At 34.0% G+C, this 70,236-nt stretch overlaps 4 protein-coding genes and 1 long non-coding RNA gene across 7 annotated transcripts; 2 read left to right on the top strand and 3 right to left on the bottom strand.

The window, feature by feature from the left end:
* Window positions 1–9,835: 9,835 nt before the first annotated feature.
* LOC116021800 lies at window positions 9,836–12,213 on the bottom strand. The gene is made up of 2 exons (XR_004099070.1): window positions 11,944–12,213; window positions 9,836–10,763 (listed from the first exon to the last, which is right to left on the bottom strand). It is a non-coding gene; the product is annotated as an uncharacterized LOC116021800 (long non-coding RNA).
* Window positions 12,214–21,629: 9,416 nt separating this feature from the next.
* On the bottom strand, window positions 21,630–22,876 carry LOC116022907. 2 transcript variants are annotated; one of them, XM_031263814.1, is made up of 4 exons: window positions 22,757–22,876; window positions 22,573–22,610; window positions 22,045–22,238; window positions 21,630–21,941 (listed from the first exon to the last, which is right to left on the bottom strand). In XM_031263814.1, exons 3-4 carry the CDS (start codon window positions 22,231–22,233, stop codon window positions 21,849–21,851), a joined length of 282 nt encoding a protein of 93 aa, XP_031119674.1. In that variant the 5' UTR covers window positions 22,234–22,238; window positions 22,573–22,610; window positions 22,757–22,876; the 3' UTR covers window positions 21,630–21,848. The 2 variants fall into 2 exon arrangements, with proteins under 2 accessions (XP_031119674.1, XP_031119673.1); XM_031263813.1 differs by having other exon boundaries at window positions 22,573–22,625; window positions 22,757–22,862.
* Window positions 22,877–33,142: 10,266 nt separating this feature from the next.
* Window positions 33,143–41,461, top strand: LOC116022238 (trafficking protein particle complex II-specific subunit 120 homolog). 2 transcript variants are annotated; one of them, XM_031262866.1, is made up of 10 exons: window positions 33,143–33,719; window positions 34,388–34,594; window positions 34,720–34,902; window positions 35,316–35,425; window positions 36,205–36,264; window positions 36,788–37,073; window positions 37,519–37,811; window positions 37,918–38,795; window positions 39,558–40,475; window positions 40,926–41,461. In XM_031262866.1, exons 1-10 carry the CDS (start codon window positions 33,309–33,311, stop codon window positions 41,144–41,146), a joined length of 3,567 nt encoding a protein of 1,188 aa, XP_031118726.1. In that variant the 5' UTR covers window positions 33,143–33,308; the 3' UTR covers window positions 41,147–41,461. The 2 variants fall into 2 exon arrangements, with proteins under 2 accessions (XP_031118726.1, XP_031118725.1); XM_031262865.1 differs by having other exon boundaries at window positions 36,785–37,073.
* An 8,653-nt stretch (window positions 41,462–50,114) lies between these two features.
* On the top strand, window positions 50,115–54,526 carry LOC116021569 (hydroxyproline O-arabinosyltransferase 1-like). Its single transcript, XM_031262000.1, has 8 exons — window positions 50,115–50,669; window positions 52,337–52,404; window positions 52,512–52,713; window positions 52,807–52,904; window positions 53,006–53,075; window positions 53,187–53,258; window positions 53,355–53,468; window positions 54,134–54,526. The coding sequence occupies exons 1-8, from the start codon at window positions 50,247–50,249 to the stop codon at window positions 54,191–54,193; spliced, it is 1,107 nt and encodes a 368-aa protein (XP_031117860.1). The 5' UTR covers window positions 50,115–50,246; the 3' UTR covers window positions 54,194–54,526.
* A 9,697-nt stretch (window positions 54,527–64,223) lies between these two features.
* On the bottom strand, window positions 64,224–66,578 carry LOC116021768 (40S ribosomal protein S11). The gene is made up of 6 exons (XM_031262243.1): window positions 66,450–66,578; window positions 66,305–66,345; window positions 66,054–66,154; window positions 65,070–65,214; window positions 64,893–64,982; window positions 64,224–64,595 (listed from the first exon to the last, which is right to left on the bottom strand). Exons 1-6 carry the CDS (start codon window positions 66,459–66,461, stop codon window positions 64,505–64,507), a joined length of 480 nt encoding a protein of 159 aa, XP_031118103.1. The 5' UTR covers window positions 66,462–66,578; the 3' UTR covers window positions 64,224–64,504.
* Window positions 66,579–70,236: the final 3,658 nt, after the last annotated feature.

Below are 70,236 nucleotides of genomic sequence, written 5' to 3'. Positions count from 1 at the left end.
GTCCATGATTAATGTTCGCAATTTGTACTTGATTAATTATATTAATTCAACGGTAGCAGCTTTCAGTTTGTCCCAAACAAAATGTTTGATCGATTAATGAAAAGTGAAAATTATTAATCGACCATGTATGAACAACCATGAAAATGATGAAAGCAAGATTTTTAAAAAAAAATCTTCCATTTTAGTCTGTTGGTTAAATTAAAATAGATAGCTCTAATATTAAATCTTAATTTTGTACGCATAATTACGAGAATAAAGTGTATTGTCTTTTTATTTATGAGTATTATATTTGTTAATTGTTTCAATTATGCTTGTTGGTGTAAAAATTATAACATTTTTAAAAAAAATCTTCCATTTTAGTCTGTTGGTTAAATTAAAATAGATAGCTCTAATATTAAATCTTAATTTTGTACGCATAATTACGAGAATAAAGTGTATTGTCTTTTTATTTATGAGTATTTATATTTGTTAATTGTTTCAATTATGCTTGTTGGTGAAAAATTATAAACATTTTTATTTTATGAACATTATATATATCAATTTGACGATAATACCCCTAGATTTAACACCTATTTAACAGAAATTTTAACAAAAGGACTATTTGTGGTCAAAAATGAAAGTCAGAGGACCATTTGTGGTCGAATTGAAAGTCGAGTACTAAAAGGAGTACTACCCCAATAGTCAGAGGACCATTTGTGATATTAACTCTATTTTTAATGAATTAATTCCATCATGAGTCCCTTGTCTTTGGTGACAATTTCTAATTTTGTTCAAAATTTTCGTTTTTGCCATTTAAATTATTACGTAGTATTTCTGAGACACTTTTAGTCCTTACAATAATTTTTCTTATTTTTAGTAAGTATATTTTTGTCTTTTTTTTTGTTATTTTTTTTATTTCAACTAATTTAATTCATTTAAGACTTTAGGTTAATTCCACGCCAATTAAAAAAACTACAAATATTAGACCTGACAGTATTAATGCATGGCGAAGTTAAAGTTAAACTATTCGCTTTTTTATCTAGACGTAAGTTCCTGTTTATGGTAAGACTATTAATAATTATTATTCGCATTAATTAAGTGCATCGTGGATATTGTGATTAGGCTAATAATAATTGGAGTGGATACAACTGCCCAATCCAATCCAATTTATATCTATGGCAACTATCTAGGAGTTGGTATGAAATGAAGGTTTAGAATATTAATTGTTCATTATTATGGATATAAGAAGCGTCACATCATATGCATGCCTCTCACTCTCTCACCCACAAACAACACATCTAATTAAATGCACATCGCTAAATAGTTTAATGTGTAGTTTTATAACATTTTTGCGGCTCTCCTAAATGAGAGATCATATGTTTAAATTAATCTCAGTAAAAACATTGACTCTTTGTGTAAATACTACATTGTAATAGAGTCAACAATAACCCAACAAAAAAATTAAATGCACATCTTTAAAAAAAAAATTACCATCTTATTTACTTATTCTTCTCAACCTCTCCCAAAATTTTTACTTATTATTCTCCCAAATACTGCCTATTAAACCCAGAACTAAGCCCATATGGGCATTATTTACTTATTCATTTTCGCTTCTTGTGGTTCACCATCCATCCACAATTCCAGACGTATCTACTTAGACTATCATTTATTTTGTCCCCAAAAGGTCAAATAAAACTCTCTCACCCCAAGGCTTCCACACCTTACTTAATAGAATAAGGGATGACTAAATAGGGTAACTCAACGGCTCATTAGGTGAGATGACGCTATCATTTATCTAATCGTATATATAACCTGGTGATATAAATTTTTACCTCTAAATAAGACATTTCAGTCTTTCTAAACACAATTTTAGTTTCATTGATGGTAAGTTTGTTTTGTAAAATAAACTATGAATAAAATATTAAGAAAAATTTACAATGTAGATCGATACAATACAAGTTTTGGAGGAAGTTTTAGATATTATCTTTCTAGTATTGGTACAAATTCAAAACTTTTCTCATTCATTTTTGAATTACATCGGTGCAAGAAGTATAAATGTCTATCAATACAGTAGAATTTCCCTAACATATTATATATTTGATAATTGATATATTCCATCATTTGATATAAATTTCCTTTGTGGAATAACGTTACGTTCTAGTTATTTTGATTACTTTTCAAGAAGAGTAGCTAATTTTCTTTTATGACACATAACCTTGTTAGGTCAACTAGTAGAGTAATCAAAAGTAAGCAATTGAATATTGTGGTGGCAAGTTGGTGCATCTAGTATAAAAAGAATGTTAAAGGTGAAGAGTTAGATTTGTTTATAATATATGAATAATTAACTAAAATCTCATTGCAACTAACAAATATAATCCTATATAATTCGAAATGAATATTAGACAAGACTTTCATATCTACATCAATACCTAATGACCAATTTGAGAAGCATGCATCCATAGATATGAACCCACAATATATTATGGAGCTAATATTAATGAAGAGAGTCCCGTGCATTATTTTAATTTAAATTATCTTTTATATAATTATAAATATAAAATAAAGAAAATAATATTCATTAAAAGTTTTTGTCTGAATATAATATTCACAATATTTACAGGGCCGTCTTTTGGATTTTTGCGATCCCGTTCTTGTAAATAAATGAGACCCTAATTTAACCGTTTGATGATACATAAAAACAAAAAAAAAAAAACAAAAACTGAAGGAGAAGAAAATTGAATTATGTCAAAGATTTTGAACGATTTTGTCATAATCATGCTCAATTACTTAGTAGGGAGAAGTGAAAATTGAATTGCAACTTGATAATCAAAGAAATTTGGGGGAAAATTGTAAAATTAATGGAGGAATTAAGAATCTTACTCTCTTCAATGGTGGTGCGTGATTTGGAAAACAAATTGATGAGTTTTAGACTAGATAGAAAGAGGCGTGAAGGAATGTGTGCTTAATTACTTTTATTTATTTTTTATTTTTTTATTTTTCATTTCTTAAGCAGTTAAGTTAAAAATAGATATTGCTCCCTCTAAAATTGAGGCCCTATGCTGTTGGGCATTATGCATGGGCTAAAAACCTACCCTGAATATTTATGATGCGATTCAAAATTTCACTTAAAATATTATATTTAATTTTACGTATTTTTAATCATATAACTTTTAAATTACTAAAAAATTAGATCCCTAAAAATTAGAGACTTTGTCCAATTGCTCACCTTAGCACATACTTAAGATCCGCTTGATCATGATTAATACGAAGGGGAGATATAGAGACATATAGTCCTACGAATAAAATGAAGAGCAATCTTATTTTAAATACAATACTAATTTAATGAATCTTATGCAAAAACCTTTAACCGTTAGGATATCAGAAATAGATTAGGTCAGACCAAACTTTAAAAAATTAGATCAATTGTTGATCAATCAAACGTTTCACATCGCATCCACTATTACTATGCATTTTGGAAGGAGGGTATGCTACTCCCCTAGAAGTGAAACAGGAGAGGCAAGAAAGTATGAAAAATGAAAATTAGGGATTTAGGTTTTAGATTTTGATATATAGAATAGATTTCATTTTGTAAATATAAAAACATATTAAGTAAACATAATATATATATATATATATATAATCTTAATCATATGAGAATTATGTCCCAAAGTGAGAACGTGAGGACAAATCCAAACCATTGATCTGGAGATGGTTTTCACCTGATTAAGGACATATATATATATATATATATATATATATATGTCAGGTATGTAGCCATATAGGCTAGACTTTAAACATATAGGTTTAAGCCTATTTAGTTAAATATGACTTAAAATAAATCTAGGCATGACCTCTTTACTAAATAGGCTAGGCCAATATAAATCAAAACTAGGTGAAGCCTTAAGGCAAATTATTGCATGGACCATGGTCCACATAACTGTGTGGACTAAAAATAAAAGGTACATTATTTTTGTACTAAAGGTACATTATTTGATAGTATATATCAAATAATGTACCTTCAGTACAAAAATAATGTACCCTAAGTAATGTACCTTCAGTACAAAAATAATGTACCTTTTATTTATGGTCCACACAACTGTGTGGACCATGGTCCATGCAATAATGATTGAAGTCTTAAGGCCGGGGCGGGGCCTAGTCTATTTTTACCCATATTTGCTAATTAGGGAATTTTTTGAAAAGGTAGATAAGAAAATAAAAGCATTAGTGACGACTAGGTATTGTGTCCTATTGCTCTGCGGCTATATGAATGAGTGAAGTGCAAGAAAAGAAACATACAATTGATTCATCTTTTATTTTATATAGATTCATGTTAAGGTATATAATTAATTAATTTCAAGCGTTATTTAATTATTAGGCATTCTTAACTCTGGAGGTGTTCAAGGAGTGATCAGTTCATCTAATCCATCAAACTCATCACCAACTAACTCATCAGTTCTCATACACGCAATATATGGCATTTAGATGTTGGTACAAGTAAATGAACAAAACGAAAGTAAATAAAATAAAATAAAATAAAAGCTTGATCTACTTGGCCTTCTCCAATAGTAGTGGGATTTTGGGGAGATTTTGCAGGTGTGATTAAGAAAAAGAAAATGAGGATGAAAAAAAAAAAAAGGAAAAAAAAAACAAAACAAAAAAATTGAAAAAAAAAATTAAAAAATTATAATTACGCGCCTCACGCAGGCGCAACTCTCATTAATGCTGATGGACCCCACATGTTCGGTAAAATCTCCTCATTTGCAGAGGTATAATTTTACTCTCTCTCCTATTTATCTCTCTTCCAACTCACCAATTCTACCTAAAATAACGTGCAAAATCCTGGCCTTAGAGTTCACTAACTTTAATGCTAGAAAGAAAAAGCAATCACACACTACAACCAAATAAACCAATCCCGACAACGATGCCAAAAAGTTGATGTACGGGAAAGAGATGGTGAGAAAACGGGTGAAATGTTGTTCCGCAAGGGATTTGGACTATGACACGTACTTAGGTGACAACTAATGTTTTAGGCACTAAGGTATTGGAACCCACAAGAACCCAAACAAATCATGGTTGAGCAATGGTTAAACAACTAGAGAATTAAAGGATTAATTTAAGAAAAGGGAAAATTGTAATTTATGTCCCTCCATAATATGTCAATAATCAATGTCACTCTTGAATTATTAGTGGTGTAAATTTTGCCCCTCAATTTTCTTAAATGATACATATATTGCCCCTCTTGTGGTGTAAATATTGCCCCTCCTGTCTGTACAGGAGGGGCAATATATGTACCATTTTTAAAAATTGATGGGCAACATTTGAACCACAAATAATTAAGAAGTGACATTGATAATTGAAATATTATTAAGAGGCATAAATTATAATTTTACCTTTAAGAAAATGCAATTGAAACCCAAGAAAACACAATAATAAAAGATGAGCGCAAATTAGGCGAATTGCCTTCTAGATGCCTTTACAACTTAGGAATTAGGGAAGAACACAATAACCAAACTAATATGACGGAAAAAAAAAAAAAAGGGTGATTCTTAGTACATACCATGTAAGTTATATGTTCGGATTCTACTGAAGAAGAAAAAAAAAAAAAAAAAAAAAAAGAGAGAAAAACTATTGGTCCTGGTTGGGTGGGAAAAGTCTAGAGGGGGAGGGGGGGGAGGTGAATAAACTTTTCAACCAATTTCAAAATTAATAACACTTTGGTAACTTCAACTCCAAGTAAAAAAAGATAATTAAATAAGCAACTCAGAGTAGACAGCAGAATAATTATACATATTACCGCCCCAAAAGTGAGAGGTATAAATATCATTTCAGTAAATAAAAAAAAGTCAGCTGGAATGATAGGATAATTTACACCAACAATTCTACGGAGTATAATATTTGTGAGAAATGTATTGACTCTTTAGGCTGCAATAGATAGAAAAAGTATAAAATAAATATTACTTTGTAATAGTACTAAAAAAAAATAATTTAAGTATAGAAATACCGAGAAAATCAAGGGTATTAGCCTAAATTGAGTTAAAGTTTTTAGATTTATTTTTATTCGAAATAAATAAATCTCGTTTGACAAAGAAGAAATATTATAGTAGTGGTTTTCATAGTCAAATTAGGAAAACACTACAGCACTCCAATCCGGTCATAATCTTTGTATAAAATGGATCTCTGCCTTGGTTTCTCATAGACACTCACTAGTTGGGATTACAGAGTCGACAAAAAATCGTGATTGTTTTTCTCCTGAAAATTCAAAATTTTCCAATGGCGATTATTTATCCGAGTGAGCCGTTGAAGAGTGGCAATTTTGTGGCGGAAAGTTGTCGTTCTACGCCTTTCTTGTCGAAGTGGCGTCGGAAGAAGTAGAATGGAATTAGCGGAGGTGGGGGCTTTGCCAGTCCGAAGAAGGAGAAGGCCATAGCTGCTGAACGTTACGTTGGAGCGTCCTTCTTTCTTAACCAAAAATGCGGCGCTCAATCTTTACTAACCCAATTCTTTGAAATGAAATTCACAATCTACCACCTAGCCCGACTTCAATTCGGGGTACTACTGACTCTGTTACAATGTAGTATCTGTTCATAGTTACTTTCTCAACTTAATGAAGCACAAAGAGTCAACAGTTGCCTCCACTGAGGCTCAAATCCACACCCATTATCTATGTGAGAGTGTTAACTGGGACACCGGATGCCACTAGACCACAAGGTCTTTGGCTATGGAGTTTAGTTTAATTGAATGTAATCTTTGTAAGTCTTAGGATGTCATTTTTAATTGTATTGGAATGTGTATAATTACTCAAAATAAGTCTACTCTATTTTGTATATCAATCTTCTTCAACATAAACTTAGGTTATAATCAGGCTGGTCCAAATATTTTAGAGTCTTGGGCGAAATTAAAAAAAAATCATAAAATACGATTAGAAAATTTTCAACATTTTTTAAATACAAAAGTAATTATGACAAAAACTTTCTACGTGTTTTACTCGATGCAAAATCATCGATAATTGCATCAATATTAACATTCTCTAGCATATCATTCTCAAAACATAAAATCACCAAACCATTCAATATTTCTTGTGACATTGAAGATCTCAAGTACGTTTTCAATGATTTCAATTTTGAAAAACTTCTTTCTGCCGATGCTATAGTCACATGTATCGTCAATAATATTCGATAAGTAATAGAAACCATTGGGTAGCAATCTGCAACTTTGACAAACTCAAGAATCTCAGCCGCTGACATTAATGTGTCTGGCAAAGTCATCTGACAATAGTGTTGTGTTGCCTGTGTGCAGTGTTGTAGAGGAAATAAAGACAAAAATCACAAAATTCATTATCCAAATAAACATTACATATTTGCATTAGTTATTAGAGGATTATAAATTTATAACCCTAAATCCCTAATGCCCTATAGGTGTGCTATGTTGCATGTGTGCAGTGTTGCAGAGGAAATAAAGACACAACAAATTACAAATAGAATAAAACTTACAAGTTACAATGGACAATGGGTCCAAACCGGCAAACAAATGAGCAATCGTTGATCGTTGACGAAGATGTGAGGATTAATTGAATTGGGAAAAAATTTTATTTGAGAGGACGAATGGGTTAGTCGGTTAGGATGTCGATTCTAATAGATAATTAGGCTCCTATGAGCCCATTCTTATTTTTTTATTTTCTAATATGATTATAACACTATAATATATATATATATATATATGTATATATATATATATGTATATGTATATATATATATATATATATATATATGTATATGTATATATATATATATATATATGTATATGTATATATATATATATATATATATATACATATATGTATATATATATATATATATATGTATATGTATATATATATATATATATATATATACACCGGGCCTTGGACGATCGCCCAGCCCGTCCGTGCTCAGGACCAGCCCTGGTTATAATCTTCTTCAACATTTAAATCAAAAATTCATATAATCACACTAATTTATAGATAATATTACAAAGGAGAAATTGTAATTCCAGTTCCTCAATTATTGATGAATATGCCATGTAGTCCCCAATTTTCAATTTTAAAAAGTTTTGTATTTCAATCTTCGCCAATCTAATCATTCCGTAAAATTTTTCTAGGACTACATACATTGCATATCACTCAATAATTGAGGGATTAAAAGTGCGATTTACCTGGAATAGCTACGTTTTCTTTCAAAAAAAAAAAAAGTGCGATTTACCCTATTATGTGTAATGTGTAGTAAAGTACTTTATAAATAGATAATGATTATTTAATAATTATGTTTAGACCGGTTGTTATGTCATGGACCCGGGTTCACCTTGCAAGGTGGACCTAGCCAGGTCCATGTTTACAATTTTAGTAGTCTATGTTCACAATTTTAGAATTCTATGTATGTTCACAATTTTTGAACTCTATATTCATAATTTTTGAACTCTAAATTCACAATTAAAGAACTTTATTTTCATAATTTTAAAACTCTATGTTCACAATTTCAAAACTCTATGTTCCCAATTTTAGAATTCTATATTCAATAGTATAACTCAATTTTTGAATCTATATAACACAATTTTGTATATTGAGATTTAAAATTGGCAATATATATTTTAGAAATTGTGAAAATAAATTTATAAAATTGTGAACATAGAATTTTTTAAATTATGAACATTGACTTGGGTCTACGTACCTTGCAAGATAGACCAGGATCCATAGCATAATTTCCCATGTTTAGACTTTGTGGGTTTATTTCATTATTGTTATGTTTATGGATTCAAAGTTTTAGGCCCATTTGGATTATTTGAGGCGCTTGAACTCGTGTGTTTGTTTTATGGCCCATTTCATATCTAATATTTTTCAATCATTATTTCATGGATCATGGTCCACATAGTGTGAATCATAAATAAAAAGTATATTTTTAATTGTATTGTCTATTTGATCTACTATAATATAATTTATCACCCCTAGTGTGTCTGATCTATTCTATTGTCTATTTCAATCTTCAATAAAAACTTAAGTTATAGGCCCTATTTAGTAAATAATTAGTCTATTAGCCAATTTTGGCCTATTTGACCGTTATTAGTTGTTTGATTTGGTTAAAAAATTAATATAAGTGTTTGGTTAATAAACTTTTTTTAACTCCAAAATATTAAATTTCTAAAGGCTACTCAAAACAACGTTTTCAATTAGCCTTTTGAGAAAAGAAATTAAAGCAAACAGCAAATTTACCAAACACTTTTCTACAATAAGCTAATTTTATTAATTAATTATACCCTCTAACCCAATCAGCTAACAATCATTTACCAAACAGGGCCATAATCTTTTCAACATTTAAATCCTACATCCATACAAATGATACAATCATATAATTTCAACGTAATATCAAAAACAAAAAGGTTATATAGCAGCTAAAAATAAAAATAAATAATTTTTACCTTTGAACTTCTACTTTTTAATTAATTTAAAAATTACAAATTTATGTATATTATGGAAAACTTATGATTACTTATAAAATGATTTATTTCTAATTTTTTTAACCTAATTCTGAATCACCATAGCTACTGAGATTTTCTAGAATAGCAAAAATATTACCTAATTTCGAATTATATTTAAAGATTTAGAACTTTTCTATTATAAAGTTTAATTATAATACATATATTATATGTGTATATATAATTCATATTATAGATTTTAATTATTTATATTTATTAATGTTTTAATATGGATGAGATTCAAGGGTATTAACCTAGCTAAATTCAGTTAAAATTTTTAGATTAGAAATAAATAAATAAGTAAATCCCGTTTGACAAGGAAAACATAATAGTCCTCCTTTTCATAGTGAAATTAGGAAAACAATTTTTAGATTAGAAATAAATAAATAAGTAAATCCCGTTTGACAAGGAAAACATAATAGTCCTTTTCATAGTGAAATTAGGAAAACACCGGTCAAAATCTTTCTATAAAATCCTGCATCCGGTCAAAATATTTCTATAAAATCATGTGATTACAGTAATACGTAAACTGGTACGGTGCTTGTTTTTCTCCTAAAAATTCAAAAATTTCAATGGCGGGCCTTGGGATTCTTCATTTGAAGTATGGCAGTTTTGTGGTGGAAAGTTCCCTTTCTACATCGAAGAACAGTGTGTCCAGCTCGAACCCGTTGCACAAAAACAGTAAGATGGAGAAGGCTATAGCTGCTGAAGCCACCTTAGCCCTAGAAGGTTACGTTGGAGCGTCCTTCCTCACGTCACCGCCAGGTCTTCATTATCCGTTTAAGTTTGGCAGTTTTGTGGTGGAAAGTTCCCTTTCTACATCGAAAAACTTAGCCCTAGAAGGTTACGCTGGAGCGTCCTTCCTCACGTCACTGCCAGGTCTTCATTATCCGTTTAAGTTTGGCAGTTTTGTGGTGGAAAGTTCCCTTTCTACATCGAAGAACTTAGCCCTAAAAGGTTACGCTGGAGCGTCCTTCCTCACGTCACCGCCAAGTCTTCATTATCCGTTTAAGTTTGGCAGTTTTGTGGTGGAAAGTTCCCTTTCTACATCAAAGAACAGTGTAAGTTCCCTTTCTACATCGAAGAACAGTGTGTCCAGCTCGAACCCGTTGCACAAAAACAGTAAAATGGAGAAGGCTATAACTGCTGAAGCCACCTCAGCCCTAGAACGTTATGCTGGAGCGTCCTTCTTCACGTCACCGCCACCGACCTCCCTCCCGCTCCCGGCCTTCTTAACCAAAAATGCGGCTACATGGAACAACCACAACTCTACCAGTGCTCTGTAGCCGATTCACAAAGCTCAATCTTTTGTGAATTATTTCACCCAATTCTTTGGAATGAAATTTCTCACTTCCAGGAGGCTCAAACATGATAATGAAAGAGTTTTATTTTCTCAGGGAGATCAAAGGAGTAGAATAGATTATGTATGATTTTATATATTTAGAATATAGTATATTGCATAGTTATGGAGTTTAGTTTTTAATTGAATCTTTGTTTTAGGATGTGATTTTTAATTGTATTGGTTTATGTATATTTACTTGATCTACTATTGTATGATCTGTCCGAATCAGTTTGATCTACTCTATTTTTTATATCAATCATCAACAAAAACTTAGATGATGATCATCTTCAACATTTAAATCGTAAATTCATATAATCATACTAATTTATAAATAATATTACAAAGGTGACTATTTTATAAATAATATTGTGAATATAAAGTTAAAAAATTGTGAATATTGAATAATGTAATTTTGTATATTGAGATTTAGAATTGGCAATATATAATTTTAAAATTGTGAACATAGATTTATAAAATTGTGAACATAGAGTTTTTTAAATTGTGAACATGAACTTGGGTCCACCGCTAAACCAGGATCCATAGCATAATTTGCCATGTTTAGACTTTGTGGGTTTATTTCTGTTATAAATAATATTAAGTAGTCGACATTATTATGAAGTATATAACGGTTGTAACCGTTTCCATTATGTGTTTGTATTATATATATGTCCATTGTAACATAACGAAATGAAACACTCTTCTCCCTATGTTTATTGTTTCTCTATCTCTTTTCTCTTTAGCTGCAATGTTCACCGGTTAGGAGTTAATGGCCAACACGTTATCAACACGCTCTACTCCTACTCCTACTTCACGCTCTACTTCTACCTCTCTTCTCCGGTGAACAGTATGCTATTTTTTTTATTTGCTAAAACAGCCTATGATTGCATAATTGTGTTCAATGAATATGTGGATATGATAATTAGATTTTATGCCGTTGAATATATTGTTCTGAATATAACATCTGTATGTGAGCATATAGATATCGTTTCCTGTTATTTATTTTCAAATACTGCACTGACATCAAGATCAATCATGGGAATACACACCGTGTTTTTCCCGATTCTGTGGATTATTTTTCGAACAAAAATAAAATAAAAATATATATCACTCAATCAAACCTGGCGATCTGCTCTGGCCTTCGGCGATGGTGTGCTCGGAGACGACAATCCGCAACGGCGGACGACCCTCTTGATCTGCTCAGCGTTAGCGACATCCGGCCAAGATGGTGATCGCCCAACAGCGGCGCTGCCCTCTCCTCGGCTTTGAGCGGTGGTGGAAGTGCTCAATTGTCGACAGTGCACGATCCAAAGTCGTTTTTTTCTTTCTCTCAGAACATCTTTTTTAGGGTTCTTTTTTTCCCATGACTCCCTCAATTCTCATTTTCATGTTTTTGGGCTTTATATACCCTTCTAATTGGTTTATGGATCAAGACCATGATCTAATTATATTTTGGGCCCTTTTTTATTTATTTAAAATGATTATGGACTTGCTTTGATTTCTAGACTCATTTCATTTTAAGAATTCGGCTTTTGTTTTTCAATTTTGGAATAATCTTTCATCTTTTGTTATTTGGGCCTATAGTTATTTATTTAAGGCATTTTGGAATGCCTCTAATTTTCACGCCAAAATTAATTTTCAAAATTTTGGGCCTATTATTGTTGTTATGCTCAAATACTAGATCAAGGTTATTGATTATGTTGTTGGATCAATTACTTTCGGTTTCTTTGATTATTTAAGGTATTTGAATAGCCTACTCATATATTTAGTTGTTTGAATACTTTATATGAGTTTATATGCCCATTATATTCAATTAGCATAATATATAGTTTGATTATTATGCGGCTTCTAAATTATTCTTTAAAAGTAGATCCTTGTTTTTTTAGCCAACCTTAGTATAAATAAATTTTTTAAAGAAAATCTAAATCTTGGCTGCTATCACTGAGTATGAATCCAACGAGTTTGGTTTCAACGGGAGCAATTACTTGGATGTCCTCGAGTAATGAGGCCTTGGAAGCTAAATGCCCTAATTTTTCATCGCCACCTTTTTGAACCATAACCTAAACTGAATACCTTATTGAAAAGGATCCCGATACCTTATAAATATCCCTGAAGGATAGTTTTTGGCAAATATCGACTGTTCCTTTCTAAAGCACAATGGACTGAAATGCTTTTCATGTCACAAACGTACGTTGTGCAAGAAGGATGTTTCTATCACAAATTTGTTTAATAAGACCTTGCCCTCTTTAACCCCCCACCCCCCCTCCTTTTTTTGCTAGCAATAAAGCTGCAAATTCATAATGCACGTCCAGCTGACCATGCACTAGTGCCCGAAGCACACATAATGTTGCTCTATCATGTAACGTCAAAAGGGTTTTATTTTCTCAGGGAGATCAAAGGAGTAGAATAGATTATATATGTTTTATATATTTAGAATATAGTATATTGCATAGTTATGGAGTTTATTTTTTAATTGAATCTTTGTCTTAGGATGTCATTTTTAATTGTATTGGTTTATATATGTATATTTACTTGATCTACTATTGTATGATCTGTCTGAATCAGTCTGATCTACTCTATTTTCTATAACAATCATCAACAAAAACTTAGGTTATGATCATCTTCAACGTAACATTTAAATTGTAAATTCATATAATCATACTAATTTATTAATAATATTACAAAGGGGAAATTGAAATTTCAGTCACTCAAATATTGGTGGATAAGCAATGTAGTGTTACTTTTCAATTTTAAAAAATTCAATTCTTCAATTATTTCAATCGTAGCTAATTTAGTTGTTCTATACAATTTTTCCTTTTAACAGTCGTTTAAGACAGGGGCTTTTTAGAATGAAATTTCATACTCCACTAATTATTTTCCCCATTTGGCTCTTATGCTCTCATGGGTATGGTGTTTGGTTAGGAATGGATATGGTATTAGTGTTCTACGAGGGCTAGGGTAGAAGATTTTGGTGTAAATGATAAAAGGGTGACTCTTAGTACATACCATGTAAGTTATATTCTCGGATTATACCGAAAAAAAAAATTAGACAAATATTCTAATTGTATATAATTTACTTGTCTAATGATTTAATTGCACACTTTTTAAGTTAGTGACTTAATTACACAAAAATAATAAGTTTAATGACCTATTTGACACTATGATTCGCAAATATGTTTAACATTTTTCAAATTTAATTTCACATCAAATGCTTATGCCAAATGCAAATTTTTAGGAAAATAGTCATATTTCTTATTGGAGAAACATGTCAAATTTATTTAAAATTTTTAAATTAATTATGTATAATATATATATTCACACATAAAAAAAATTGTAGTGGTTTTAGGTTAACACTCCAGGCCGGCCACTTGCATTCTTGCCGGCCACCTTCATTTTGTATAAAATAATCTGGACACTTTGATTTCTCAGATAGATTTTCCCATTCACTTACTATAACAAAAATCTCATCGCCGGCCAAAATTCTTATTCTTGCTTGATTGCTTTTTCCGATGGCCGGGGTTGAGGTTCTTCATCCACATGAGCTGTTGAAGAGTAGGATCGGAGTAATTTTACTAACCCGAAATCCAAGGAAACGCCTTGCTTATCTACGAGCTGAGGAAGCCAAGTCCCCAGAAGAATCATCTTGTGAAAGAGATTAATTTTGTCCCATTCCCAATGCGAAAGAGATTAGAAATAAATAAATAAGTAAATCTGGTTTGAGAAGAAATATTACAGTAGTGGTTTTCATACTCAAATTAGGAAAACACTACAGCACTCCAATCCTATAATCTTTCTATAAAATGGATCTCTGCCTTAGTTTCTCATAGACACTCACTAGTTGTGATTACAGAGTCGACGAAAATACGTGCTTCTTCACGTCACCGCCACAGACCTCCCTAACCAAAAATGCGGCTGCAGGGAACAACCACGACTCTACCACTGGTCCGTAGCCGATATATATGATTCTCAAACCTCAGCTCAATCTTTAATTTACTGACCCAATTCTTTGAAATCAAATTCCTCTTCCTCACTCCCAGGAGGCTCGATCGAACAGGATAATGCTGTAACTCACAATCTACCACCTAGCCCGACTTCAATTCCTTTATTCTCTCTCTAACAGATCCAATTAAGGAGTATAATAGATTACTACAATTATGGAGTTTAGTTTAATTGAATATAATCTTTGTAAGTCTTAGGATGTCATGTTTAATTGTATAATTACTTGATCTCATCTCTCAAAATCAGTCTACTCTATTTTGTATATCAATCTTCTTCAACATAAACTTAGGTTATAATCAGGCCGGTCCAAACATTTTAGAGGCCTGGGCGAAATTTAAAAAAATGGGCCCCTATATCAAAAAATTAAAATTAAAATTTAATAATAATATCAAATAACATAAAATATGATAACGGACAACAGGATTAATTACAAGTTACAACGGACAAAAACTTTCTAAGTGCTTTACTCCATTGAAAATCATCGATAATTGCATCAAGATTAACCTTCTCTAGCATATCATTCTCAAAACACAAAATCACCAAACCATTCAATCTTTCTTGTGACATTGAAGATCTAAGTACGTTTTCAATGACTTCAATTTTGCAAAACTTCTCTCTACTGATGATGCTATAGTCAAATGTATCGTCAATAATATTCTATAAGAAATAGAAACCATTGGGTAGCAATCTGCAACTTTGACAAACTCAAGAATCTCAATCGATGACATTAATGTGTCTGGCAAAGTCATCTGACAACAGTGTTGTGTTGCCTGTGTGCAGTGTTGCAGAGGAAATAAAGACAAAAATCACAAAATCCATTATCCAAATAAATATTACATATTTTCATTATTCATTAGAGGATTATAAATTTATAGCCCTAAATCCCTAATGCCCTATAGGTGTGCTATGTTGCTTGTGTGCAGTGTTGCAGAGGAAATAAAAGACACAACAAATTACAAATAGACTTACAAGTTACAACGGACAACGGGGCCCAAACCGGCAAACAAATGAACAATCGTAGATCGTCGACGAAGATGTGAGGACTAATCGAATTGGGAAAAAATTTTATTGGAGAAGTCGAATGGGTTAGTCGGTTAGGGTGTCAATTCTAATAGACAATTAGGCTTCTATGAGCCCATTCTTAATTTTTTTATTTTCAAATATAATTATAACACTAATTATAACACTAATATATATATATATATATATATATATATATATATATATATATATATATATATATATATATATATATATATATATATATATGGATGGCACCTTCTAGCATGGGCCATGGACGATCGTTCAGCCCGTCCATGCACAGGACCAGCCCTGGTTATAATCTTCTTCAACATTTAAATCATAAATTCATATAATAACACTAATTTATAGATAATATTACAAAGGAGAAATTGCAATTTTAGTCCCTCAATTATTGATGAATATGCCATGTAGTCCCCAATTTTCAATTTTAAAAAGTTTTGTATTTCAATCTTCGCCAATTTAATCATTCCGTAAAAATTTTCTGGGACTACATACATTGCATATCACTCAGTAATTGAGGGTTGAAAGTGCGATTTACCCTATTATTTGTATTGTGTACTAAATTACTTTATAAATAGATAATGCTTATTTAATAATCATGTTTAGACCGGTTGTTATGCCATGGACCCGAGTTCACCTTGCAAAGTAGACCCAACTAGGTCCATGTTTACAATTTTAGTAGTCTATGTTCACAATTTTAGAGTTCTATGTATGTTCACAAATTTTGAACTTTATATTCATAATTTTTGAACTCTAAATTCACAATTACAGAACTTTATGTTCATAATTTCAGAACTTTATGTTTCTAATTTCAGAACTCTATGTTCCCAATTTCATAATTCTATATTCAATAGTATAACTCAATTTTTGAATCTATATAACACAATTTTGTATATTGAGATTTAAAATTGGCAATATATATTTTAAAATTTGTGAACATAGATTTATAAAATTATGAACATAGAATTTTTAAATTGTGAACATTGACTTGGCTTCACGTACCTTGCAAGGTAGACCAGGATCCAAAGCATAATTTGCCAATGTTTAGACTTTGTGGGTTTATTTCATTATTGTTATGTTTACGGATTCAAAGTTTTAGGCCCATTTGGATTATTTGAGGCGCTTGAACTCGTGCATTACAGTGTTTGTTTTATGGACCATTTCATATCTAATATTTTCCAATCATTATTTAATGGATCGACCAGAGTGTAAATCATAAATAAAAAGTATATTTTTAATTGTATTGTCTATTTGATCTACTATAATATAATTTATCACCCCTAGTGTGTCTGATCTATACTATTGTCTATTTCAATCTTCAATAAAAACTTAAGTAATAGGCCATGTTTAGTAAATAATTAGCCTATTAGTCAATTTTGGCCTATTTGAACATTATTAGTTGTTTGACTTGGTTAAAAAATTAATATAAGTGTTTGGTTAATAAACTTTTTTTAACTCCAAGATATTAAATTTCTAAAGGCTACTCAAAACAACCTTTTCAATTAGTCTTTTGAGAAAATAAATTAAAGTAAACGGCAAATTTACCAAACACTTTTATACAATTAACTAATCAATTAATTATACCTTCTAACCCAATCAGCTAACAACCATTTACCAAACAGGGTCATAATCTTTTCAACATTTAAATCCTACATCCATACAATCATATAATTTCAACGTAATATCAAAAACAAAAAGATTATATAGCAGCTAAAAATAAAAATAAATAATTTTTACCTTTGAACTTCTACTTTTTAATTAATTTAAAAATTACAAATTTATATATATTATGGAAAACTTATGATTACTTATAAAATGTTTTATTTCTAATTTTTTTAACCTAATTTTGAATCACCATAGCTACTGAGATTTTTTTAGAATAGCAAAAATATTACCTAATTTCGAATTATATTTAAGGATTTAGAACTTTTCTATTATAAATTTTAATTATAATACATATATTATATGTGTATATATAATTCATATTATAAATTTTAATTATTTATATTTATTAATGTTTTAATATGGATGAGATTCAAGGGTATTAACCTAGCTAATATAAATTCAGTTAAAAATTTTAGATTAGAAATAAATAAATAAGTAAATCCCGTTTGACAAGGAAAACATAATAGTCCTTTTCATAGTGAAATTAGGAAAACACAACACAAAATCTTTCTATAAAATCCTGTGATTACAGTAATACAATCCTGTGATTACAGTAATACGTAAACTAGTACGGTGCTTGTTTTTCTCCTAAAAATTCAAAAATTTCAATGGCGGGCGTTGGGGTTCTTCATTTGAAGTATGGCAATTTTGTGGTGGAAAGTTCCCTTTCTACATGGAAGAACAGTGTGTCCAGCTCGAACGCGTTGCACAAAAACAGTAAGATGGAGAAGGCTATAGCTGCTGAAGCCACCTCAGCCCCAGAACGTTACGCTAGAGCGTCCTTCTTCACGCCTCTTCATTATCCGTTGAAGTTTAGCAGTTTTGTGGTGGAAAGTTTCCTTTCTACATCGAAGAACAGTGTGTCCAGCTCGAACCCGTTGCACAAAAACAGTAAGATGGAGAAGGCTATAGCCGCTGAAGCCACCTCAGCCCCAGAACGTTACGCTGGAGCGGCCTTCTTCACGTCACCGCCACCGACCTCCCTCCCGATCCCGGCCTTCTTAACCAAAAATGCGGCTGCAGGGAACAACCATGACTCTACTAGTGCTCTATAGCCGATTCTCAAAGCTCAATCTTTAGTGAATTATTTCACCCAATTCTTTGGAATGAAATTTCTCTCACTTTCAGGAAGCTCAATCTTTTATTTTCTCAGGGAGATCAAAGGAGTAGAATAGATTATATATGGTTTTATATATTTAGAATATAGTATATTGCATAGTTATGGAGTTTAGTTTTTAATTGAATCTTTGTCTTAGGATGTCATTTTTAATTGTATTGGTTTATGTATATTTACTTGATCTACTATTGTATGATCTGTTTGAATCAATTTGATCTACTCTATTTTCCATATCAATCATCAACAAAAATTTAGATTATGGTCACCTTCAACATTTAAATCGTAAATGCCGCCACCAAGCTCCCTCCCAGTTACGAAAAAGGCTGTAGGGAACGACGACGACGTTACAACTCATCTGATCTGCTGCGGATCCGATCCTGAAGCTCCATCTTTAGTCCCCTCACTCTCAGGCACGATCACCAATTACATTGAGCGCCGTAAATTGTCTGACTTAATTCCATTAAAACCCGCTCTTAATGCTTCCAAATGGTTCTTTGTTTATTGTGTATACGCACTTCATTGGTTTGTTGGTTTGAATTGGTTGAAGTCCAATCTGAATAAAAGTGTGACATAAGTCAAAATGAGAGATTGTGAAGCTTAATTTTATCCCATTCCCAATACGAAAGAGACAATATGTCTGATTGTAAGGATGCAGGAAGGACAAAATCGTTAGAACTTAATCAAATTACCTAGAAGAACAAATTGGGATAAATGGAGAACCAAATCATTTTTAATTTGACAATTTTGATGGCCTATTTTATCATTTTATAAGCCCGACCATGTATTCGCAAGATGAAATGATGCATCCATATTATGTACCACCTGATGAACTTCAATATTCAAGTTGTAATATCTCAATCAACAATGTGGTTATTGTCTATTTATGAAGTTCTATTTTTTGTGACTATAATAACCTTATTAAAATAACACAATATTAAAAATTTTCTCAATTTTTATACCCAATTTTTATACTAAATGTACATTATTTTTATACTGAATGTGCATTATTTGATTTATGGTCCACACAACTGTGTGGACCATGGTCCATGCAATAATGATTGTTGAACTCGTGCATTATAGTGTTTGTTTTATAATGGCCCATTTCATATCTAATATTTTTCAATTATTATTTCATGGATCATGGTCCACAAAGTGTAAATTATAAATAAAAAGTATATTTTTAATTGTATTGGCCTGGTATGCGCACAATTATTTGAGATTTACTAGAGTATGATCTGTCATAATCTGTCTACTCTATTTCTTTATCAATCATCAACAAAAACATAGGTGATAATCTTCTTCAACATTTAAATCATAAATTCATATAATCATACTAATTTATAGATAATATTACAAAAGGTAAAATCATAATTTCAATCCCTCAATTATTGACCAACATGTTATGTAGTCCCCAGTTTTCAATTTTGAAAAATTAAGTTCAATTATTTCGATCGTAACCAATTTTGTCATTTCTTAAAATTTGAAAACTGGAATTGCATTGCCTATCAGTCTATATATATATATATATATATATATATATATATATATATATATTTACTACGTATTTATTTATACATATTTTTTATATATATATACATTTACTTATTTATGTATTTATTTATTTAAAGAGCATTTGATCTTAAATGAATCACTAATTACAAATTTTAGTTGAATATTGTGATCTTATATGAATTGCGTTGAAGATTATGTATTAAATTTAATCATTTCAATAGTGTTTACATATTTTGTGGCATCCAGTGCAAATTTCTGCCTTCAAATGCATATTGTAATGCCTCCAGAGCATATTGTTGTGCCTCCCAGTGCCCACCTCATTAATTTTTTTTTAAATTGCTACTCATTAATTTTTTTAAATTGCTTCATTTTGAAAGTTGATCTGCACTGAATCAATGGATGAGATTACATCCTATTTTTCACCTAACGCTTCTTTAAAATAAATAATTCTTACCTTGAACTTCTACCTATTTTAATTTAAGGCTTGGTCATAAATCCAAATTAAGGATATTGAGACTTATTAAGTTGAAATTTTGTCTCTATATATCAAAGTCTTTCACTTTATTTTGTTGAAATTTTTTTGTTTGTTTTTTTAATTTTATTTCTTCATATAATATAAAATGTAAAAAAAATAAAACTATATTAGAATCTTAAATTTTGAATACTAGGTCTATTTATTTCAGTTTTGTATACTACAAATAGAAAATCTGGCTTCATTGAGATTTAATAACCATAACCATCTCTAAAATTGTTGTTATAAGGTCAAATTCTTTCCAATATCAAGACTCATAAGCCCAATGTCTATAACAAACACAATTGCAACTATTCACAAAATATGTATATCTCATGATACACTAAGATTGGAACTGTAACTCCTCCATTGTTTTATGGATATGCCAAATCTCAAGCAGATAGTTTGTGTTCATTTGAAGAACAAGCCCAGCATGTAAACTCACACAGAATTCACAAACCTTTAAATTTAGAAAGCTGTGAATTCTAGATTTACTACTTACTCACTATGCATTTTTGTACTGATAGTCAGATCCAAACATCTGAGAAATGTGAAATTCAGTACTTCAGGTTTTCTGCTCTCCTTAGCCCCTTTACACAAAGCTATTATATAAAGGGAAAATTGTAATTTTTGCCCCTCCATAATATGCCAATTATCAATGTCACCCCTGAATTATTAGTGGTGTAAATGTTGCCCCTCAATTTTTAAAAACGGTACATATATTACCCCTCCCGTACCGACAAGAGGGGCAATATTTACACCACCGGAGGGGCAATATATGTACCATTTTTGACAATTGAGGGGCAATATTTCCACCATTAAAATTTAGGGGTGACATTGATAATTGACATATTATGGAGGGGCATAAATTACAATTTTCCCTTTATATAAATATCAAAATATTTGCCCAATTTGCAATACAAATTAATTTATTAAAAAAAAAAAACAAACAAACAAGCAAGCAAACAAACTCCACAGTGATTTTTCTATTTATATCATAAACAACTTCTATATATTGTTCAGAAGAATGTGCAAACAACCCAAAATTATGAAAGCAGCATTTCTTTTCCTTGGCCATATGGAAACTACATGAAAATCAAGGAATGGATGAAGTAACAAGACCTTAGAGTACATAAGAAAGGAATTACTTGATGATTTTATTTAAGATTTTCTCTTTACTATTCAGATATGACTGTTCGGAGTGGAAGTTTGCTTTCGACCTCCTTCACTTCTGCATTTCTTTCAGCAACAACTTTAGACATTCCAAACATCTGAGAGGAATTGTTATCCAGGATCAATAACAATGCACAACTGTTCTAAATTCAAACATTCATTATAGTAACAGTCTCACATAATTAGAAACTCAAAACAAACCTTCTGGATAGTTTTCTTGAAGCAGGTTTTATGTTCATCCATTGAAGCATTGATGAACTCGTCAATATGATCTCTCACATCCTCTAAAAAAGTGGCACTTTCAGACTTCTTCTTCCGGCATGAAGCCGTCACCGTATTAACAGCTGCAGCTGAGGTTTGTGTCTCAGGTTTACCTCCTTCAGTAGCCATTCTCCCTGATTACAAAATAAATCAATACCCAACCTAAGATTAAGCATGACAAATGTTGCCCAATTCATATACCATGACTTCTCAATTTTTTTACATAATTATGTTCTCTCATAAATGGTATTGTGCAATGAGTTGTTTCCTTAGAGCAAAACCAATTGTTGATAAAGCTAATATGTGCCCATATTTCAGTGCTTTATACAACTTCAAGGGTTCGGGAAAAAACTTGAAGAAAATCCACTCCACCCATGATAAAACAGGGCAAAATAGCATAAAGTAATAAACTTAAGAGGACTGATTCATATCGATTCGAAGGATAAAAGGGGATGGGCTTGAACTTACCTGAGCGAAATCGCAAAGGACACCAATGAAATCAAAGCCTGCAAATCGAATAACTGTTACAAGAATATGCAAGAATTAATCTTAATTCTTAAAATACAAGAATAAGCAGGAGATAATCTAGAAATACAAGATGAGGAAGAATTAAGTATTTGTCACAGAAAAGGAAGGGTTTGAGTTCTCAAACCTTCTCTTACGCTGCGGAGTCCAAAGGAATGAAGAATTGCAGCGATCCTAAAATACTACCGTCCTGTCTGTGTATATCAATTTGGGGGCTGGGTCTGCCCGACTTGGACAAGGGGTCAAGTCATGTTTGCAATTAAGGGGAACTTACTAAAATGGGTAGAATATCAAGTAGATTTTGAAAGTTGAATAACAGTTATGGGATTGTTTAAGAATCACTTCATTGCTGATTGGGTAATTGGATTAGTTAATTAGGCTAGCTGATTGTATTAGCGGCTTATAGAAAAATGTTTTTGATAAATTAATTATTTATTTTTAATTGATTATATGTAAAATGACTTATAAAGATATTGTGTTAATTTCTCTAACCCTTAAATAACTTTTACAATTTATTTTATTTTATTAATTATTGTTGTTTTTGTTATTAACTAGTATTTTCACCTTTGCGATGCACGGAATAGATTTGTTATAAGTGCATTGAGGAAGGAAGAAAAATTTATGATTGCATTTTATACAAAAGAAAATAAGCGTGTATAGGCTATTAGAAATAAATTTATTCACCACTAAATTTCGAATGAACTGGATTAAATGTTGAAGAACCAACAGTTATGTGCAATATCGACTCATTTTCTAAAAAAAAAAAAAACATAACAGGATCAGTATTTAGACGATTCTCATATAATGATTCGTACTTTAAATACACAACTATTAATGCATCTCCTATTTGTAATATTAAATCTTATATATTATTTGCATATATATTATTTGGTTTGCTAACTATTGCAATATTTTTTAGAAATATTAAAATCAAATAAGTACATAATAATTAACACATTAATTGGAGTAAATCAATAATTTAAAAAAGGAGTAAAAATAAAAGAGTAGAAGTATCTTCTTCTTTGGAAGTTTTCTTGTCCCTACTTTGTGAGGGTTTTCTAATCATTTCTTGCCCTTTCTCGATACTGAGTCTTTCAATCTTGCGGGCGATCGCGCCTTGTCTTCGTACACGGCATGGAGAACACAATGCTGGAAGAGATGACCTCCGAAAAGAACCCTGTGGAGACTCTTGGTGAGAGGTGCGCCAACTTGACTCTCGGGAAGGTAGTTGAATGCGAACTAGAAGTTCAAGAAACCGGTGAGCATAACGGCTCAGGGGAGTGCATCGACCTAAGGTGGGCGGCCGTTGGACATTTCTTATATGAAAAAGTAATCAAGTTCGATGTTATGCGCCAAGTCTTGGCGACCGATCTTCGACTTCCATGTAAAAGAAATTACTGGTAATCGTGATATCTTTCAAGTTTTTCATGAAAATGACATCTGTCACGTCTTGAATGAAGGCCCATGGGCTTTTGAGAACTCAACATTGGTCTTGAAGTGTTGGGTTTTACAAGTGTATGTGCGACTCAAGCAAGGTTACGAACCTCTGCTAAATACAGGTTTAATCTAGGTTGTGTGCTGGGAGAGATTTTGGAGTGAACGAGGAAAGGAATTGTGTGTCGTGTTAAGAACACTACCTTAAAAGCATTTAGACCAGGGAATCTATGCTTTCGACCGGCACACACAAGCAAATAGCAGGTCAGAACCTGCTTTGTATATATTAGCTCAGACAGTAATACGCAAGGCAAGAAGGGAAGAAGATTAAGCTCTTGTTGTGTCCTTCTCAGTAAAGGAAATGATGTTTATATACTACAAACATAACCAACTTATTCTTAGGTAGCCACAAAAATGAGAGGAAAGTGGATCATGAAGCCACGTACATGCTTCCACACGCAAACACGTTTCTGGTTGTTGAGTTATGTGGACAAGGTCTGAAAGGAACCCATAAAATTAGGAAATAGAAATGGTATTGGGAGCAGACCAAAGGCCTTAGTCTTTAATGTTTCCCAACAATCCCCCACACATTTAAGGGTAAGGGCTGGATAGAAGAACATCTGAGCTAACAATTGCAAGAGTTAATTTTATGTCAGGGTCAGAGACTTGAACTGACATGCAGCATAATTAAGTAATTTACTATCCGTGAGTGAATTGCTTCTTGAACTCGCCGGTTAGCTAAATTTTGAACTTAAATGTGCAATTTAACTCAAGCTCTGCACAGTCAAATACTTTGACCTCGAAATTCCCTATTTAGTCTACCTCAGCGTAGACTTTAACTCTGTCAAGTCTATCTCGACATAGACCACCCATTCAGGCTACAGAGTATACACTCATAGTATAGGTGTAAGTCTTTCCATGATTTCGTTTGACCACAAAGGTGGTGTCCATCATGAATTCCTTACCTCGTTTGGATTTAATCCCATCTCCCTTGAAGTTTCAAGGATGGCCTTTCGATTTAGGCCTTTTGTGAGAGGATCTGCTATATTCCTCTCAGATCTCACAAATTCCATTGTGATAACCCCGTTCAGCATTAGCTGTCTTACAGACTCATGTCTGACTCTTATGTGTCTTCTTTTCCCATTGTAGACACTGTTTTGTGCAACACAGATCGCAGTCTGTGAGTCACAATGTATAGGCACAGCAGGAGTTGGACTCCCCCACAATGGCACGTCTGCCAGTAAATTTCGTAGCCACTCGGCCTCTTGACTTGCGTCTGCCAGTAAATTTCGTAGCCACTCGGCCTCTTGACTTGCTAGATCTAACGCTATGAACTCAGCTTCCATGGTTGATCTAGCAATGCATGATTGTTTAGTTGATTTCCACGATACAGCGGCACCACACATGGTGAACACATATCCGCTAGTCGAGTTTACATCAGCACTGTCATTTACCCAATTTGCATCACAGAACCCTTCCATCACAGCTGGGTATCCTGTATAGTTGAGTCCCCAATCTACAGTGCCTCTAAGGTACCGAAGTACTCGTCTCAGTGCCTCCCAATGCGGAGCACTTGGGTTGTGAGTGTAGCGACTGAGCTTGTTTACTGCAAATGCAACATCAGGTCTAGTATAGTTCATTAGGAACATTAGACTCCCAATTATCTTTGCATATTTTTCTTGAGACACACTCGCCTCAGTATTCTTTGATAGTTTGATACTAGGATCATACGGGGTTTTGGCCGGGGTTACATCATAACTGTCGAACTTCTTTAGAAGTTTTTCTGTATAGTGACTTTGGGATAGAAGATACCCTTTCTCAGTTTTAGTAACTTTTATCCCGAGTATCACATCGGCTTCCCCCAGATCCTTCATATCAAATTTCTCACAGAGTGATCTCTTAGCCTCATTTATTGTTTCAATATCTGAGCTGAAAATAAGCATATCATCTACATAGAGGCATATAATCACAACTTTAGACTCTATCTCTTTAGTGTATAAGCAGGCATCCGACCGGTTAGCCGAGTAACCCAGGTCTAATAAAGTTTTATGAAACTTTTCATACCACTGCTTGGGGGCTTGTTTTAAGCCGTAAAGAGATTTCTTAAGTCTACATACCTTTCCTTCCTGGCCGAGTTCTATGCATCCAGGAGGTTGTTCCATATATATTTCTTCTTCTAAATACCATTTAGAAATGCTGTTTTCACGTCCATTTGGTGGACTATTAACCTGTGTAAAGAGGCTAAAGCAAAGAGTACACGTATGGTAGCGACTTTTTTTACTGGTGAATATGTATAAAAGTAATCTTCACCAAACTTCTGAGTGTAGCCTTTGGCTACTAGCCTTGCTTTAAACCTTTCAATTGAGCCATCAGGCCTCAACTTCCTTTTAAAGATCCATTTACAGCCGATCGGTCTACACCCTTTGGGTAGATTCACCAATTCCCAAGTGAGTTTTGACTGTATTGAGTCTAACTCACTTTTAACTGCTTCCTTCCATAAGGTAGAATCGACAGAACGCATGGCTTCTTCAAAGGTCTTTGGCTCTTCTTCTAAAACTAGTTGACAAATGAGCTGATCACATAGCTCATTTAAGTCTTTCAACTCTGTTAAATATGTTATAAAGTCAGAGCCAAAGTTTTTCTCAATTCTNAAATTTCGTAGCCACTCGGCCTCTTGACTTGCTAGATCTAACGCTATGAACTCAGCTTCCATGGTTGATCTAGCAATGCATGATTGTTTAGTTGATTTCCACGATACAGCGGCACCACACATGGTGAACACATATCCGCTAGTCGAGTTTACATCAGCACTGTCATTTACCCAATTTGCATCACAGAACCCTTCCATCACAGCTGGGTATCCTGTATAGTTGAGTCCCCAATCTACAGTGCCTCTAAGGTACCGAAGTACTCGTCTCAGTGCCTCCCAATGCGGAGCACTTGGGTTGTGAGTGTAGCGACTGAGCTTGTTTACTGCAAATGCAACATCAGGTCTAGTATAGTTCATTAGGAACATTAGACTCCCAATTATCTTTGCATATTTTTCTTGAGACACACTCGCCTCAGTATTCTTTGATAGTTTGATACTAGGATCATACGGGGTTTTGGCCGGGGTTACATCATAACTGTCGAACTTCTTTAGAAGTTTTTCTGTATAGTGACTTTGGGATAGAAGATACCCTTTCTCAGTTTTAGTAACTTTTATCCCGAGTATCACATCGGCTTCCCCCAGATCCTTCATATCAAATTTCTCACAGAGTGATCTCTTAGCCTCATTTATTGTTTCAATATCTGAGCTGAAAATAAGCATATCATCTACATAGAGGCATATAATCACAACTTTAGACTCTATCTCTTTAGTGTATAAGCAGGCATCCGACCGGTTAGCCGAGTAACCCAGGTCTAATAAAGTTTTATGAAACTTTTCATACCACTGCTTGGGGGCTTGTTTTAAGCCGTAAAGAGATTTCTTAAGTCTACATACCTTTCCTTCCTGGCCGAGTTCTATGCATCCAGGAGGTTGTTCCATATATATTTCTTCTTCTAAATACCATTTAGAAATGCTGTTTTCACGTCCATTTGGTGGACTATTAACCTGTGTAAAGAGGCTAAAGCAAAGAGTACACGTATGGTAGCGACTTTTTTTACTGGTGAATATGTATAAAAGTAATCTTCACCAAACTTCTGAGTGTAGCCTTTGGCTACTAGCCTTGCTTTAAACCTTTCAATTGAGCCATCAGGCCTCAACTTCCTTTTAAAGATCCATTTACAGCCGATCGGTCTACACCCTTTGGGTAGATTCACCAATTCCCAAGTGAGTTTTGACTGTATTGAGTCTAACTCACTTTTAACTGCTTCCTTCCATAAGGTAGAATCGACAGAACGCATGGCTTCTTCAAAGGTCTTTGGCTCTTCTTCTAAAACTAGTTGACAAATGAGCTGATCACATAGCTCATTTAAGTCTTTCAACTCTGTTAAATATGTTATAAAGTCAGAGCCAAAGTTTTTCTCAATTCTAGGCCTTTTGCTTCTTCTAAGCTCATCATCAGTATCATTTGTACTACTTGGGAATACAACATGATCATTGCTTTGAAGTCTGTCAACACATAAGTCATTAGAATTTTTTAAGGGAAATAAATGTTCAAAAAAGATAGCGTCTCTAGATTCACACATGGAGCGATTCTCTAGACACATAAATCTGTAAGCTGCACTGTTCTCAGCATACCCAACAAAAATGGCATCTATTGTTTTAGGTCCCAAATTGGGCCTTTTGAAGGACGGTAGTCCTACCTTTGCTAAGCAGCCCCATACTTTAAAGTATTTTATGTTAGGGGTATGCCCTCTCCACAACTCATAAGGGGTTTTGTCAAACCCTTTATGGGGAACTCTATTTAAGATGTGGTTAGCTGTAATAACAGCTTCCCCCCATAAGGAGTCTGGAGCACCTGAGCTGATTAACATTGCATTAATCATCTCTTTAAGAGTTCTATTCTTTCTTTCTGCTATGCCATTTTGTTGGGGTGTGTAAGGAGCAGTTACCTCATGTATTATACCTGAAGACTCACACAGCCTTTTGAGAGAATTCGCTTCATATTCTACTCCTCTGTCTGATCGAAGCCTTTTTATCTTTTTATCTAATTGGTTTTCTACTTCTGCTTTGAAAACCATAAATTTTTGTTCTGCTTCATCTTTTGATCTTAAAAGATATAATTTTGTATAACGAGAGAAATCATCAATAAACGTAATATAGTAACGTTTCCCACCTCTACTTTCAGTATTTTTAAAATCTGCTAAGTCAGAATGAATCAATTCTAACACAGAAGTGGTATGATGATTTACAGTGGAGAAAGATTTTCTAGCAAATTTGGCTTCGGCACATGTTTCACAGAGTGTACGAATCGCTAGACAAGTTTGGTAACAAATTCATACATTTCAGTCTATTTAAGCACTTTGTACCAATATGTCCTAATCTACCATGCCAGATGTTAACAGAGACAGAAATATAAGCAGAAGGAGAACCATTATTATTATTGCCTATAACAGGCCAATTTGGAAGAAAGTCATAAATAGAGGTCGCAGTACGACCCTCACGAGGAAAAGGCCTAATTACAGTAACGTCTAACACAAATAGCCCTCCACGCAAGTATCCCTTCCCAAGAAATTTCCCATAACGAGTCATGACCAAGCGGTCAGACTCAAACACCATCTTAATACCGGCCCTATTTAATAAGGCTCCGGAAATTAAGTTTCTACGAAGGGAAGGGACGTATAACACATTTTTAAGCATCAACTGTTTCCCAGAATATAACATAAGTTCTACTGTCCCTCTACCACTTACCTGGGAGACGTTGGAGTTTCCCATGAATACTTGTTCTCCTTCAGTGATAGGTTCAAACACTTTGAACAAGTCCTTGTTGTTGCAGAAGTGACGAGACGCACCTGTGTCCACGACCCACTCTTCTGGATCTCACACTATGTTGGCTTCAGTTATCACCGCTGCTACCACTTCAGTGTTCTCCGTGTCTTCCAACAGGTGAGCTTGGTTCTTGGACCTTCCAGTGTTGGATTTTTGATTGTTTTGTTCAATTCCTTTGCGGTGGTAGCACTGAGCAGCTCGATGGCCCTTTTTTCCACAAACAAAGCACCCAGCATCTTTTCCGTTCTTCTGGATTTTGCCATTCCTCGGCTGGTAATTATTGGATTTATTCTTGAAGTTCTTTTTATTGTGTCTCTTTTGATCACCAATTTTTGGCCTTTCAACGCCAACACCTGTTTCAACAACGTTAGCTTTGGCATTGTCAGGGAAAGCAACAGACCTGAGCATTATGCGGTTTTCTTCTTCAATGTTTAGGCTGTTGACCAACTGCTGTAGGGTCCACTTGCGTCTCTCATGCTTCATTTTATTTTTGAAGTCCAACCAGGACTCAGGTAGCTTCTCAATAAGAGCATCAGTTAAAAATACATCATTTACCTCTGCTCCTTCGGCATTCATATCAGCAACTAGATTTTCGAATTCGTGCACTTGTTCGACTATGGATTTTGTGTCTGCCATTTTGAAATTCATCCATCGCCCCACAGCATATTTCCTTCTTCCGGCATCGTCAGTGCCATATTTCTGGCGCAATAGGCCCAAATTGTTTTGGCAGACTTATGGCCAGAAAACATGTCAAATAACGAATTTGACATACGTTGCAGAATTATTGCTCGAGCAGTCTTGTTGTCCTTTTCAATTTTTGCACTGACCTGTGATGATGTAGCTGAAGGCGTTGGTGCAAGTGCCTTCGGATCAAGAGTGGCGTCAGCAGCCGTATCCTACGTATCGTCCTTCTCAGTTTGCTTCTGAGTTTGTGTAGACGTGGAGTGCGTAGCTGGGCTGAGTGATGAGTAATCAGTATGGATTACGTAGTCAACATCTTTGTCTTCCAAGAGCATGATTATTTTTGCTGACCACCTTCGGTAATTGAGTCCCCCAGTCAGAGGTTCGATGATGGAGACATCAGTTTTTGCTGGCATCGCCATAGGTTGATAACTGGATAAATGCTTTTAACTGTTGGGTTTTACAAGTGTATGTGCGACTCAAGCAAGGTTACGAACCTCTGCTAAATACAGGTTTAATCTAGGTTGTGTGCTGGGAGAGATTTTGGAGTGAACGAGGAAAGGAATTGTGTGTCGTGTTAAGAACACTACCTTAAAAGCATTTAGACCAGGGAATCTATGCTTTTGACCGGCACACACAAGCAAATAGCAGGTCAGAACCTGCTTTGTATATATTAGCTCAGACAGTAATACGCAAGGCAAGAAGGGAAGAAGATTAAGCTCTTGTTGTGTCCTTCTCAGTAAAGGAAATGATGTTTATATACTACAAACATAACCAACTTATTCTTAGGTAGCCACAAAAATGAGAGGAAAGTGGATCATGAAGCCACGTACATGCTTCCACACGCAAACACGTTTCTGGTTGTTGAGTTATGTGGACAAAGTCTGAAAGGAACCCATAAAATTAGGAAATAGAAATGGTATTGGGAGCAGACCAAAGGCCTTAGTCTTTAATGTTTCCCAACATGAAGCGCTTGACGGATGAAGACCAGCCAACGAAGGTGACACTAGATCGTTGTGATTTCTAGATCCAAATCCATAATCTGCCTTGTGGTTTCATGTCGGAGTGTATAGCCGAACAAATTGGGAACTCTCTGGGCACGTTCGTTAAGAGCGATCCAAATAATTTCGGGGGTAACTGGTACAACTATCTACGAATCCAGGTGAGTATTGACGTCAATTTTCCCTTGAGGAACAAGATGAAGATCATGAAGAAAGGAACGGATGAGGCTTGGATTCTATTCAAATATGAAAGGTTGGCCACTTTCTGCTACTTCTGCGGCATCCTTGGACATTCAGCAAAATTCTGCCGGGGTGCGCTAGTCCGATTTACACATAGTTGATTACTACTTTGGTGCATGGATGAGGGCCTCTTTGTGCCGTAATGTGGCTCCTATTTGCGAGATAGTTGGGCAGTACGGATGTTTTCAATCCTTTAGTCACGCCCCAACAAAACCATGGCCTCGATACTGCTATGACCTTGCATGGAGATCTTTCAAAAGAACTAGCTCCGAACGCAAGTTCCCGGGCAAGCATGGATCTTGACGACAACATACTGACAGTGGTTGACTTCAAAAGAAGGCGTGGGAATGACCATGAAAGGAAAGAGACACCAGAATCCCAAGTTGATAAGCATCTTCCCCCCACCGCCCGTTCTTCTTCGGCGAAGCCTGCATCGCAAGCTCGCCCACATCCATGAGTATTTTTAGCTGGAACTGCTGGGGATTGGGGAACCCCCGGACGGTTCGTGAGATACTGGACACGGTGTCCAAGAAATGTCCCTTGTTCATTTTTCTCATGGAAATTAAAGTTGGCATAACTCAAGCTGAAAGGTTAAGGATCAAACTTGGCTTCGATGGTCTATTCTTGGTAGACTGTTCGAGGCTCAGTGGTGGTATAGCTTTGTTATGGAAAATAAGGAATTCAATAAACCTCATAAGCTACTCTAAAAACCATATTGATGTCAGGGCATCTTTGCCCAATGCAAAGGATTGGCGGTTGACAGGTTTCTATGGTCACCCTGAAAGACAAAATCGAGAGGCCTCCTGGAATCTTCTCCGATCACTAAGTAATAAATCCGATATGCCTTGGTTAGTGTTGGGCGACTTCAACAATTTAGCGAAGCATTCTAAGAAACGATGGTTCTGGCAACAACCTACTGCACTAATAGATGGGTTTAACTATGCTTTAAACGACAGTGGACTTTGTGATATTGGCATGCAGGGTTACCAGTTCACATAGTCAAGCGGCAGGGGCACACCGGGCTGGGTAGAGGAACGATTGGATATAGCGGTAGCCAATGCACAATGGTGCGCGGATCATAGCAAAGTAGTGGTGCTTAACATCGGTATGTCTTATTCTGATCACTCTGCATTACTCTTGGATCTTTATGGAGGATGGTCAAAAGCAGTCCGCGCATAGCTTCAAGTTAAAAAAATATGTGGTTAGAGGAGGAGGAATGCCAGAACATTGTCTTAAATGCTTGGTCAAATAGCACCCACGCTTTCTCCCCCTACTTCTCCTCAGTTGGAGATGCCTTAGAATGATTTATTTCCTTCGTAGGAGAATAATCATTCTCAAGGAGCCCTCTAGTACTAGCCATTTTCAAAGTCCTAAATATAAATATATACTATAATAATAATAATAAAAGTATTATTATTACTGTTGTTGTTATTATTTATTGGTATATATAAAATTCAATATAAATGATATTAATATTTCTCATTTTTTTTGAGGACTACTGACTCTGTTACAATATAGTATCGTAATTTCAACCTAACTTACTGAAGCACAATGTGAACCCACTCCCATCATCCATGTGAGAGTATTAATCGGGACACCGGGTTCCACTTGACCACAAGGTCTTTTGGCTAAAATTTTTTATCTATTCCATTTCTTACGGAATAACATTCATAATTCCTTCAAAATTTATTTATTTTTAACCAAATATACAAGGTCCGGAAGTCCCTATTATTCTCAGGCAAGTCCAATACTTGGTTAGTTAGCAGAAAACAATTGGATCCACATCTGAAAGTCTGTAACTGCAATGTTCACTCCGCGATCTACGGGCTGAGCGATTTCATCTCCCTTCCCACCACCGTCTGCCGCCTTGCTACGGCCGCCGTCCACCGATTTCCGACTGACGAATAATGGAGCCGGATGTGAGCATCGAGACGAGCTGCATGATCCGTGTGGCGGTGCTCCCAATCGGGTCAATTCCGATCCCGCTCTTCCGAGATTACACCTCCATGCTGGTCCGCCACCACACTGTATCGCTCTCCTCCATCAGCTCCTTCTACACGGAGCACCAGAAGTCTCCCTTCTCGCACCAGCCGTGGGATTCCGGTAGCCTTCGGTTCAAATTCATGGTCGGCGGGTCTCCTGCTAGCCCTTGGGAGGACTTCCAGTCCAATCGTAAGATCCTCGCGGTCCTTGGCATTTGCCACTGCCCTTCGTCTCCTGATCTCAACTCCGTCGCCGACCAATTTAACGTCTCCTGTAAGGGTTACTCGTCTTCACTTGTTCAACGCTGTTTCGCCTTCTGCCCCGGAGATTCTCAGGTTCTAATGCTTATCCTATTTTTTCGTCTCCCTTTTCTGGTAGTCACAGTCGTCTATATATGATCGAAAAATATCTGATTTCATTTTGTCTACAGGCTTGCTAAAAATTTCCATTCATTTTTTGCCCTATTTTTGTGTCTGGTGTAAACGGTGTTTCTTTAGTGGTGAACTGCTGGTGATAAATCATTTGGGTTTTCGAAATGTTAAAATGCATTTACTGGGACGAGTGTACACTGTACAGTAGACTTCTGTGATGAATTTTGTTCTGATATAGTTGCACAACTATGATCTTTTAGTGGCTTAAGGTAATGTTAAGCTTTGAATTGTTGGGCTTCCACTACTAGGAATTCTCAGATTACTCTATTTGTCAAGGGATAGAAGAGAACTATATGCATGATAACCATTCAAAATTCTAATCATTCTCTATATGGTTTTAGCCTTTAATTTTTATTTGTCAAAGCAGATGGCTAGACTATTATATACTCCTATTATGATGAATTGTCATTGTAGAATAGGCAATTGGCTTCTTCAGTGATCAAAATATTACACTTTTTCAAATATAAGTTGAAGTGATGTTCACCCAATGCACTATTTAATGTTCTTATCAAAAGATTCTCATTTGGGTTGCCCCTTGCTAAGTAGATTGCTTTAATACACATTGATGGCAGCTAGAGGATGAGACTTATAAAGGCAGCAACATAGTTTTGTTTCCACCAGCGGATAGACTGACTCAGGAGTTCCACTTGCAAACTATGATGCAAGATATTGCTGCCTCACTGTTGATGGAATTTGAAAAATGGGTTCTTCAAGCAGAATCTGGTGGAACTATTCTGAAGACTCCTTTAGATTCTCAAGCTAGTCTCAGCTCAGAGGAGGTTTATATTTTAGGTGTTCCAAGTATTTGTTTGTGCATTACTTTCTTCCTTAGTCTCCCCACTCCCTACTTTTTTGTTTCATAGTGAATTTTAACTTGTTATTTTATTTGATGTAACTTATATAGGTTATAAAGGCAAAGAAACGAAGACTTGGCAGGGCACAAAAAACTATTGGAGATTACTGTTTGTTGGCAGGATCACCTGTTGATGCCAATGCCCATTATTCCACTGCACTTGAACTTGCTAGGTTGACAGGGGACTTCTTCTGGTATGCTGGTGCGATGGAGGGGAGTGTGTGTGCATTGCTTGTAAGTAAGAATGAATCAGGATTCTATATCTATATGGTTATACTGTGTGCTTTTCATGTGATTCATTACGTCTGATATTATTATTACATCTTGATTGGTCATGTATTCAGAAACCCCCCATGAAAAAAATAGATAAAACACTTAATAATCGGATTTACAAGATGACAAGAATACTAAACATTGAAGTGTTTGGCAATAAAAACTACAATGGGAATTGTTTAAATTCTGATAAATAATGGGCACACCATGTAACAACACTTAGCTTATGCTCTTTTGTAAAATTGTAATAATTGCATTGCATAACGCCTTCAGCTTGCTGGTGCCTTATTGTCAAGCATTTGTTTCTTTTCTTTGCTTAAAATCTTTTTCTGTATACTGATATATTTTTTTTTTTTCTGTATTTTGATTATTAGATAGATCGTATGGGCCAGAGAGATCCTGTACTAGAGGAGGAGGTCAAGTATCGTTACAATAGTGTCATTTTGCATTACAGAAAATCATTTATACAAGACAATGCTCAGAGGTAATTTCCATCACTTGGCCTTTTATTTTTATAATTAGCATGAATGAAGTTGTTATGAAATGAGAAGGTACTTTGTTTTCACTGCACTGTGTGCTCTTTTTTATTTTTTATTTTTTTAATTCTTTTTTAAAATATTGGGATTATTAATAAATAAATGTGTTCTGCTACTAGTTGGTGTGGAATAGGACTTGTATGAATCTCTGTTGTTTCTATGTCTATGTTGGTAATCTTGCACATGGTTCAGTTTGTTTGTCAATGATCAGTCATAGTAAGGGGAAATTTTTGTAATAGAGTGATCAGATAATGTTTTAGCTCAATGGATGGATATTTCAGTTGGTTATCCTGCTATGAGAGGGATAATTTGAATAAGGAAGAGATCTTATTTTTAGTGGCTTTCTTTCTGTTATCAATGAATGATTGAATGTAGGAAGCCTTGAACAGAAGACACTGAGATGAAAATGGAATGGAGTTAGGTTAGAAATATTTTTGCAAACTTAGGAAGAAATCTTATTATAAAGAAGATAAGAGCCATACCCTGGTTGGGTACTGGAAGTCTGGGAGCTCGATAATTCAACATCATTTGTAGAACACTTACGGACTTGATTAGATGGTGCTTGATGGGTGTAAAGTGTTTATGATTTTATGCACTGAATAATGGGGGATGGAGATTTGTTTGCCATTGCTTTGAGTTACTTCAGTCTGATCCTTGCTACTATTCTGTTTAGTATAAGTGTATAACATACAAGAGATATAACCTTTTACTATTATCTTATGTGCAGAGTTTCACCCTTAAGCTTTGAGCTCGAGGCTACATTGAAATTAGCAAGATATCTATGCAGGTATTTTTTTTCCTATTTAAATTAGTTATGATGCTCAAAATTAGCCTGTGCTTTTATGTTTACCGGTTCTTCCTGCCTTCAACTCTTGCAATCATGTTTTACCATAGAGAGTTTACTTTGATGGTATTAAAAAATGGAGTGTATTTAATTAGAAATTTAGAATAGGGATAAGTGGTCAGAACTACACGATTTGAATTGTAGAATACTAGAATATGCTGAAAAAGTGAATTTTTCTAGGGTTTAGAATATTTTGACCATTTCAGTACATGAAAGACATTAAATTGTTGATGACATAAAAGAAATTTAGTAGAGTTTTGGGAGTTCAGCACCATTTATGTTCATGTTATTTATCATTCATTTTATTAGCACCATTAACTGTGTTGTTAGATTGTTGTGTCTTTATTTTATCGAATTTGTAATGATAAATCTCTTTTGAAGTTGTTACTAAGCACCCTTCCATTTTCTGACACTATACTGTGTTTGCATTTTTTATTCTTCTAAATTTACTCCATCGCTGTAGCAGGCGGGAGCTAGCTAAGGAAGTGGTTGAGTTGTTGACAGCTGCTGCTGATGGAGCAAAATCTTTAATTGATGCTAGTGACAGATTGGTTTTATACATTGAAATAGCTCGACTGTTTGGTACACTTGGTTATCACCGAAAGGCTGCCTTCTTCTCAAGGCAGGTGGCTCAGCTATACTTGCAACAAGAGAATAGATTAGCTGCTACGAGTGCCATGCAAGTATTGGCCATGACCACAAAAGCATACCGTGTTCAAAGTAGAGCTTCTAGTGAACATGCTATTTGTCAGGTGATCTGAATATGACTCTACTATTTCTCACTATCAGAATACCAGACATCATTTTTTCTTTGAACTAATATTTGTTTCTTGATTTGTTGGTGATTCTACCATAATTATCTTTTTGTATCTAAGTGACAGCTCTTGGTTTTTATTTTATGTTGTGATAGTTTTTCTTGTAGATGGTGTGCAGTGGAGTTGTTGACTTGACTTTTGTTCTCCTTCCATTTATCATAGTTTTGGGTTTGGGTAAATTCAATAAAAAATTGGGGTTGGCTAGTAAAAGATAGGGAGTGTGTGGAAGAGAATATATCTATATAATGATCGGTTGGCATTTGGCCGAATGAAGTTTATTTGGATTTCTTGGTCCTAAACTGCCTTGTCATTTTTAATTGCTCCCAAATCAACAGTAGGATATTCTTATAACACTGTATTTCAATTCTCAATTTTCTTAAAGGCAACTGGATCTGCTCATGTTGATGGAGGAAAAATGCATCACAACTGGATAGTCTCACTCTTTGAATCTCAATGGTGTACACTTCAGATGGTTGTGCTTAGGGAAATACTTTTATCTTCTGTCCGTGCGGGAGATCCTCTTGCTGCATGGAGTGCAGCAGCACGCCTTCTTAGATCATATTATCCTTTAATTACCCCAGCAGGGCAAAATGGCTTGGCAAGTGCCCTTTCAAATTCATCAGAGAGGCTTCCTTTAGGAACTCGTTGTGCTGATCCTGCCTTACCTTTCATAAGGTGTCTGCCACTAGGAACATATTATTGCCTCTGGTTTTCATGACATTGTGTCTGTGTGTGTTTCCTTAAGTCCTAACTATTGTTTCTTCTATAAAATGATTCCCAGGTTGCATTCATTTCCACTTCATTCCTCACAACTGGACATTGTAAAGCGCAATCCTTCTAGAGAAGATTGGTGGGCTGGATCCGCTCCATCAGGACCTTTTATTTATACACCATTCAGCAAAGGGGAGTCAACTCAAAGTAGTAAACAGGAGCTGATCTGGGTTGTTGGTGAACCAGTGCAGGTCCTGGTGGAGTTGGCAAATCCTTGTGGTTTTGACTTGATGGTTGACAGTATATACTTATCAGTGAATTCTGAAAATTTTGATGCTTTCCCTGTTAGTGTTAATCTTCCTCCTAATTCATCTAAGGTTATTACATTATCTGGAATTCCTACTAAAGTGGGATCAGTGACAATTCCTGGATGCATTGTTCATTGTTTTGGTGTTATCACTGAACATTTTTTCAAGGAAGTTGATAATCTGCTTCTTGGGGCAGCACAAGGACTTGTTTTGTCTGACCCTTTCCGCTGCTGTGGTTCACCAAAGTTGAAAAACATATCTGTTCCAAGTATTTCAGTGGTCCCTCCACTGCCATTGTTGGTGTCACGTGTTGCTGGAACTGATGGTGCTATTATCCTATATGAAGGTGAGATTCGGGAAGTACAGATTACTTTGGCAAATGCAGGCACAGTTCCAGTTGAGCAGGCCCACATTTCATTATCAGGGAAGAACCAAGATTCAGTTATATCAATCGCTTATGAAACCTTGAAGTCTAACCTTCCTCTTAAGCCTGGTGCAGAGGTGAGAATACCTGTCACTTTAAAAGCTTGGCAGCTTGGTATAACAGATCCTGATACTGCTCCCAACAAGAGTATTTCCTCAAACACTGGGAGGCAAGTCAAGGATGGAAGCAGCCCAATGTTGCTGATCCACTATGCAGGTAATCACAATGTGCATTACCATGTTATGACTCATGAGCAGGTTTATTTATTGTGAAATGGAGATGAATTGGATTACATTAGTAGTCCATCTGTTTAGTGGTATGGCATCTTCTCTTCCCTTGTATGGCACCCTGTTCTTTCATGCAGCATTTTTTTATTTCAAAATTTTTTTTCCCAATTTTATGTGAGGGATACTTCTTGATTTTGAATAGTTTATGAAGCTGTGATCTGTTACATCACTATTTAGCACTGAAAATGATTATTTTTGATAGGTCAGAATGATACTAAGATAATCCATATATTTTTTTGTGTGAGGCTTTTTATGCAGTTCATCCTTTAAAAAAAAAAAAAAAATCTTTTAAACAAACATTGGGGAAAAAAGTCTTCTTGAAATTTATGTCTTGTAGTCAAAATGCTTAGTTTGTCTTTCTAGTTTATGATAATTCATGGTAGATTCAATTTTTTCCTCATAAAGAAAGTATATATATATATATATATATATATATATATATATATATATATATATATATATATCTGTTACGGTGTTACCTCTAACTTGAGCTCAGATCCTTGTGACTACCCCAGTATTTTGTGTTATTTCTCTCCTTTAATGAATGCCCTGTGGTTCCTTCTAATTGAGATGAAGATGGGAAATTCATGTGTAAATTTCTTTTTTATCAAGCTCATTCTTTCTTCTTAAGACAACTAGTATATTTCTTCATACTGTATGTCTGTATGCAATAATGAGTATATCTTGCCAGGCCCATTGACGATGCCTGGGGAGCCACCAGTAGATGGTTCTGTTCCTCCTCCTGGAAGGCGGGTGGCTATTCCCTTGAACATCTGTGTCACACCATGCCTCTCTTTTGTGAAGGCTCGTTTGCTCTCAATGGAGATTCCTGCTTATGTTGGTGAAGATCATCCAAAACTAAAAACTGAGGATTCTATTGAAGAAGCCACCTGTACTGAAAGACAGGCTGATAAGTTTATGAAAATTGACCCTTACAGGGGTAGTTGGGGGCTGCGTTTTCTTGAGCTGGAGTTATCTAATCCAACAGATGTTGTGTTTGAGATTGGCGTGTCTGTTCAACTTGAGACCTCTTCCAATGAGGATAGTCCTGAATATAAGTATCCTAGAACCAGGGTTGACAGGGATTACACTGCCAGAGTGCTAATACCTTTGGAACACTTCAAATTACCTGTTCTTGATGGTTCTTTCCTTATTAGGGACTCCTCAATGAATGGGACCACCAAAAGTTCAAACTTCTCAGAGAAAAACAGCAAAGCTGAACTTAATGCTTGTATTAAGAATTTGATTTCTCGGATTAAAGTCAGGTGGCAATCTGGACGGAATAGCTCAGGAGAACTAAATATCAAGGATGCAATACAGGCTGCTTTACAGTCATCTGTGATGGATGTACTGCTACCAGATCCACTGACCTTTGGATTTTCTCTTGCAAAAAATAGTTCACTGGAAATTGATGTGCCCAAGGAATTTGACATGCAAAATAGTTCCCTTGCATGTAAAAGTTCCGTTATTGCGCATGAGATGACACCAATGGAAGTCATTGTACGGAATAATACAAAAGAAACTATTAAATTAAGTCTTAGCATCACATGTCGAGACGTAGCTGGTGAAAACTGTGTGGAAGGCGACAAGACAACCGTGTTATGGGCAGGTGCTATTCTAAAACATTTTTAATTTTTTCTGTGGTTAGAATGGATTACTAATTTACCCATAAAGTTGAGAAAAGTTGCTGTAACTCTCTTGGCATAGCTTTGTCATACTCCTAATGTTTCTCTTTGAACTAGCATTCTCAAAATGTTTTCCAAACTAAGGAAGCTAAAAGGATGTTTGCACCAAAATGAAGAATCCTGCAATATGAAAGATTTCTTGTTTTCTTTTCTTTTCCCCTTTGGCTAGAAGAATGTAGATAGATGAGGTGGCAGCTATCTTTTTTTTTTTAATCATATATTCAAATAGTAAATTATTCTGTAGCTAGGTTCTAGTAGCCTGCCAATTTCTCCCCCCGCGTTATGGTTGCTGATATATTGGTTCTGTAATGGCATCTTTTGCCTAGTATTTACATTTCATATTTATTAACATGATTTTTCGTGGTATCTGTTAGGTGTTTTGAATGGTATTGCCATGGAGGTGCCCCCGCTCCAGGAAATCAAGCATTCCTTCTCCTTGTATTTCCTGGTTCCAGGTGAGTATACGTTATTAGCTGCTGCTGCAATTGATGATGCTAATGAAATTCTCAGGGCCCGAGCAAGAGCAAGCTCAAGCGATGAGTCAATCTTTTGTCGTGGCCCGCCATTTCACATCCGAGTCAATGGGACTCACTGATTTTTGAGAGTGTTGTTTGTCCAATCTCTCTATTCTGAGCCATCCATAGTTATACCGGGTCTGGATTTCTTCCTATTTTGTTGTAAAGGAGTGCTCTATTGTCTTTTGATACAACTCCAAATAATGTTGGATTTTAATTGTGGATTAACATTCTGTAGCTCTTGTAATGCCATATTGAACAACACTATTATTTTTCCCACTTGCCTGGATTTTGCACTTGTGTTTATTGTTACCGGTTCCTATAGGGGTGACGGGGTGTGCACAAGTATGTGAAAATTCAGTTAATTGAATATATCGATAAGTTTTGGTTAATCATTTTTTAAGTGAAATATTTTTGTTTGGTTAATGGTTAAATTTTTTTAGAATTTTGGTTGAATCGACTAGTTGATTGAATTGTGTATGCATATATATGATTTTCTTTAATAACTTGTATATAATACTACTAGACTAGTTTTTTTTTTTTTTTTTTTTTTTTTTTTTTTTTTTAAATTTATGTTTATTATTTATATACTACGTATCTAAAAACATAATAATTCTCAATCTAAGTTATATTTCTGGATTTATATCTGTTTTTTCTATTAATTTTTAATATATTATGCGAAAATAGTTGTATTATACAATTTTTTATATAAAAATATATTTATTGTTATAACCTTTATTATCTTTTTCCTATTATTATTACCATGCATATGTATACATAATATCTTTTCTAATATTCTTTAATGTATGTATACATAATATCTTTTCTAATATTCTTTAATGATTTATGTAGACATTATATATAGAAGTAATATAAGAAATAAATTTGATTTCATTTAGGAAATAGTAGTATTATTGTTTGCGACACATAATCCAAAAAAATATGTACAATGTTCGGGATTATAGTCCAACTAGAAATAATATTATTACTGATAGGAATCGAACATTGGTGCTCCTGTTGGAGATTAGGACCGCAAGCCACTTAATGATATTTAAAAAGGAGACATAAACCTCCTGATATCATGCAAAAGACCCTCTAAATATTTGACCCCCACTACTTTGCAGCCAACATCCTTAACCTGAATAAGTAGAGCACTTGCTCTTTAGAACACAAGATATAGAGTAGCTTGGTGGGTTGGGAAGCATGTTGTAAAGTTAGAGGTTGTGGATCACAGTTCAGTTCTTGTTTTGAAACCGTCGATTCTTGATTGAATCGTCAGTTTTATTTGAATTTTTTTTAAATTTAAATTTTGTTTTCTATTTTTAGAATAGTACAAATTTAACAATTAAATTTTTTTTTTGGAATTTATTCAATTTATTTATTTTTAAATGGTTATATCAAATATTTAAACTTTAAAGTTAAACTTAAAAAATAAAAATAATTGTTATAGTTAAACTTTAATCAAATAATAGTTAAACTTTTTTTAATGGTTTAGAACCGATTCCTAATATTATGGAAATGGAATCGGAATCTATTGTGGTCCGGTCCGGTTCCTACAGTACATGGTTCGAACTGAACCATGTTAATCCCAAACTGAAAATTCACGAGTTCCTTCATGGGCCAAAATCTCACCAATAAAAATGGACCCCCTTGAGCCAAGATATTCCTAATAAAATAGCCCCGAAGACCCATGACCCCATCATATATGAGTCTCTCACTTTCTTTGGTTGTCTTTGACAGACAGAAAGTATAGACACTCCCAAACTTCTTCACACCTTGACCCCTAGACTACTAGGCTAAAAGGTTTTCTTCTATTTTGGATAACCTGGTCCCTGCCGCCTTCCACGCAGTTTGCCCTATTGCATTTTCCCTTGAGGTGTGGTGCCTCCTTGAACCACCTTCCTTGCTTTCGTGCATATCAAGGATGATGTTCAACCATCTTTCCTACATGCGGGCTGATGAGCCCTGTTCCTTCCTTTTTGTTGTTGTTTCTCCCATGTGTGTGTTGTCGAGCTAGCCAAGCTGTTTTTACAACATGCATGCCCCAAAAAAGTAGATGTGTTTTTTGTTTTTTTTTTTTTTTTTTCCTTGGACTACCTAGCTACTCAGCCTGCAAGCCCAACCATAACCGTTTAAAAAAAATAAAAAAAATTGGCCTATCCTGGCATCTTCCTTTCTTTTGGCCTAATTCACTTCCTTGGCTTCCGCGTGCCAGTCAGCCTTGGCCATTAAGGCAACGTGGGTGCTTGGGGTCTTACGCTTAAGGTTTTTGTATAAATCCCCGGCCCTTCAAGCCTCGATGAACATGGTAATGGCAGACTTGTCATCTATATATCCCATCCCCTTCGCCTCTTCGGGCTACCAACGGGCAAGAAAATCGGTTAGAGTTTTGCCTACATTTTGTTTCACGGTGACTAGGTAAGTGAAAAGCTTTCTAGTTCTCTTGCCCCTCATGAAATGAGTAGTGAATCTCAACACCATGTCGTGGAAGGAGTCGATGGACTCCCCCGTTAGGTTTGTGAACCAGCATTAAGCTGATCTTCCTAGGGTTGAAAAGAAAGCTTAGCACATGAATGGATCCCATTAACATCATGGTAGCTCGATAGGTCATGATAAGGGTGTGCAAATTTCGGTAAATTTTCGATTAACCAACTGAACCAACAAAAGTTTGGTTAATCATTTTTTAACCGAATTTTTTCGGTTCGGTTAATGGTTAAATATTCTTTTAAATTTTTGGTTAACGGTTAATTCGGTTCGAAACTTCAATTAACCGAATTAACCGAAATTTTAAATTATATATATATAAATCTAATATGTAAAATCCCTATAAATTTGTAGTGCTGTTATGGTATTGTTTTTATATATTTTCTTATTATTATATGTATTATTGTAATTGGATTTATTATTATATGTATTGTTTTTAGGATTTCAAACTTTAGCTTAAAAAAGTTCGGTTAATCGGTTAACCAAAAAAAAAAACTTCGATTTGGTTAATTCCGTAATACAAAGTTCGGTTTAACGGTTAAAGTTTTAAAAATTTTGATTAAAACAGTTCGGTTAACTGAACGTTTAACCTATTGCACACCCCTAGGTCATTATATGCTCCTGGGGTCCCATACCCTGTCAAACCGTTTGATACTAGGCAATTTGAAATTGACGGGGTGGGGTTCGTTCATAATCCTCTATGTGAAGGGCGGGGTGATCACGATTTTCAGGATTACTAGTAAATTACCTTGTTCCTTCCACCGAACAAAATCCTTGTTGGCATTCATCATATCGTCTTCTCCAACAACTATGGTGTTGGTTAGACCTATCGCGTCTCTTGGGTGGGAAACAGACCCTTGCTAACCGGACCTACCCCCGTCTTGTTGGCTAAGGTGTTCTTGCGGATATGGGGAACACTCACTTTGTGACTCAACCATTTCGATATATCTCGCGTTTGATTGCTTAAAGGGAAGGGTAGATTGGGTTGAAATTAAAGTAGGAACTCATACTTTTCGTAGCGATTCCCATAGACAGTGCTAATGATAGTTATATCGGGACCGGATCCACCATAAAACGAGTATGAAAGTACAAAATTAGAAGTAGGAAAAAGTTGTATTATTGCTCGGAACACTAGACACAAAAGAATATATACATATACAATGTCTGAGATAACGACCAAAATAATAAAAGTCAGGACCACAAGACACTAGACTATGATGATTATAGTGAACCAATGGATGATGTCCAAAAGGGAGACATGAATCCCCTTATATAGTTGTAAAGGACCCTCCGAATGCTTGACAAGTGTATGCCGTTGGTTTGCCTTCCATCTACACCATACATGTGTCCCCTCACTACTTTGCTAGTAGTATCCTTCACCCTTGGATAAGTAGAGCATCTTGCCCTTTAGAATACAAGATATAGATTAGCTTGGCAAGTTGGCAAGCTTGTTGCCAAGTGCCAAGTGGGAGGTTGTGGATTCGAACCCAACTAGCAATACCTCCTTACCATTTTGTTCCCTCATTTTGGGTCACCATTCTTCCTTTCTTCCTAGCTCACAAAGACTTTTATTCTTCTTGGGTAAAAGCCTTATCAATAAAAATGCCCCCCTTGAGCCAAGATCTTCTCAATAAAATAACTCTCCGGAGGCTCATAGCCCATCAAACACACACACATACCAACACTATAAAAATTGTGCAGTTACAAATACAATTAGAAAATAAATTTCAACAAAACTCATAGAAATTAAACGTTTTAAAAAATTAACAAATATATATGATCGAAATGATGTAGGCAAAACTAAGAAAAAAAAATGACAAAACTAAAAAGTATTTGTAAATGTACAAGAAATAAAACTCAATGTATAAGTTATCAATACAACAACCAATTGCATTCAAATAGTTTAAATTCCAATTAATTATAATTTAACCCTTAGATTTAAAGTTGTTAAAGAAAAACATATTCCCTAATAAAGATGAGGGATAATGTTAGACCTTATTTTACCGTCATAAATAAATGTGGACATTCTTAGATGACATTTATCATTGTGAACCACTTAATCATTTGTAGACTATTACACTCCAAAAGAAGAACGATACAGAGATCATGCCAGAAATCATTTCAATTTACAACATATACAACAATATTTGGACTCAATTTAAGCATTTATGTAAATTTTGAGAAATGTATTTCGTATACATGCAGAATATATATACACAATAGAACGGATGAGACCATAAAGCGAAATCAAACAAGTTTGAGCATATATATATATATAACATATGAACTCCCGGAGGCAATATTATTGGTTCTTCCCGGCGGCCATTAATCTTGCAGTCTTGTTTGAAGATGATCGTTATTTTCTTGGTTTTGAATGGGCTGCCCATCCTCAAGGATTTTCGCGACGTTCATTAGGTCATTGAGATCAAAGCTTTTCCTCCTTGTAATTTTTTTCCCCTCCTTAGACGCAGGATTTTCCATTTCTTCGCCTTTCTCCGCCGCCCTGAGCCTGGCCGTGAAGGTGTTCCTCCACGGGAAGTCGTTATCGTCTCCGCCGTCGTCCTCTCTCTCGAAGTTTTGGGAGTAGCTGAGAGGGTCGTAGGTGAGATCGGATGTATGGCGGCGATGGTGGCCCTTGCGGTTGGAGATTAGGTTTCGACATTTTCCTTTAATCTCGGGCCCCGCGTGGTTCTGGTTGTGGTTGTGGTGGTGGTGGTCGTTATGGTGTCTGTGCCATATCCATCTCGAATGGTTCGCTTTCGGACTCGACGACGTCGACGACGGCGGTGGCTCCGGCGACGATGGCTCGGCCGCCGCAGCAGCGGGTTCATGCCGCCGGTGAAGATGGCCGTGGAACAAGGCCGAAATGCTCAAAGACGACAATGATTTTTTATACCTATTATTACCCTTGGCCGTGGGGCTGTCGGCTTGCCCATTATCCTCCATTATATTTTCTCAGGGGTATGGTGGTAAATTGGGTGGAAAATATGGATATATAGCCAAGGGGGGAAATGTTTGCTTGTTTGTTAACCTATATATAATTGGTCATGCATGCATCGGGAGATTTATGGTTTATGGGGGTGGGGTTATATATTTCATATTTGTTGTGTAAGTTAGAGGTTGGAAGAATGGAGGATAGGTATGTGTTGGAAATTTTAGTGGTTTTGCATAAATGAACCACAAATTTCATGTAATTATTCATAGGATGGTAAGGTGTTGTTCACCCGTATTTTAGCCAAACAAAAAAAAAAGGAGCAATTTTGTAAAAGATAGAGCAACGGACATATATGTAAAAGAAGTTTATAGCGTACATAATGATACTATGCACTAAATAAAGTTTTTAAAAAATAGGGAATATATTGCATATTTTGTTCTTAAGTTATACTCATATTGACGATTTAGTCTCTCCGTTATGACCATATCTATTTTTAACCCTTCAGTTTTGAGTGAAATGACAAGTTTATCCCTTAAACGTTAGGGGTTCGTCTCAACCTAACGGAAAACTCTAAAACCCTTTAATATTGGAAAGTAAATTTGGAAATTCATAGCTAATTGGCATTCTTATATTGAAACCAATCTCTCAACATTACTTTCCACTTTAATTTCTTGTTAGACATGCATGTACGTCCTAGGAGCCAACAATTATTATTTTGTGCATTGTATTATAATTAAATAAATATATTGAGTAATAAATAAATGTTTTATTTATTTTATTTGATTTTATTAACGACTTATACATGGTGGGAGTGCTATAGTAAAAAATAATAATAATAATAATAATAACAGCGTCCATACATAGTGGGAGTACTATAAGGCTATAAGCCCCAAATGTGAAAGTGCACCAAGTCAAAGCTAAGCATTCAGTTTTATAGGAAATGCTATATGGAAATGGCAACAATTACACACCAAATTAGAAGAAACACTGATTGCGGAATCAAAATCTTGCAAGACTTTTATTTTCAGATTGGAAACATGTCCTAATCTAGTATGTCAAAAATTAAACTGCTTAGGCTGATCATTATTCTTACGAATATATAAAAGAGGAAGCAGTGACCAATGACCTTGTGGTCTAGTGGCACCTGATTGCACCCAAAATGGAAGGGGTGGTATTAATAAGCTCAAATTAATCACTGAGCTTCGACAACATTTTCCTCTAAAAATCTTATCCATATCAATAACTAAGTTGTATCACTGGGCATTCAACGTATTCATCTTTATCACTAGCCTTATCATCATCCCACACATGCCTTTCCTAGTTCTATTCAACATTTTTTATTCTCTTGAGAACACTCAAATCTTTTATTTAGAAAAAAAGATATCTTCTATTGAAATTTATTTCGTGGTAATGAAAATTAATAATGAGGTAATATCAAAGTAATTGGGTACATAATTAATGTTAATTATTATTACTATTTAGATTTCAACCACAAGTACTTGGACCATGGGTCATGGTTGATACCGCAGTTGTGTTGAAAGAATATTGTAGTTGTGTTGAAAGGATACTGCAGTTGTGTTGAAAAGGAACTGCAGTTGTGCGGAACAGAGGCTGTGTCATTCATCTGGAACTGCAGTTGTGTTGAACGGATACTGCCAGTTGTGTTGAAAAGATATTGCAGTTGTGTTGAACTGATACTGCAGTTGTGTGAAATGGATGAACGGCCTATATTCCGTGCAACTGCAGTTTTCCTTTCAACACAACTGCAGTATCTTTTCAACACAACTGCAGTATCCGTTTAACACAACTGCAGTATCAGTTATGATCATGGTCCACGATATAATTTGCCCCTTGTGGTCCACATTACAATTGAGTATATGCGTACTACTTCTAGGTTAGGGTGTATCAAAAAACAATAATAATAACCAGAACTGCCCTTCTTTTTAATAGTTGAAAAGAATTATAATTAAGATTTGAAAAAGAAAACATTGAAGAACGAGTAGAAAAGGAACCAATGAAAACCATTTGGGAATAAAAAAAATAAAATAAAAATGCTATAAATAACAATAAATGTGAAATATTTTTAATTAGAAGGATTTGTTTTTCTAGATTCAAGAGCAAATATGAACTACATAGAATAAGGTATTATACCATCAAAATACTCTGAAAAAAAAAACAAAACAAGAATTATCAGCAATCTACTGTCAAAATAAATTATAAAATACCAAATGCCCATATCTGTAATAATGGAATATGTTTCAACTCACCAATATAATATTATGTTAGTTAAAGGATTAAACACAAATAATTTTAGGAAATCCATTTTTACAACTCTTATATCCCTTCTCAGTCAGTAAAGGGGTAGAAACGGCCGAGTTCTAAGTGAAAAAATATTATTTAAATTCATTCTTCCTATCACTATCGGTGAACGTAATATGATTAGAAACAATAATGTTTTAAAATCAATAAATAGAAAATCATATTAAAAAAAAAAAAGAATTAAAGCAAACAAGGATATAAGCAACAAGTCCAACAACTAGAAACAAAGTTTTGGAAACATAAGATCCAGAATTTTTAAGATAATTAACTTAATAAGAGAAGTAATGTTCAAAATTCCAAATACTTTTTGGGATCTCCAGAACAAGATTTTGTTGAAAAAGAATACCAACAAAGACATGACCGATACAAATAAATCAATAACTTTTGGAATATTTGTAAATAAGAAATATAAGAATTACTTCGAAAGGGACTTATTAGAAAAAATAAATAAATAAAATAGGTCATCATGGTCCTGCTAAGCTTTTTATGTCCAAAAAAAAATGTTGACTAAACATGTCAACCGTTTCAACTTGTTTAAAAACCACGTTCATGTTTAAAATTCTAACTCGCTAATATTATTGGGCTACAGTAATATTTAGACTTATCATATTAGTGCTATAATTGTATCAACATGTTTAACTAACAAATTATAAATTAACCAAAATTTGTGTGCGTGTTTATGGAATTAATTAAATCTTTTAGATTCCACCAAAACCTTGCAAGTTGAATTGCAATCTAATTAAATAGAAAAAAAAATAGAATTCTTTATTAAAAAAAAAACTGGAAAATTTATTTCTCAAATATATAAAGAAGTTGTTAGACTTTCCATCTCACCTCTCTCCCACGCCCCTCCCACCTTCATATATATAAAATTAGCCATTGGCTAGCAGAAATAAATAAATATAATTTTAAAAAATTAGTTAATTAAATATGTAATTAACCATTGGCAAGTACATATTTAAAAAAATATATACTTGCTTGAAAATATTTTTTTTTTAAAAAGTCAACTGTTTTTTTTGTCCGGACATGAGGTGTCCTGAGCCTGTCCTAAAGCACATTTAAATTCGTACCATACTCAAATTAATTTTCATTCTTACCGGACTAGTTCAATTAAGAGACAAAATGTTAGTTAAATTTGTTCTTTATACAAGAGAAAATCTTGATTTCTTAATTTGTGAGCATAAATATAATATAGTCCAACTACTAACTTAGGCTTTTAGCTTAGGCTTTTAGTTGGAAGGAGCTATGCTAATTTATTCAACTACTTTACCACTTTGTCAGGACGAAAGCTCTTCCAGTTTGCTACCTCATTAGTCTTCCCTTCTTCTCATCTTCTCTTTCTCCTCAATTTCTACATATACAGTAATACAGATGTATATATATACTGCACCTTATGTGAGAAACTGAGAAAGGAAGGAAGAAACTAGAGAGAAGAAGTAGAAATGGGTTGTGCCAATCTGTTCTTCACTGTGGTGATAGTCTTCTCAACAGCACTAATCACCTACAACATCCTCATCTCAGTCAATGCCTCTCTCAACCACGATTTCCCAAGCCCTTCAAACCCCTCTTCTTCAAGTTTGGGATTCAGGAAAAATCTCCCCAATTCCAAGGACCCGGTCATCAAAATGCCGGTGGAGAGGGCGGCCAAGAAGAAGAGGCTGTTCCACACCGCAGTCACTGCTTCTGACTCGGTCTACAACACCTGGCAGTGTAGAATCATGTATTACTGGTTCAAGAAGTTCAAGGATGGGCCGAATTCGGAGATGGGGGGTTTCACGAGGATCTTGCACTCTGGCAAGCCGGATAGGTTCATGGATGAGATACCTACTTTTGTTGCTCAGCCGCTCCCTTCTGGGATGGATCAGGTATTTCGCCGTTTCCTTTCCTGGGGAAGCTTAAATGCTTTTATTTTTTGTTGCCAATTTGATTGTTGATTTGTTAAGTTAGCTGGAATTCGGTAGTGCAGAAATGTGTATTAGATATTTAGATTGAGTAGTTTTCCTAATTGAGGTAGTGTGCCTAATTGGATATATTAGATTGAGTATGAATTCTTTGGAACAATCAATTTGAGGCTATTGCCTTTGCGAAGATATGCCTTATAAAGATGAAATGGCGCCCAACACAGGTGGCTCTAGCTCAGTCGGTTTTTAGGTGTCAGATTGTGGGTCACACGGTGTGGGAGTTTCGTCCTCTTGTAGGGTGACTCACTGGTCCTCTCACTTAATGGGCTGCCGAGTGATCATTTATCCCTTTACAATCCTGTCGGCAGGGTCTGGAGGCTCTTGGGGCTAGGGATTTCGCCTTTTGTGGGCCAGATGAAATGGCTGTAGGTTAAAACAGGATATTTGTGAACATTGTAAAATTGTGCATTAAGAATTAAGGAGATGGAAAAATGGAAGTAGACTGTTATGTTAGAATGTTAGATGTGTAGGTTAGAATGTTGTGTTATTGAATGTTAGTTGGAGTAAGAATGTTAGATGAAGAAGTGGGTATTAACCTGTGTAGTGTGTGTATAAATAGGGTAACATACACAGATTATGTGTGAACAAATCTTCCAATTCCAGAAATACGTTTGGCTCTCATCACTTAGCTTTCATTTCATGTAGACTAAATGACTAACAGGAGTAGAGGGGGAATATGACCAGCAAGTGCACAAAAGATAAATGGCAGCTATCAGAAATAAAAGGGATTAAAAAAAAACAATAAAAGTACTAGAAAGTGAATAGAAAATTTTATGTCCTCATTTTGTTGCTAGCTGTTACGGTCTCTAATACTTTGACATCTCTGGCACTTTGGCCTTTTAACCTCTAAGGTAACTGCTTGTCCCTTAATCATTCAAAATTAACTATTATTAATCCTCTGTTACTTACACCTTTAACTCCTTAATAGGACTAAAAGTTGCTAATTTTGCATAGTCAAGGGACTAATGGTAGATGATCAAGGTTGTGAATTAGTCCATCAATTATATACAGTTTATCATAGTTGGTGAACCAGTCCAAATTTAGCAGCATTAATAATGGAGGGACAAATGGTGGCTAACTCTGTTACTTACACCTTTAACTCCTTAATAGGACTAAAAGTTGCTAATTTTGCATAGTCAAGGGACTAATGGTAGATGATCAAGGTTGTGAATTAGTCCATCAATTATATACAGTTTATCATAGTTGGTGAACCAGTCCAAATTTAGCAGCATTAATAATGGAGGGACAAATGGTGGCTAACTCTGTATAACTGCGGGACTAAAGGCAGCACCTTTATAGTTATGGGGTCAAAGTGCCGATAGAATAAAAAATAGGGACCAAAAAGGGAATATATCCTTCTTTTGTAATATGCCTGGCTTCAACTACAACTTAGAAGTTGCATGAGTGAGATACGGTAGACAAGCAGATACTCAGTACATCTCTTGCGGTTTCAAATCTTTTGACCTAAGTAATACATAACATCCTCTGGAGGGTACATTGTTTTTTCACCTTTTTGAAGTGATGGCTGCGATACTACTGAGAAGTAATTTGTTTGTGATTGTGCATTTCAGGGTTACATAGTCCTTAACAGACCTTGGGCATTTGTACAATGGCTTCAACAAGCAAATATTGAAGAAGAGTATGAACTATAGATGTGCATCTTTATTGGAGCTTCATCTTAATTGTATTATGATTCTTTGTACAGCTATGCATTGAGTGCCTTATCTTCCCCTTTCGTTTATGTAGGTACGTACTAATGGCAGAGCCAGATCATGTTATTGTCAAGCCCATACCGAACTTATCTAAGAATGGCCTTGGAGCTGCATTCCCTTTCTTTTACATTGAACCGAAAAAGTTTGAGACTGTTCTTAGGAAGTTCTTCCCAGAGGAGAAGGGGCCAATAACTGACATTGATCCAATTGGAAATTCTCCTGTCATTGTTGAGAAGGTACGCATAATACTCCATAAATTTTTCTTTACCAATTAGTATTTCCTCTTCTTCTTTATCATACGGTCTTTATTGCCTTTATATGCTTGTTAGGAACTTCTGAAAAAGATAGCTCCAACATGGATGAATGTTTCTTTGGCAATGAAGAAGGACCCTGAAGCGGATAAAGCTTTTGGCTGGGTACTTGAGATGTAATCTACCTCCCGTCATCTTACCAAAATTATTTCATTCCCCCTTGTCGATTGGGAAGAAAAACTAACCTTCAACCTTCGTATATCTTCTTTATATGCAGGTATGCATACGCTGTTTCATCTGCATTGCATAATGTTGGCAACATCTTATACAAAGAATTCATGATTCAGGTATGACTATTTGCACTGTACTTCTAAGAGCGCAAAGTTAGCCTGAGATTTTTTTTTTCCTTGTGTTATCCATAGCCTGAATCTATAACCTTTTTTTATATTGCATTCCAGCCTCCTTTTGATACAGAAATTGGCAAGTCATACATAATTCATTACACTTACGGATGTGATTATGATATGAAGGTATCTCTTTAAACTCCACATTCATATTAATACAAATATCCAAAGTTCCATGATAGAATTTGATGAGAAGAGCATGCTTACATTCATTCATATCAGGGGAAGTCAACTTATGGAAAAATTGGAGAATGGAGATTTGACAAGAGATCATACGGTAATATATGGCCTCCAAGAAACCTTACAATGCCACCACCTGGTGTTCCAGAGAGTGTGGTATGATCTCTTTTGACCTCATAATTCTTTCTTTTAGCTTTGTGTATACTATACAGTGATACCTGTTGTCGTGATATTCGGAAAACATTCTAGTTGCAATCATCACCACTTCAATTATTTATGGCTTCTGGGAAATTTTTAAGAACGGTTTATCCAAGATTGTTTGTTGGGAACTTCTTAACCTGAATTTATCCCGACATTACCATAATCATTTTGTCTCTTGCTGTACAGGATTTGATTGTAGTAGTATATGATTTTGATCCATAGTGTCTCTTCTTATCAGTCTCCTGCTAATCTGTAAAACACTGACCCTACAGTTAGACTGTATACAGATGAAAATGTAACTTGACCATAGAATAAAGGAGCTCTGATACCATGTTATAATAATCTAAGATTAGGGGTCAATGCCACTCAACTGGGCCATAATGCACATGAACCAAACCACACTAAAAGATTGAATCTAATTAATTACTTAGTCTAACTCATAGCCTTATAAACTCATATGTTCTCTCTTATTTTATCAATGTGGGATTCTTAACATTGCGTATAACTGTATGTCACTAAAACCTGTTCCTCATTAACTAAGTACACCCACAAGTATAGGAATCTTTACCTTTGACCTTATTTATCGAGTTTAGTTTCACTAGCAATCTTGAACGTTGCAGGTTACATTGGTGAAGATGGTAAATGAAGCCACTGCTAACATTCCCAACTGGGGTTCCTAGGAACCATTATTGTCAACGCTACTCTCTAGTCTCTACACTATCAGAAGGTATAGACATATAGTTGTGTACATTGGCAATTTAGTGTCTGACACAAAGCTCATTCTCATTCACCATCACAGAGGACCAGAAAATCTTGAACTTCCAGTACCAAGCTGATGTTCAATCTTGTCCTTCCTGTAGTTTTCTCTGTACCAGACTGCATAATTTTCATGTGCCCAGATATATATGCTTTGTTATAGTATACCGTCATCTTGTTGATAGTTGAATGCATCTTCTATCTTTTTTATATTTTTCATTTTTATCCTTTAATTGAAATATAGACACCCTTTCCAACTATCATGTACAGGGCAATTGTTATACAATAGACCATGGTCCATATAGTGCTTTGCGGACTATGGTTGTCAAATGAAACTGTAGTACATTAAAATGATACTTTATTTAGTGTTACTATAGTAAATCTAGTGTGTGGAAAATGAAAGAAATAGAGCTCATTCAATAACGTATATTTGTCAAATGAAATTGTAGTATAATTAAAATTATACTTTAGTTTTGTTAGTGTGTGTGGAAAATGAAACTAAAATCTAGTCGTACAATAACACATATTATCAAATGAACATAGAGTGAAAACAAAAAGCTTTTCTCTGCTGCTCAACTTCGGCTTCCACCGCCGGCCGGAGGCCGGAGCTCTAATGGAGCTTTGAGCAGGCGATTTTGGTCACCTTCTATGTTTACTCTCGCTCTTCTTCCGCCCCGATCACCGTTGCAACTCCGTCCGCCTCCGACCACTACCACAGATCTTCTTCTTCCGTTTTCTTTCCCTTTGAATAAAATAATAGTAGGTAGGTATTGGGGTTTGTGTTGGTAGTCTTGAACTCCCAACCCCACTTTGGTTTTACCACTTTTTATTTTCTCTATTATTGTGTTTTCCTCTCATTACTTTCACGAGCTTTTCATTATCATTAGCATAAATCGTTTAGTTTGGTTTCAACAAGTGTTGATCTTATCATGGGTGAGCAAAAAAGAATGATGATGAAGACCCAGATCTTTGATGAAGCTTTAAGCTCCTTGAAGGAACATAGCTTCCTAGTTATGAAACAATCTGCGATTCAAGTTTTCTATAGCATAGTTAGAGAAGTTGTTTCTATGTCTGACTGTAAGGAATGGTTTCCCATTTCATTGATCGTTGATGTAAACGTTTTATGTTATGAATTAATGGAATAGCTACGTTTACCTTCAAAAAAAATGAACATAGAGTGTAATTAAAATAATACTTTAACGTTACTATAATTAAACTAGTGTGTTAGAAAAATGAAACTACAAAATAGAGTTCATGCAATAATGTATATTGCCAAATGAAACTCTAGTAGAATTAAAATGATACTTTAGTATTGTTATAATAAAACTATTGTATGTGGAAAATGATACTAAAAAACAGAGCAATATTCTCAAATAAAACTAAAGTGTAATTAGAATGATACTTCATGGCCAAAGACCTTGTGGTCTAGTGGCACCCGATGTCCCGGTTTACACTCTCACTGTATGATGGAAGTGGGTTTGAGCCTCAATAGAGGTAATTGTTGACTCATGTTGACTCTTTGTACTCTTTGTGTTTCAGTAGGTTAAGAAAGTAGCTATGAACAGATACTACACCGTAACAGAGTCAGTAGTACTCAAAAAAAGCAATGCTATATAGACCATGATCCTCACTAAAATTTGCCTACGGAGAGGAACTAGGCTATTGTTAAATAGTTAAGGCTTGGGACACTTTTTGTTTTTTTTTTTTAAAGATAAAAATTAAAATCTAGCCGTGTAGCCAACTCGTCAGCCTACATGGGCAAAGCTCGTGAGACTTCTTTTTTGCAAGGCATAAATTCTTAGCCCTAATCTACTCGTGGTAGGGCGGTTTAGGCTTGGCCACTTGGCCCGTAGATTTTAACTACTTGAACACCCCTACTTTCCTTGGTTCTTAAAAGGCTATTAGTTCATACTTAAGGCTTAGCGTTGGTAATGGTTGATAGCTGATACTGTTAGCTTATTAGGTTAGAAGATAAAATTAATTAATAATATTAGCTGATTGTAAAAAGTGTTTGGTAAATTAATTGTTAGCATAGTTGTTTGGCATAATTTCTTTTTCAAAAGGCTAATTGAAAAGGTTGTTTTAAGTAACTTTTTGAAATTTAGTATTTTGGAGTTAAAAAAGCTTATTAACCAAACATTTATATTGATTTTTTAACCAAGTCAAACAATTAATAATAGTCAACTAGGCCAAAATTGACTGATAGACTAATTATTTATCAAACAGGACCTAAGTGTTTAAATTCAACTACTTTGTGATTGTAATCGGTTTCTTAAATTTCACGGTCAATACTTTCTTAGCAAATTATGCCGTGGACCTGCGTCCAATACAACGCCATTTCACTATTTTTTTAACAAAAAAAAAAAATACTAAACATATAGCCCTGAAATATGTGAATGTGAAGGTTTCAAATTATAAATATGGAGTATAGAATTTATGAATGTAGAGTTATGAATGTGTGAATCTGTAGTAGAGTTAACAGAGTTCTAGCAGCCCTGAAATGTGTGAATGTGGAGGTTTCAAATTGTGAATATGGAGTATAGAATTTGTGAATGTAGAGTTATAAATGTGTGTATCTGTAGTAGAGTTAACAGAGTTCTAGCAACTTGTAGCCCTATAATCTGTGAATGTGGAGTTCCCAAGTTGTGAACATGGAGTATAGGACCTGTGAAGATAGAATTTTGAATATGTGAATGCATAACAGTGGTATTATAGTTACTAAACATATAGCCATGTAATACGTGAATGTGAAGTTTTCAAATTGTGAATATGGAGTATAGGGTCTGTGAATGTAGAGTTTGTGTTCTGTTGCGATGAGGAGCCGTTAACGCCGTTAATTTTTTTTATTTTTAAAAAAACTTGTGAGACGACGTCCTATTGGACCCAGATCCACCTTGCAAGGTGGACCTGAGTCCACGGCACAACAACCGTACTTTCTTCAAGTTGTCCTAGATTAAAACATGAGTTAATCTCTCTTGATAAAAAAGTTAATTTTTCTATCAATGTGTGACATCTTCAAAAATTATTCTTAATTAAATTATCCTGCAATAGTAAGAATTTATGAATTCTTGCACAATTTTATTTTTCATTTATCTTTCACCTCATTTTAGTCTTAAATTTGTATCAATATATTAATCAGCAAAAAAAAAACTTTTAATTGCTAATATTTTGAAATACTATCAATGAATCACGTACATGATACTTGACATTTTAATGAAATGATGACACATGATTTATTGGCGATGAGCCGATGAATATACTTTACATTGTGAATTAGAGTTTTGTCCAGGACGTAAGTTGTAATTAAAAAATAGAAAATTTGTCTTATATGTTGTAGTAGTAATTTTATTTTAAAAATTTAATTATAAATTATAATGGAGATGGGAGATATGATAATGATGGATCTTTCACTCCCTTACATCTACCACTCATGCAAACTAACTCCCTAATGCACCAATTTGTGGTAAGTTAAGATTTTAAATAAAAATAAAACAAAGAAAAGTCAACCACACATAAATAGCATGTCGGGAGTGACAAATATTGTGTGATTTTTGTAGAGGTGGGAAACATTTCCCTTTAATTAATGATATAATATAAATAAGGTTATATAAATAAAAAGTGAATTTTATAATTTAGTAAAAACCTTTGTACACAAAGTTTATAGTTATAACCATGATTGAAAAAATCGCTAGGTGCCCTTTGGGCATCCATATTTTTTTAAAATTATTTTACTTTTTTTTAAAAAAATTAAGACTTTGATAATTATAAACTATTCAAAACTTTAATACGGAGTAGTTAATACTAAAATATTAAATATTAACCTAAAAAACATCTAGAGTTAATGACATCATTTTGGGAAAAATAACCCAATAAAAAAAACAATAGTTAATCGGTCGACTAGGCGATCTAGCCTAGACCACCGGTTACTGTGATAATCTATGGTGCCGGTCGGCGCCTAGGTGCGATTTTTAAACCACTAGTTATAAATCACTTGAAAAACAATTATTGACATTTTAATTTATTGTAATTAAATAGTTTTGATTAACTATTTATTTGATAAAATTTATAAAATGTGTTATATGATTATTAATAATTAATTTTCTTAGATATTTATAATTATATATATATAAACTGATTAAAATGTGTAATATAATCCATAAATTTTATAATTTAAATAATTGACAATTGTTTATTTAAATTAAAATATATTAATATGCAAATTTTACTTCTATTCTCTAGGTTGAGATAATTTTATTTTTTCTACGCTCTTGAAAAGAAATTAAAGTAGAATGAGAATTAACTCATTAAGAAAGAATTTAAAAACTGAAGGAAAAAAGTTATTGATTGGATTGTTAAAGAAAAAATGTCAGTAATGTGATTTGAATGAGATAGCACGTACAAATGTCTTTCAAATTTACAAATGCAAATACGTAGTAATTGAATAAACATTATTAAACCAAAAAAAAAAAGAATACTAATAATTTACTTAACACTTCACCAAAATAGGATAATCGATCTCTCTTTTTGTTTTGGGTTTTTCCCAAATGTATCCCTCCAGCTAGAAGACTAATTCTCTGTTCCAGAACCATTCACATAGGTGGGGTTTGAACTCCAACCTCATCTTTAAGAGACGAGGTGCTGAACCACCATGACAACCATGAAATCAAATGATGTACTACTTGATAAGGATCTATGCAAATGGGAGCATAAAGCTCTCCTTTTATAGAGGAGTTATATGCTCGGATCCCTTGAAAGCAAATATGGCAATGTGGCCGGGCAACGTTGCTTTAATTTTTAAACATTTTTTTTAATTATATTAGTAACTTAAATTAATAAATATTACTAAAAATTTATTTCTTATGAATATAATTAAATAAAAATATTAATATTTACAGAATCTTAAAAGTTACTTAATATTAAAATGAATAGAATAGTAAAATAAATAATTGAGTTAATTCTATTTTTTGTTCTAAATTTATAGGTTGTTAAATACAAGGGCATTTCGATCTTCAATTATGAATTTTTTCAACAAAATAAATATAAAAAATATAGCGGGTCAACCTATTTTTTATTTTTTATTTAAAAAAAGATGAAAATGTCCTTGTATTTAACTACGTTTCAATGATTTTGTATTTTTGTTGACAAATAACCAAAAATGGTCATACCACAATAATATTAGAACTAAATGAGGATGTTCTAATAAAAAAAAAGAGTAAAAATGAATTGACACATATAAGACCAAAATGAAATTAACTCTAAATAATTTATTAAAATTTATTTAAAAAATAAATTTTTACATAATACTACGTATAAAATTTTTAAAATATCAAAATAAACAGAATAGTAAAATACAAAGGATATTAAAATCTATAGAATATTAAAATTAAAATTTGCAAAATCCTTACATAATAGTAAGATATAAACAAGGTATTTACACAATATCAAAATAATTATGATATTAAAATTTACATAAGCTCACTCAGTTGGCTTAAGGATACTGAGATGGAAACTATTGACGTGGAAACTGACTCCCAGCTACTTTTTAATGCTTTATCTTGTAATTCTTTTCATTCTGCTTTTGGTATTCTAGTTGACGATATTAAAGAATTGGCATCCACGATAAATGATGTCCAATTTGGTTTTGTTAGGCGATCTGCGAATTGTGCCACCCATACTTTTGCTAGAGAGGCCATTTCTGTGTCAGGTTGCGGGGAGTGGCTAGACGCTCCTCCCTCTTTTCTTGTTGATTGTCTTGCTATTGATTTAATGAATTAAGTATTCCTTCTCAAAAAAAAAAAAAAATTACATAAGCTCAAATAAAATAAAATAAAATAACCAAATGGAGTTTGCTTGGTTCCTGTACCTCCCGTCATTCGTAGCTAGAAATGAGTAAAAAGAAGCAACTCTAACTATTCATTTTAAAAATCCACATTGTATAACATATCATGGTTTAGGCTTTAAAAAAAAACATAATGAAATGATAATTAGCAAAGAAAATATCCTTTTGTTTGTTAGGTTTACATGATTACATGTAATTCTGATTTGTCTTTTGCGGAAGAAGTTTGTTAAGGACTAATTAATTCTGAACTAATTCTACAATTATCGTATAACTTAACGAAGAAAAGTTAATTTTTTCCAAAAAATAAATAGTAACAATTTACTTAACAGTTTACCAAAATAGGATAATCGATCTCTCTTTAATTCAACATGAAATGATGTACTACTTGATGAGGATCTATGCAAATGGGAGCATAAAGCTCTCCTTTTATAGAGAGGAGTTATATGCTCCATTGAAAGCAAATATGGCAATGTGGCTGGGCAACTTTGCTTTAATTTTTAACATTTTTAAATTGAGTTAATTCTAATTTTGTCCTAGATTTATAGGTGATAGTTCACATTTTAGTCTTTTTTTATTAGAATATTCACATTTGGTCATAGTATTATTATTGTAATATGACCATTTTTTGTCCTCTGTCAACAAAATCGTTAAAATGACGTTAAATATAAGGACATTTTGATCTTTTGTACAAAGTTGGTTGATTCGCTATATTTTTATTTTTACTTTATTTTTGAAAAACTCCCTATTTGAAGACTGAAATGCCCTTGTATATATGTGAATTTAAATGATTTTGTTGATAAATGACCAAAAATGGTCATGCCACAATAATACAATGACCAAAATGGAATGTTTTGGAAAAAAAAATAACTAAAAGTGGAATGACACCTATAAATCTAGGATAAATTATATTAGTAACTTAAATTAATAAATATTACTAAAAATTTATTTCTTATGAACATATTAAATAAAAATATTAATATTTACAGAATCTTAAAATTTACTTAACATTAAAATGAATAGAATAGTAAAATAAATAAATTATTAAAATTTATTTAAAAATAAATTTTACATAATATAAAAAATTTTAAATATCAAAATAAACAGAATAGTAAAACATAAAGGATATTAAAATTTGGAAAATACTTTCATAATAGTAAGATAAGCAAGGTATTTACAGAATATCAAAATAATTAGGAATTTAGGATATTAATATTTACATAATCTCAAATTAAAATCAAGAAAACCAAATGGAGTTTGCTTGGTTCCTGTACCTAGTCATTCGTAGCTGAAATGAGTAAAAAGAAGCAACTCTAACTATTCATTTTAAAAATGAGTTAATTCCAGCAATGGTCCTCCGACTATGTTGATTTTCCAAAATTAGTCCCCGAATTTTAATTTGGACAATTTATGTCTCTTGACTTTCAAATTCTTTCCAATGTTGGTCCTTTCGTCAAATTTTGGTTAAGTTGAGGTCAAATGAAAGGGTAAAATTGTCCGTTCACCTGTTTAGTGTATTGTTACTCGTATTTCTCCTGTCCTATACGCTGTATATATGAATATAATCTCAGTCAAAGTCTCAATCGAAGCCATATAATCTCAGTCAATGTCTCTTCGACTGATATTATATTCATATATATAGCGTATAAGACATAAGAAATATGAGTATACAAGTGAACGAACAATTTTACCACTTCATTTGAACTCAATTTAACCAAAATTTGATGAAAGGACCAACGTTGGAAAGAATTTGAAAGTCAAGAGACCTAAATTATCCAAATTAAAAGTCGATGACTAATTTTGGAAAATCAACATAGTCAGAGGACCATTGCTGGAATTAACTCTTTTAAAAATCCACATTGTATAACATATCATGGCTTAGGCTTTAAAAAAAAAACAAAAAAAAAACATAATGAAATGATAATTAGCAAAGAAAATATCCTCTTTTTTTTTCTTTTTTTTTTTTTTAAATCAAAAGGCAAATATATCAACCATCAAATCAAACAACTCTGAAAATATCCTTTTGTTTGTTAGGTTTACATAATTACATCTAATTCTGATTTGTCTTTCGCGGAAGAAGTTCGTTACGGAGTAATTAATTCTGAATTTCAAAAAGGCGCGCCATGGCTTCCATTAACGGCTACTACTACATACGCCGCCTTAATCCCACCAGCATTACGACTCCGTTGTACCGTTATAAGTACGCGTCGCCGGCCTCACTCACAACCATCTTCTGCAGTCTCCGTTGTTTATGCGCCGCTTCAATTCTCTGTTCAGTTTCCCCGATCCGCCATTAACGAACAGAGTGGATATATAGCCTTTCTTCTTCTTCACCAACAAACATGGCAGTGGATCACTCTATTTCCACCAACCTCTGCCTCTCTCTACACCCATCTCCGGGAATTTCTCGTTCCCAGCCATGTAAACCGCCGGCTAATTCTGCCCTACCCAATCTCCAACAATTCACCTTTACACTCTTGTCGCCACCAAATCTCTCAAACCCCCCCTCTTACCGTAATCTCTTTCCGATTCCCGCCAAATTCGAAGATTTCTTGGAGGACAAGAATCATCACTGGATAAAGAAGCGGCTAAGTGTAAGCGACGTGAACGATTCGGCCAGGCTGTTGTTGGGCAAGGAGTATGTGAGGAAATACATTCTGGCATTGATGGATGAGGAGAGGGGTGCGGCTTGTCAAAGCACGGGAGGATTGAGAGTGAAAGTGTGGGATTTGGATACTGTTTCGGAACACGAGCTGAGGCTGAAGCAATGGAAGACTGGGAGCTTTCTGCTAACCAACAATTGGATTATGGAGTTTGTGAAGAGAAGGAATTTGCAGGTAGGGGACGCCATTGGGCTGATGTGGGACTCTGAAAAACTAGGCTTCTTCTTCCACAAGTTCAATGCTCAATCTTGAAAAATTAGGGTTCTTCTGCTTACCAGTCTATGGAGTTTGTGAAGAGAATGAATTTGAGTTAGTTGTTATTGCATGTGCAGTGATTAACTGATTGAAATTTTGGGAGGATATATTCTATGTACTTTCCACTTATATGATATGACTTTAGTAAATACGGAGTAGTATTTTTTGTCATTGATTTGCACATTTATTTTGCATGATGAGATGGTTATATATAATGGTTTTGTTTTTTTTTTTTTTAAATAGCTTTATTTTCATTAATTAAACAAGAATTCATCAATCCAACCATTAGTTTACAATTAAAATAATATAATTGAACCTATTAGCAATAAATTTTATACATATAGATAATACTATATGGTTATTTATAAAATTAAAGTTGTTAAAAGTTTACTTACTGGTGTTAAATACAAATCTTGTATCCAAATTACTACTGTTCTTTTTAAAAACACACATAACCAAAATTAATTTGTATCCAAATTACTACTGTTCTTTTTAAAAACACACATATATAACCAAATTTCCACTTTTGAAAAGTAATTTATGGAGTTAGCCAATAGTTATACCATGTTTACTATTCATTGATCAAACTAACTCTTACTTCATTGCATGTTTTAGTAATTTTTAAATTTAATTTTTATGTTTAATAATATTTTTAATCTAATAAAAAGAAGTAATAAATTTAACTTTTTGTGTTCAAAAATATTTTTTTAAGTACTTGGATTTTAGATTTTAAAACTTTTAAATTATTATATAGGTATAAACTAAGGTCTTCCCCAATGATTGATTTTAAGTAAATTTTGAAACAGTGTGTTTTTATCTGTTGGGAGATGTGTTTCAAGCAAATTTTGAAACAGTAAATACGTTTTTATCTATTTGGAGATGTGTTTCTTTGTGGAGTTCTTTCTCCTGCAAATTCAAGTTTGTTGGAGTGGGCCCCACGGGGAAGATTACGCCAGCCTGGGCACCCCACAGGGAAGATTACGCAAGCATGGGCACGTAATTACTGTTTCTTTTTTTTTATAGTTTCTTTTTTGTTTTGTTTTGTTTTTCTTTTTCTTTTTACTCCACCCCATTTTCTCTTTTCTAATCACACTTACAAAAACTCATCACAAACCACATCCAAATTTAGCTATTGAGGAAGGCCTAATGGTAATATAATTAGAAAAAAACATCAATTGATATCGGAGACTAACAGTATCAAATCGAATCAAAACTTTTAATCACTTGATAAAAATTAGCTAGAGTTGTAGCAGTTGTAGATTTTGGTATGGTGCAAAGATATTTCTACAAATCAAACTTAGAAGAACAAGGCCAAGCGCAAATGAAGTCTTAATGTAAACTGAACTGAGTGATTCAAAAACTCGGCTACATCTCAGCATTCAAAAATGTAAACCTGGCGCTACTGAATAGTATGAGTTCAACAGAAAGGAGTCTAATATCATAACTCAGAATAATTTGATGGTAACAGGAAAACCACAAAATCATATCCCAGTAAACGCCTTCTTTCCGCCACCAGCAGAGCCAGCAGGAATCACCTTCAAAACGTTGAACCTCACGGTTTTGGACAGCGGCCTGCCATGGGAACAACACTGTCAAAATGTTTGGCAAAAGAAAAGAACACAAGGGATAACCCTAGCCAAGAGATCCACGCTTGTAACCACAAGGTCACGAGTTCGAATCCTTGCCCTCTAGGTTTGAGCCGGTCAAGCTATGGGTAACCTAAACTGGTTTACTTCCTCGTGGTCCTTTGTCGGCTAGGGTCACAAGACAGGGTTTACTCAAACCCATTGTGAGGTTGCCCTCATCATCCAAAAAAAGAACACTGAGAAAATTAAGGGGAAAAAGAATAGTAATGGTTCTGATATTGACCTGCATTGGCCAATGATAACGTGATCTCCCTCTTTCACACGGAAGCAAGGTGATACGTGAGCAGCAATGTTTGAGTGTCTTTTTTCATACCTACAGCACAAAACACAAATTAGAATTTGTCCAATTCATAACAAAATTAGAAGTTTCAGAACAGGGGAAATGTTGACTAAGTCTTGCCTCTGGTACTTCTTCACAAAGTGAAGGTAGTTCCTACGAACAATGATCGTTCTATTCATTTTAGCACTATGGCATGTCCCAGCAAGGATACGACCTCTGATAGAAACAGTACCAGTGAAGGGGCATTTTTTATCAATATATGTCCCTAAAATCAAGAAACAGAACTTTTTTAGAATCAAGCTTGAACCACATTTGAGATGGAAACACAAATTTTCCACAATTACCTAATCTGTGGTGGGGAATACAAAGAAACACTACACATTTTGGTATGAATGTATGATAAATAGAATGTATTAGACACATCATAACAGTACGATTAGCTAAGCAGCAGAGAGATTAAAGAACAAATCTGTGGAAAGAAAAATTGCTATTGGAGCTGAATCTAATGCAAGATACTGAAGATTCCTTATAGCACACAAAGTATAGAATGAGCATATTAGAGAACCTAGCAGTACATTGCATCACATAAATTGGTCTAATACACGAATATCACATAACTAGTAGCATGTTATGGATATATATTACGGAGTAGAATAAACACTAACTATATATGGAGTATAAAGATAAGGTTTCACACAGCTTTTCCAATGTGCAAAATCACAAATGTTGAACCATCTAATATAAGCAGATAGGGCAATCACATCAATAATTAAAGATCCCAGTAGTTGTCAAGCTTGATATAAGTTGGTCGAATATATATAATCAAATCACTACTTTCATATTTATGGCTTGATATTTGCATTGGAGACCGGATTTATTCCAAACTACACATTTCCCCATATTGCACATAAGCTACCAACTTGCCAACTTGAATCTTAACATATCATCATAAAAACACATTATAGTCAAAAGCAGATACATCAGGGAGAAGAAATAAAATAAAGCTCACTCCATATCCGAAAATAAACCACACTATCAGATATAAAAATAATTTTTTCACAGCCCACTACAAAGAATACCGGGAGGGACAGAATAGATATGAACCTTCAATAGCCTCGCGAGGTGTCTTAAACCCTAGTCCAATGCTCTTCCAGTATCGATTACCTCCCTTACCGGGCCTCTTACCCTTCCCCGTTTTCTTCGAGCTGCAGATTGCAATAAAAACCGAAACTTCAAAATTTTAACCAAAGAGTTTCCAAACCATTCACAGAAACCCACCCCACAAAGCACCTATAAGCATGTAGGTTAAATGAGCATATTATGAGAAAGTTCGTTCGCATAAATCCTATCTATACCTGAGAAAAACTCCCGGCTGCTTCAAGAAAGCCTTCTCAGTCTGCAATACAAACCGAATGTTTGAGATTTCTCTATAAATCAATTCAGATTGCAAGTGCAAATTTGTATACATGAGATAGAGAGAGGATTCAAAGAGATAAGAACCTGCTCCGCCATGATTGTAGACGCCGATGTGTCGCAAGAAGATAAGAGCAAGTTGGATCGGCAGCTAAAAACCCTAGAGGCAGCAAGGGAAGAAGACAGGGTTTCAAAGCATTTTATAGTGCTAGTCTAACGCTAAGGGGTCGTTTGGAAAAATCGTGTTAAAAGATCAGTAGTACGGGTTTTTTTTTTTTTGGGAAATAGTAGTACGGGGTTAAAAGGTCTAGAACATACGAGTTAAGCCCAAATAAAAGTGTTATTTTATTTGTTTTGTAAGATAACGAACATGAATAAATTTTAGAATTTGATTAATAAACAAACTGAATTTGAATATTTGTAACTAAGAGTTTGTGAATAAACTCGTTTGTGTTCACTTAATAATGTTCATGAACATGTTCGTGAACAAACACTTAAGCATACATACACACACATATATAGATTATACAATTATACTATTTTATTAATTTTATTGCAATGCCAGATGCAGAGTTTATATATCTTATGTTTTAAAATTTTATGTTTTTGGCTTGTAACGTGAACAAATAATTTGTGTCTGTGTGTTTTTCTTTGGGAATTGGTATTTTCACTTTGATATTATATGTTACTTCTAGACTTATTTGCATTATTTTTATAGTCGTTGTGTTATTTGTTTGGTTATTGTTCGTAAACATAGACTATTTATTGTTCACGAACGAATTATGATCATAAGCATGTGCATGTGTTTTCTTATTTCACGTCCATGAACGTGTTCATAAACATTAACAAACATGTTTGAACGTGTTCACAAACATTAACGAACACTAATAAACGTTTAACAAGCAAACATGAACATGATTTTCATCGAGTTTAACAAACGAATATGAACACAAACACTCCAAAAATCTTAACAAACAAATACGAACAACCTTTGTTAGTTCATGTTCGGTTCGTTAACAGCCCTAAGCCCAAAGTTCAATCTGTGCTCAATCTATTTGGACCGATTAAGAGTTGGACTTTAATTTTGGTCCATGGGTCGAGACCACTCTGTTCGACTCATTAACTCGTACATTTTAAAAATATATAATATACATGTATTCTTTGATGATCCATGGAATTATCACATTAAAAATTATAAAATTAGTTTTATATGTCTATTAAATTTCAATGCATTTACTATTTAGCTAGCTAATCTCCCCGCTCATTTTCTCTCCAATCACATGCCCTATCCTCTTAATTTTATGGGCCCTACTCATCCTAATTATCTACTCCGTATTAATTTATTCACCATACTATAATTATAATTTCAATTTTTATTATAAATCAAATAAATTTAAATAGTGGAAATTATTGTGATTATATATCCTTTAGCTCGTAGAACTCCCCGATAAAATGGATTACAATATAACAAAGAAAGGGACAAAGTATAAAAGAGAATGGAGACAAAATGCAATAGTAGAAATACTTCATTCAACCAACTGATCAGTACATTACAAGGAGTCAAGGACATATATATATAATTACAATTGTAACGTAAGACAATAATGGAAACATAATGAAAACCTTTACACAATAATGTCTACAATTATTACTATTTATAACACTCCCCCTGGGACATTATTTGTCCACGATCTTGTCTCGTTAAAAACTTGCTAGGAAAATTCTATGGGAAAAACGTAGACAGGAAAAGAGTACACGGTATATGGATAGTATATTTAAATTCATTCATACCTCGTTCAGTCCACACTATAAAATTTAATGGGAAAAACCTAATGAGGAAAGAGTACATGGTATGTATATGTTGCAAAAATACAATTGTTAGTCTTTTAAATCCTAATATTCAAGACTTTAAGTCCAATTCTTCAGGATTGGTTTGAGTAAATGTACTTTCCATCTCCCCTTGAAGATATCAATCTTCAAGTTCTACATGACTTAAAGTAGAGTCATTGTTTCAAAAGAGTGTAGAGATGGGATATGGTACAACCTTCAGGATTATTATTAGAATTTATTATTTTATAAAATAATCTTTTGACTCTTCTGGAGCATACGTGGGTTGAATATTTATATAACTTGTCCACTATCATTTAAATATATCCACTTATAATAGGACAAACTTAATTATTTTCACATAGGGTAGTGGAGGTAAAACAAAACATAACTAGTTGAGATTTAACATAATGAGCGTCAAAACAAAGAGTCAATACCCAAGTGGCTTATGAAAATCACACATTGCTTTATTGCATGAATTTCAAAACCTTTTATAAATCGAAGGTATTGGAAGATATTTTGAACATTTAATTGTTGGACACACTAGGTATTTATTAGTATTTTTTATTGCAAGGACAATGTCAATTCTGATGCAATCATGGAACTTCTGGTTCTACGGGAGTACTCCAATAGCAATGAAGTAATGGACTTCAAGTCCCAAAATTTTCTCATTATCATTTTTGAGTCTAAATGGTCATTTATCTACTTCAATATATTATTGGACAATTGTTAGTGTGATAAGTCAATGGTACTTATCCATATAAAATGTGTCAAAGACATTTTTCCAAAATAGACTAATTGGTGTATAAATTTCCTTTAAGGGAAATACTCGATCTGCAGGTCGGGATAATACTTGGTTTTCTAAGTCCTTTATTTCCAAAATTCGTCTTTAAAACATGAGCTAATATCAGTAAGCTCTTTATGATGCTTATAACACCAACATATGTTGAGATAATAATTTGATTAGTATCCCCTTAATAAGTACATAGTGGTACATATTCATTTTTATTACTTTAGGGGGAAATTACTCAGTTAATTTGCTTTACTATTTCAAGTTAAGTAAAGCCTTTGTGCTTCAACAACAAACATGTTATAATATTTATTTTGAGAATTATAAATCCATCAAGGATTTAAATAAACACATTAGTGTCTAATAACCAATAATTTTAAGGTCATTACTTTTATAAGTTGCATATCTAAAATTGTTATTATTATGCCAATCATGTAGCGGAACTTTAATAATATTCATTATGGGAGAGTATATTTGATTAAAATCAATTTAGGGTTTCTGCGTGAACACTTGGGGCTATAGACTCGCTTTATATCACACCACCTTATCATGCTTGTTTCTCCTTCATACAAACACCATTCGTAACCTACAGGGCTAACACTTCGATGGTGTATAAGAAGAATATATCTATCATCGAGTTGAGCTATATATATATATATATATGACTTAATTGCTTATTTTATACGTTCATCAATCTAGGTACTTCTGGCACCTATTTCTGGATCTTGATTGTCATATAATAAGAGCAATTTGAAGGTAATTTTGTTGTCGACAACTTATAACGTTTTCATAAATTTCTCTCATATATATAAAATTTCATGGTAATTTTCTAAACCAACCAAATTGTAGCCATTTCCCAAGAATACTTATATAGTTATATCTGGTTGTTCCGCATCTCAGTATTATGTTTATTTGGTGCACCTATAATTTTACTGGGTTTTATCATCTTCTGGGCGATCATCTTAAGGATATAACTCTTAAGATTTTAAACAGTGACAATTACTGCTTCAATCATTATTGTGTGGACCATACTATCAAATAATGTACATTCAATATAAAAATAATGTACATTGTATTCAGGGAATATACATTATTTGTGTACTGAATGTACATTATTTTTATAGCCAGTACAAAAATAATTTACATTTAATACATTAAAAATGTACATTTTATTATGGTCCACACAATAATCTGCCTTACTGCTTCTGTTGGGCCAAACTATTACATTTTTATCAATTTTGTAGGCCTGATATGGAT

This window comes from Ipomoea triloba, chromosome 6, assembly GCF_003576645.1.
Source record: "Ipomoea triloba cultivar NCNSP0323 chromosome 6, ASM357664v1".
Lineage (NCBI taxonomy): Eukaryota > Viridiplantae > Streptophyta > Magnoliopsida > Solanales > Convolvulaceae > Ipomoea > Ipomoea triloba.
The sequence above is the reverse complement of the archived record's forward strand: the minus strand, read 5'-3'. Positions and strand labels throughout refer to the sequence as shown.

Coding starts and splice junctions, on each gene's coding strand:
- LOC116022907 (XM_031263814.1), bottom strand. CDS start 22,233: ATGGCTACTGAAGGAGGTAAACCTGAGACACAAACCTCAGCTGCAGCT. Junction 21,942..22,044: donor TCAAGAAAACTATCCAGAAG/GTTTGTTTTGAG, acceptor AATTCCTCTCAG/ATGTTTGGAATGTCTAAAGT.
- LOC116022238 (XM_031262865.1), top strand. CDS start 33,309: ATGGAGCCGGATGTGAGCATCGAGACGAGCTGCATGATCCGTGTGGCG. Junction 35,426..36,204: donor ATACAAGACAATGCTCAGAG/GTAATTTCCATC, acceptor TCTTATGTGCAG/AGTTTCACCCTTAAGCTTTG. Junction 36,265..36,784: donor TTAGCAAGATATCTATGCAG/GTATTTTTTTTC, acceptor CCATCGCTGTAG/CAGGCGGGAGCTAGCTAAGG.
- LOC116021569 (XM_031262000.1), top strand. CDS start 50,247: ATGGGTTGTGCCAATCTGTTCTTCACTGTGGTGATAGTCTTCTCAACA. Junction 50,670..52,336: donor TCCCTTCTGGGATGGATCAG/GTATTTCGCCGT, acceptor TGTGCATTTCAG/GGTTACATAGTCCTTAACAG. Junction 52,905..53,005: donor TTTGGCTGGGTACTTGAGAT/GTAATCTACCTC, acceptor CTTTATATGCAG/GTATGCATACGCTGTTTCAT.
- LOC116021768 (XM_031262243.1), bottom strand. Junction 66,155..66,304: donor CAGCCGGGAGTTTTTCTCAG/GTATAGATAGGA, acceptor TGCAATCTGCAG/CTCGAAGAAAACGGGGAAGG. Junction 64,983..65,069: donor TTTGTGAAGAAGTACCAGAG/GCAAGACTTAGT, acceptor TTTGTGCTGTAG/GTATGAAAAAAGACACTCAA.